General features: G+C 40.3%; 1 protein-coding gene across 1 annotated transcript; it reads right to left on the bottom strand.

Annotated features, from left to right (window-relative positions):
• Positions 1–12,649: 12,649 nt before the first annotated feature.
• LOC123966378 (stabilin-1-like) lies at positions 12,650–54,474 on the bottom strand. Its single transcript, XM_046042552.1, has 23 exons — positions 54,442–54,474; positions 53,548–53,682; positions 53,406–53,465; positions 52,227–52,403; positions 46,682–46,771; positions 43,996–44,142; positions 42,529–42,585; positions 42,284–42,455; positions 41,793–41,942; positions 40,700–40,804; positions 40,264–40,380; positions 34,020–34,152; positions 33,838–33,898; positions 33,365–33,509; positions 31,595–31,728; positions 30,748–30,913; positions 29,203–29,309; positions 26,595–26,714; positions 22,872–23,006; positions 22,633–22,737; positions 16,799–16,948; positions 14,501–14,605; positions 12,650–12,830 (listed from the first exon to the last, which is right to left on the bottom strand). The coding sequence occupies exons 3-23, from the start codon at positions 53,463–53,465 to the stop codon at positions 12,762–12,764; spliced, it is 2,505 nt and encodes an 834-aa protein (XP_045898508.1). The 5' UTR covers positions 53,548–53,682; positions 54,442–54,474; the 3' UTR covers positions 12,650–12,761.
• Positions 54,475–54,480: the final 6 nt, after the last annotated feature.

The following is a 54,480-nucleotide window of genomic DNA, read 5'->3' as shown; positions in this document are numbered from 1 at the left end:
ATGTACAGCACTCAATACTTAGTTGGGGCTCCTTTTGCCTGAATTACTGCAGCAATGCGGGGTGGCATGGAGTCGATCAGTCTGTGGCACTGCTCAGGTGTTATGAGAGCCCAGGTTGCTCTGATAGTGGCCTTCAGCTCTTCTGCATTGTTGGGTCTGGCGAATCGCATCTTCCTCTTCACAATACCCCATAGATTTTCTATAGGGTTAAGGTCAGGCCAGTTTGCTGGCCAATTAAGAACAGGGATACCATGGTCCTTAAACCAGGTACTGGTAGCTTTGGCACTGTGTGCAGGTGCCAAGTCCTGTTGGAAAATGAAATCTGCATCTCCATAAAGTTGGTCAGCAGCAGGAAGCATGAAGTGCTCTAAAACTTCCTGGTAGACGGCTGCGTTGACCTTGTACCTCAGAAAACACAGTGGACCAACACCAGCAGATGACATGGCACCCCAAACCATCACTGACTGTGGAAACTTTTCACTGGACTTCAAGCAAAGTGGATTCTGTGCCTCTCCTTTCTTCCTCCAGACTCTGGGACCTTGATTTCCAAAGGAAATACAAAATTTACTTTCATCAGAGAACATAACTTTGGACCACTCAGCAGCAGTCCAGTCCTTTTTTTCTTTAGCCCGGGCGAGACGCTTCTGAGGCTGTGTCTTGTTCAAGAGTGGCTTGACACAAGGAATGCGACAGCTGAAACCCATGTCTTTCATACGTCTGTGCATGGTGGTTCTTGAAGCACTGACTCCAGCTGCAGTCCACTCTTTGTGAATCTCCCCCACATTTTTGAATTGGTTTTGTTTCACAATCCTCTCCAGGGTGCGGTTATCCCTATTGCTTGTACACTTTTTCTACCACATCTTTTCTTTCCCTTCGCCTCTCTATTAATGTGCTTGGACAGAGCTCTGTAAACAGCCAGCCTCTTAAGCAATGACCTTTTGTGTCTTGCCCTCCTTGTGCAAGATGTCAATGGTCGTCTTTTGGACAGCTGTCAAGTCAGCAGTCTTCCCCATGATTGTGTAGCCTACAGAACTAGACTGAGACCATTTCAAGGCCTTTGCAGGTGTTTTGAGTTAATTAGCTGATTAGAGTGTGGCACCAGGCGTCTTCAATATTGAACCTTTTCACAATATTCAAATTTTCTGAGATACTGATTTTGGGGTTTTCATTAGTTGTCAGTTATAATCATCAATATTAAAAGGAATGAACACTTGAAATATATCAGTCTGTGTGGAATGAATGTACACATTTTACAAGTTTCTCTTTTTGAATGGAATTACTGAAATAAACTTTTTGATGATATTCTAATTATATTATATTATATTATAACCTGTAGTTTGATGTTGAATTAATGTTTCCATAAAGTCCTGCCAGCGTTTGCTCCTCTCCCTCCTTCACCTTGCAGCCCCGCCCCTCCCTCTGCGTCCGCACGCAGCCGTCTACTCACAAAGTCTCTAACAAGATGGAGGGAGTCACAGTCACAAAATTTATAAGTGATTTGCTGTAAACACATTGCTGCATGCTAGCAGCTATTTCCGAGCAATACGTTTAATGCCGACATGTGATCTCAGGCGGACATCGGCGAAATTTGTGTTGCTATTTGGCTATTGATTGTGATTTAGTGGTTTGCAAACAACCGTGGAAAAGAGGAGCAGTCGTAGAAAAACACCCGACATTCTCCAGTTAAAGCCAGTAGCCTCTACTTGCCCATTCAGAATTTCACCGCAAGGAAAGCCCACCCCCACAAAGTACCAGTACTTTCGGAAATTACTAGTACAATAGTACATTTGTTCTTTCAGGGCAGTTCACGCCAGTGAAACCTGTGATAGAAATTATTTCCAGTGGAGTGGAGACTCCCCAGGGTGTGTTAAGAAATGTGATGCTGTTTCAACAAGGCAGAGGCGTACCTGTGTGACTCTAGGGAGTTAATGCTTTGTGCTTTCTGCTGGAGCCTGAAAAATGAGAATACCCACTCATGTGTTAAGATGCTTTAGTGATCAGTAGTCGCCCTTCAGCACGTCTTAAAGAGTCCAGGTGGATGAGGATGGTCCTGCAGTTACCCCACGTATTGTGGTTTTCTGTGATCTTGCTTCTTCTGGACTGGAGCTTGTTGTTCAGAGGGATCTGGGTCAGAGAGATACTGGTTTCACACCTTCCCGAGAATGTTTCAGATGTTGGCTTGAACAGCTCTGACAACTAGATGCAGTCGTTAGGGTCATGCAAGCAGTCTGGGCCCTTTTGGAGCGCTTTGAAATATTTAGATTTTTAAAAACATAATTATTTCTATCAAATGCAATACAAAAATAAAGATTTGACTAGAGTGACTGCTAAAGAAATGGGATAAACTAGGCTACTAGTGTCAGTTTTTATACATTTTCAGGTAGTTTGAGGCTCTAGCTTTTGTTTAGATTTACTAAAATGGTTTTAATTATTTGCTTATTAATTAATGTGATTTTCAAGAACTTCATTTGTATAAGTTAGGTTTGGTCGGGGATAATCTTGACCTGCAAATAAAATGTGTAGGCACAGACTCAAATACTTGTGATACAACAGGATGCCATTCATTGTGGAACTTGAAAAACATGCTATCGTTGCGCACCACTACTCAAAGGTGTCCAGTGGCATGACTTGTTGAAATTGAGAAAGGTTCTGCAGATGTCCTGAGACATCAAAGAGCAAAAACCTTTAGCACTCATGTTGATTTCCTGTAAAAACAGAAGCAAAGACTTGTTTTCCACTTTGTTCCTTCAAGAGACATATAGGGCCAGATTTACTAAAGATTTGCATGAGTAAAAACGTGTGCAATTGTGATATCGCCAGCAAATTAATATGTAAGCTGATCTACTAACTCTATGCACGGAGAATGACGTCTTTCAGAAGTGCAAGATGGCACCTGTTACTACTTTTGCCTTAATGAATATGCAATTTGGGGCTTTTCAATTTTATTGTCCAAAGTAATGGGAGGGTAACATGGAAATACATTTATTTACTTAACGCAATATGATCTAACAAGCCGACAAGCAATTTCATGTGAGTGCAACAGCCTCTGTATTTAATACGTTTGAAAGGAAGGTGCAAACCGCCAAGTGTTGCGCAGATAAAGCTGCTGTTATCGTTGAGAGAGAGACACAGGTGTAATGAAAGACGACGTAGAGAAAATTAAATAAAAATATTAGATATTCTATATCAAATATATAGAAATAAAATTATCTTTATTTATTTGAACTATATGAATTGGGTTTTTTTGTACTGTTTTTTTACCATTTGTCAAAGCAAATTTGAATTGATTTGAGAAAGGGTTTTTTCCATTCATGTCAATATTTTTGGTATGAGTGAGGAACATATAATGCGTACATTTTGCCTCTCCAGCCATGCCATATTGGAGCTGTTGGCTGACCTAAGGGCTGATCTGGAGCCAGTTACAAGAAGGAGTTGTGTAATATCTGCCATGCCCAAACTTCTTGCAACTCTGCGTTTCCTTGCGTCCTGGTCATTCCAGCATACTGTAGCTGTTTCTGTTGGGGTTTCCCAAAGCAGTTTTTCAGGTCTGCTGTCCCAAGTACTTAGTGCAATCTTATGCAGGATGGGCAGATATATATATTTATATATCAGATATTTCCACATAGGACGCACTGAATGAAACAAACCAAGGTTTTTACGCAGTGGCTGCTTTCCCTCCCGACTCTCCATGGCGGAAACCATTAAAACACAAAACCCTCCTTTAAATACTTACACCTCCATTGTGTTTGCTCCTGTTGTAACTTAAGCAGTAATTCTTAGTTAATCACCCATAACAGGTACTACAATTATACGTGCTATAGAATGCACACGTAATTTAGAACTCTTTATTCGGGATGTTAGTAAATCCGGCCCAAAGTGTGTAAATTCTGACATGCTCAAGACAAAACAAACCCCAAGCTTTAACCCTTGTTTCACCTGGGATGAGACAGAATGCTATTAATTGGGAATTTAACTTTAAAGAGTGTGTATTATGCTCATTTTCAGGCTCAAAATCTTATTTAGGGGTTGTACCAGAACAGGTTTACATGGTTTAATTTTCAAAAAACACCATATTTTTCTCATACTGCACATTGCTGCAGCTCCTCTTTTCACCCTATGTGTTGTACGCTCCACTCTTGAGCTACAGAGTGATGAATCTTACTTGTACAAAATCTTTGTTGGGAGTTGCATATGCAGAGTTCCCAGGTAAGGACTACTAGCCAATCAGAAGCAGAGAAGGGCGGGTTGTAAGAAACAAGGTAGTGTGATCCAAATCAAAGCCGCTTCAGACTGCGACTGTAAGCAGATGGTATAAGTTACACACAAGTCCACAACCACACATCATTGTTCCACATCTTACCATAAACCATTACAAAAATCACCATATTTCAACTCATTTTTATATAAAAATTGGCTAAACAATTTGAACGTTTGCTCAGTAGCTTTCACATCGAGTGTAACGTTAGCATTATAGTTATAACTTTAGCTGTGTTAGCCAACGTTTACAACAACTCCGCACTTGAACAGTCTGTAAAGTTACATTGCCGTGTTTTATTTTAAATATAACTCACAACCAGTAAATCATACTTACAGGTTGTGATTGTGAATTTCCAGGCCCAAACAGTCGGAGTCTTTTAGGACTAAACGTTGAACTGTTGCCGGTGTTCTGACGATCTATGCTGCCTTGACGAAAAATGCTACCATAGCACAAATCGATAGACTCGACTCTACTCGACTCTACTCGGCCCTGCTCCGTTTTCCATTGCAGACAGTACCCAGAGATAGTACGTAGCTGGTCGTCATAGCGACGCCACACACAACTGCTGCAACGTAATGTTCAATGCGACACACACACCAGAGATCCACACAGCTTTCTCTTTAAGTTAAAACGTTTCAACATTCCTCAGAATGTAAAGACAGATAAGCGGTATGAAAACCTTCCAGCTGTGTTTTCCTCTGCTGTTGTTGCTGCAGCGGTCTGTGTGACGGCCAAGCACATTTTTGTTCTGTCATCACTTCTCGTAAAACTGTCAATATTCGAAATCTGCACAGCTTATTTCTCACCTTCTCAGAAGTGGATTTAGTGATGAAATTCCATACGAAAACTATAAAATATAAAACTTCCTGTTGCTGGCCTCTGTCTGGTGCAGCAATGATGATGCAGTGAATAGTGAATAATCTCTCTGACCAATCAGCAGTCTGTTGTGTTTTCACGTTACATTTTAGTATCCCTCAGCTCACTTGGAACCTCGATGGAGGTGAGGTGATATGAAAAAAAGTACCTGGAAGCAGGTACAGGTACGACATTTCTACAATGGAAAACCAAACAAAGGCGAGCCAAAGGGCCTCCGCTCAGACTAGCTTGGTTTGAGGGCGTGCCTGACCCCGCTAGCCGCTTGGCAAGCTTTATGATGCGTTTTCATTGTGACATCACAAGTAAAGGAAGTGAAGGGCTGGACTACAAACGAGCTGTTTTCAAGCGGTTCAGAGCAGAGTTTTCTGTGGGAGATGGGAACTCCCTTTGGGCTGGACTTTGGGCTTTTTCACTTTGCAAACCTGTTACATGCACAAAAAATATATAACTCAAAGGAGAGGGGAAAAGCCAACAAGCACAATACCACCTCTTTAATACATAATATTACATTATGTTTATTATTGCCATGGAAGTATGCTATACAGTGGTGCTTGAAGTTTCTGAACCTTTTTAGAATTTTCTGAATTTACTGGCTTCCTGTCTCACTCAGGATTGAGTACAAGGTGTCCTTCGTTACTCACCATCCATGGTGAAGCCCCCCCTCCCTACCTCAAGGAACTCCTCACCAAACAAACCTCCACACGTACCCTCCAATCTGCCTCAGCATTCTGTGTACCTACATTAATGATGCTTGCACCAGAGGAACAAACATGCTGGACCACGTCTATACCAATATTCCTGGCAGCTACAAAGCCCTCCCCCGTCCCCATTTTGGTTTATCAGACCATATTTCTCTGCTTCTTCAGCCCACTTACACCCAGGTGATTAAAAGGAAAAGCCAACAATTAACAGTGAAAGTGTGGACAGATGAATCTACAGCAGCTCTACAGGACTGTTTTGGGAGCACAGATTAGAGTATGTTCAGAGAGGCCACCACCCAGGAGAGCCACATTAAGCTTGAGGAATATACATCAGTGACATCATACATCAGCAAATGTGTTGATGATTTGTTGATCACTAAAACGATAAAAATCATTCCCCAATCAGAAGGCCTGGATGAATGGAGAGGTGAAGGTTGGGTGATAAAGAAGCTTACAGCAACGCCAGAGCGAGACTGAAAGCTGGCATCAAGGAGGTGAAGTGGAGACATCAGCAGAGACTGGAGAGAGACCTCAACACCAACAACACCAAAGATATGTGGCAGGCCATCAAAAACATCACAGGCTACAAAAGCAGGAGCGCCCCCATCACGTGTGAGGCCACATTACCAGATAAACTTAACACCTTTTTTATGGTCGCTTTGATCTCCTCAACAAGGAGTCAGCTGTAAAGTCTACTCCACCTCCAGAGGACCGGCCACTGTCAGTATCCACAGCAGATGTGAGAAGAGGCCTCACACTGTACACCACGACTGCATCCCCCGACATGGAGAGAACTCTGCTGTGAAGTTTGTGGACGACGACGCCACCATTATCGGCAGGATTTCAAACAACAATGAGACTTCATAACGGGAGGAAATTCATAATCTTCCAGAGTAGTGCTCAGAGAACAACCTACTGCTCAGCGTCAGCAAAACTAAGGAGCTGATCATGGATTTCAGGAAAAAAGGAGATAAAGACACACACACTCCTGTCTACATCAGTGGAGCTGAGGTGAAGCAGGTGAACAGTTTCAGGTTCCTGGGAATCAGCATCACAGAGAACCTGACATCTCACATCTCTATGCTCGAGAAGAAAGCTCAGAAATGAATGTTTCTTGAGGAAGCTTAAGAAGGCCAAATTCCTGTGCCAAGTTCTTGTCAGTAAAAAGAGCTTTTACAGAGGAGCAATAGAAAGTATCCTGACTGGAAACATCACAGCTTCCCCCAAGCTATCAGACTTTTTAAACTCAAATTCATTCTCAGCACTGCTCCGTTGATTATAGTTTATTTCTGTTTACCATTTTTTAAAAATTGCTTCTATATTAATGTATATTGTCTGCTATGTAACAGATGGGAGTGACAAAACTCAATTTCACTATATGACTGTTAAATCACAGTCTAACGTGTGCGTGTGACGATATTTGAGGAGTTTATTCGGCCTTTTGCAAAATACCCACCCAGTTTGCTGCTTCCCATTTGGTGCTGGACATATGCACAAAATATTTTTTACAGTGTTGTTTTTGTTGGTAATCTTAATTGGTACATTCACAACATGTTTTTCTACACGTGTGAATGGTGGACTTCATTCAGACATCAAAATATTCAGCTCAATTAACTCATGAGCTATTACTTTTCTCATTATACTATTCTCATTCAAATAAATGGATGGAATATTAAAAATGTCCACATTTTTACAATTTTTCTAAACTTTTTCAACTTTAATCTACTCAGTCATCTTAAACATTTTTCATACATTGATATCATTCAATTTTAAAATCCCATTAAGAATTTATTTTAATATATCTCATTTTAATATCTAACTTCTTCCTACCATTTTTTAAAATATTGTGGTCTTTTCAACAATGTATTGCAAAAGAAGTGAAAACCATTTCAATTTCACTTCCTTTTCTATCATTACATTAATTTATTTAGCTGACGGTTCATCCAAAGCGACTTACAATTTTGTGTGTATGTGTAAATATTTTTTTGTTTTGACTAATAATTAATGTTCAATTTTATTTATATAGCGCCAAATCACAACAGTTATCTCACAGCGCTTTTTATAAAAGAGCAGGTCTAGACCATACTGTTATTTACAGAAGCCCAACAATGTTAACACGTTCAGCTGTTTACTTCTATCTTACTACTTTATAGGTGAATGCAACTTTGCTAGTATTACTGCATAGCTCTATATTTAAGCATTATAAGTGATGATCAGCTTCTAAGTCAGTGTTACATTTCAGCTTCCAGGTTGTTAAGCAAGGCAATGCATTTGGAGACTTTTGTCTTCTGAGACTTCTCGGGCATTTAATTTCAGACTTCTGAATTGTTCTGAAAATTAATTTCACCTTTCAGCACATATTGTCTGCATGTGGTGTTCAGTGTAACTTTAGCATTGTTTTCAAAACTACCATATGTGTCTCTTTCAACAACAAAGAAATTCAAATAGCTTTAAATAAAACCTACAGTCAACATAAAAGTATAAAAAGTCATTTAAATAAAATTACAAGAGTTAAATAGAAAATAATGAAACAGGACAGTAAAAGTTACAGTGCAGTGTAAGATATTAATCAAAGCTTTGAATTTGATTTAATAAAAGGCAGCGGCAACCAGAAAAGTCTTCAGCCTTGATTGAGAAGAACTGATAGTTGCAGCAGATCTGCAGATTTGAGGGAGTTTGTTCCAGATATATGGTGCATTCATTAAAAGTGAAAGCTTCTTCTCCATGTTTAGTTTTGAGTCTGGGGACAGAAAGCAGACCTGTCCCAGATGACCTGAGAGGTCTACATGGTTCATAATGAAGATCAGAAAAAACATTCAGTGCTTTATAAATCAACAGCAGTATTTTGAAATCAATCAAACACGAAGCCAGTGTAAAGACCTCAGAACTGGATTAATGTGATCCACTTTTTTAGTCTTAGTGAGGACTCGAGCAGCAGCGTTCTGAATCAGCTGCGGCTGTCTGGTTGTTTTGGGGGGGGGCGTAACGACACCATTACAGTGGTCAAGTCGACTAAAGATAAACATGGACAAGTTTTTCCAGATCCTGCAGAGAGTCCTTTAATCCTTGATATATTCTACAGGTGATAGTAGGCTGACTTTGTAAATGTCTTAATGTGGCTGTTGAAATTCAGGTCTGAGTCCATGACTACACCAAAAGTTCTGGCTTTTTTTTTTTTTTTAAATGGCCAATTCAAGCTGAGCGCTAACTTTTAATCATTTCTCCTTGGCTCTAAAAACAAAGACTTCAGTTTTTTTGTTTACTTTTTATAGCAGCTAAAGACCTAGATATTTTTTCTCTAGTTGGGAGACGAGAGTTAATATTGGATTTACGTTCTTCAGTTGTACAAGAACACAACTTCAATAGGATGATAAATGTGTTGTGTATTATCTTAATGTTTTAAGTTACAGGACAAAGCTATGTATTGTATTCTAAGGCACTCTTGTTTAAAGCACTCTTTTGGCAACTCTTTCTATTTATGCTTTAAGACAGACACAGAAACGGCAGAGAATCTGGTCAATTAAAAAAAACTAATAAATAAAAAATAAATAAATAAACGTTGATAATAAACTGACCTAAACACAATAAATGGACGTAGTCAACGTGACGTCACCCGTTGGTTTGTGGACTGCCTTTTTGAAGCCTCGAGTTTGGCGTGTGGCCGTGTGTGGAGCTAGCTAGTTTAGCTAGGTGCGTCTGTAATTCACATTAACTGTCATTTTAACAGGGCTGACAACGTTATCTAGCGAACAGTGTTGAAACTAAATGTACTCACGAGAGAAAGTGAACAACCAACTCCTAATAAACTTTTTCAATGTCGCTGGATAAATTTACACAGTGCCGTGGGTAGGAGTCACTCTAGCCTGATTGACAGGTTGCCATGGTAACAACTTGTCAGTCACAGATAATCCTGCCCTGAATCATACTCTGATTTATGGTCTATTTTCCTCTAAATGGGACCGTCATTTACTAGATGAACATCATCTTGTATTGAAGAAGACTTGAAACTAGAGATTGAGACCATAAACTCATTAGCGAAGTGTTTACTGAGGTAATCAGCTGAGAAGTAGTGTCATTTTACCAGTATTTCTAATGGAGCCGGACTTCTTTTTGCAACCAGAAGAGTCGCCTCCTGTTGGCCGTTCGATAGAATGCAGGTTTAAGGGACTTCCGTGTTCGCATCAGTTTGCTGACCGGAAGCTTCCTGTTTGCCTAAACATCATGAATGACTTAAGGGGCCCCCTACCCGGCTGGGGCCCTGGGTCGGCCGCACCCACGCCACTCCGCTACCTCCGCTTATGCAGTCAATGATGATATGAGCATGCATTCCTGGCTGCCTTTTTGAAGATAAGAGTACAGCTGCAAGTGGGAGTAGGACAGTGTAGCATCATCATGGGTGTAAAAAATGTAAACTGTGCAGGAGAAAGTGAACGTGATGAGCATTTGTTGCCAGGAAAAACAGTTCCAGTGTATTCAGATTCAGTGTTGGAAAGTCCCTGAAGCTCTCCTGCATTAACCCCCTGATTATATTAAATGTAACAGATAATATTGAGTGTTTGGAGTGTTAAGTGTTTTATTTAGAGTCTCCCTTTTAGATGAGCTAGTCGTAGAAAGAAGTGGAGACCATGAGAAGATGCCCGCCTAGAATAGGAGGAAACTGAGGACTATATTAAACAGGCTCCTCCTCAGTACATCCTGCTAAAAGATGGACTCTGGTTTTTGTCTTGCAATGATGAATGACAGGATCACTGTAATCTGATCACTGAGTAAAGGTATTGACTACTAATGATCTTTTGATGTAAGGTTTGACTACTGATGTTTTAATTACTGATTTTAAGGTTTTAACTTTTAAGACTACTATATTCTGTGTGAACTTTGAATGAACTTATAACCTTTCAATGTCTCTCCATGAGCAGAGAAGCTGTTCAGGCAGAACATGCAAAACGTAGCTTTGCCTGACTGTGAACATGCAAATAGACCTACAATGCTATGCAAAACTTAGCTAGCGGACGGGAGGTACTGTCGGCTGCAAGGGAGATAAGGGGTAATGTGAATTTAAGGGTGCTTTCACACTTGTAGTTCGATTCATTTGGTGCGGACCAAGTGGGGGGGAAAAAAAGATACTGTTGCATTTTAGTTCAAACTCCGGTGACTGACAGAAGTTTGTGCAGCACTTTAATGCTTTTGATCTGTATAGCAAAGAGCTCACGAAGTGATAATTTATTATAAGCATGATTAGTAATGCTAGACAGCAGATCGACCGCATAGCCTATTATGAAAAATTAACATAAAAACAGGACATGTCCAGTAATAATTTGGGGTTTATTCACCTATAGTATACTGTGGTATTGCTGTCACACGTTTTATGGCTTATACAGATCAATTATAAGATCGCTGAATGCATTTCGCAGTCAGACGATGGATGGATGGAAATATGGTGGGGTCTAAGATGAATATAAGGAGACGTTCGCTGACCACCAGATCAGTTCCATCCTGAGACCTGCAGGGATGTTTCTCGAGTTTACTTGTCCTAAATTGGAATAAACTGTTTTGCACAGTCTCTTGATCGTCTCCAGAGACAACAAAGTTATTGACTATAGAAGAAAGCTAATAGAGTATTTTTAACTGAGGGTTAATAAGTTGGTGAGTGTAGGGACAGGCCTTCAACTGGCCCAGCCTGGCCTTATCTCTGACCCAACATTAGCCACAAGTTTATTTTAGGTATAAGCGTTTGTTTGATATCTTTTCTGCCCATTAGTGGTATAAAATCCCTTAATGCTGCATGTGAATATAAATGTCTGTGTAAAGTCTAAAGCCAAGGTCTTTGTCTCTTAGCTTTTCTCAATCAGCCTGATGGATATCACTGGTATTAATACAAGCATAAAGTAACTGTGGCCAACCTACTTCCTGATCCTCTTTTAGCTTCCGGTTTGGGGTCTTCACTTTCTGGCGCTTTACCAGCCAAGAGCTGGATTCCACCATGCGCAGCTGCGTCGCGTTCTGGCTGTAGCACAGTTTTGTTTCGCATTCTATGCAGCCTCATATCCCACTGGAGCGTTCTGCCTGCTCAGCATTGTTGAATTTTTCCTTTTTGTGCTTGTATTACGTGACTCAGATTTGTACCGTACTCTGCACAGCTTCATACCCCACAGTGTTTTAATTGATTGTTGTTGATATACAGTCAGGAGTCTGCACAGGGTGTTTTTTGGTAGTGGGTTTATCAGAGCTAATCTGATGAATACAGCTGCTGCTAGAAACAGAAAGACTGATCCAAACAGTATATGTAAAACAAGGAGCTAATGCTGCATGTTAGCTACCACGTTGTTTTTGTTTTGAAAGGCTAACGAATTACATCTGCACTATTGTGTTCACTGTCGCTTTACCTGGTCCCTGCTTTTAAAATATCCACTGTGTCGTGGCATGTAATGTAATGTGTAAAGTGTATGTGTGGGAAACACTGACTCAACCGTTGTTTTTTTACAAGCCAGGTCTTCACAGGCTCTGTGTCTCCCTCCATGTTGTTAGAGACTTTGTGAGTAGACGGCTGCTTGCAGAAGCACAAGGATGGGCGGGGCTTCGCGGTGAGGGGGACAGAGAGGAGCAAACGCTGGCAGGACTTTACGAAACATATTAATTAACTCAACATCAAACTATATTGGTATAAACGGTATTGTCTAATTTTATCTCTTTTGAAATCATATCGTATGTACTTTATACCCAGCCCTACCAGAAACATCTTTACATTACACTGAATCATTTGAAACATTGCTAATAAAAAACATTGATTTGGTTTTCCTCCCAGAGAGAACCTGGATTAAGTAAACGGACAACTTTTATTTCTTATTTGGATACAGATAAAAAGCTGAACCATGATAAGCCAAAAGGTTATTGTGGTTTGTAAACTGATAGCTCCAGTTTTAGTGGTTCTACTGGTCCAGGTCCAGAATCTGTGGCGGTTCTTCAGGTTCTGCTGGCTCCATCCCCTGACCGGCATCCTGTAAGGAGGAGAGAATGTGATCAAACCAGAAAACCAACAACAAAAGTGTGTGCAGGGCTGTCAACATACTTCTGGTCATAAAGTGAATATTTATGGCTGTTTCCAGAGCCACCCCCTCAGGGTGTTCAAGGATTGTAATGGGGAGGATAAAGCAAAAAGAGAAAAAGCATCATGTACAGAATTAAAGGGAAATATGATGCTGTAATAATTTCAACTGTCATACCGGACAGGAAGAAATTAAAGAGGAACAAAATTTACAGTTTTATGTAAAAATGCATTCCAATGTTTATCTGAAGCTAAAATTTGTATTTCCCCAGACAGTGCTTCTTTGTTGAGCAGCGGAGGAGGGACAGCAACAATAGAAGCATCTCTCTTTTTGTTTCTGAAGCTTTCATTTTAGTGGACAAGGTGAAAGCTGAAACTGAGAATCTGCTACCTGGATCTTTTGAACAGTGCTCATGATAAGTAGCTTAGCAAATCTGTGCACTTTGCCAACCTCTCTGTCTGAAGAGTTACAAACTGGTGCCCAAATAATGTTTCACATTCTGACACTCTGCTGCATATGTAAGAGTAAATTAAAGTGCTGTCATAAAGGAAGAGGGCAGTACTGCAACAATAGCCATGATGAAGAAAGGATCCCATTTCGAAAGGCCTTGATTCTTAGGATCAGCTCTGCACATATCTACTAGTAATAACTACTAATAACATGAGAATGTGAACAAATGGATGCGTCTTTTCCAAAGTTCACTCAACCTATTTTGAGTGCGAGCATTTCACACTCATACGCCCTTAAAAATAGTCCGTGCGAACAGACTCTAATCTTCTACCACACCGGCCCGCCCAATACCAGTCATTCAAAACATAGTTGGACTGAGCTCTGTGGCCGCTCGAACAACTCCGTTACTCAAAAACAAGAGCAAGATGCGCCGCCTGCAGCTGAATCAGTAAGACAGAAGACAGCAGGGAAAATATAAACAGCATTTGGTTAACGTTAGCTGGCTATTTGGCTACATCTGTGCCTTTTTTCTTTTATTGAAACACTTTTAATAAAGCCGATGCGCTCGTCAATCTTACTTGGCAACAGATCAATCACAGCCTGAATGGAGTGGGACATTTAAAAAAAAGTTTGACGTGCTACAGCAAACTTGACTTCCAAATGTTGAAGTCATAGTTCTGCATAAATAGTTATTATTATTATTATTATTATTATTATTGACAAGTTTGTAGCCTACTTAAAATTAAAGAGACTAACCACCATGTAGAGCATTTGTCTTGCACAAAGTTGATGAATAAAAATAGATTTAGCCAGAGGCAGGATGCCAGTGTGCCAGTATGTGCATCTTCTAGCTGCCTCCCCTTGAGAGCAACATGTTCACCTCTTTCTATTTTCTATCTGTTTTACTAAAGTTATTGTTATAAAAACTTACACACAACCCTTTTAACAGTGTGTTTTAGACTTAAACGGTTACAGATCAAAGTGGCGTGGCAGTCTTAAAATATGCTGAAAAGGTCTTAAAAGATATTGAATTTTACTTCAGGAATCCTGTGTATATACTCTTCTGTCCATACTTGATCCTCAGTGGTTTATTTATTTTAAGAAACGGTGAGTAGCTCAGACTCTACTGCTAGAGTTTAAATATTCAGTCAGACTCTGGTTGGTCGACTCACCCCAAATGGCTCGGAGAAGACTCTGGAGCCGCTGTACAGAGGGTTCGGGATGGACACCAGGGTGGGCTTCGACCTGCCGCCTGCAGCACCGTCCCCGTCCTCATTCTGTCAGAGGAAACAACGGGAATGACTGTCAGCTGTTACCAAGGTGAAGGTAAACTACCTGAATCACATTTGAGATATTAACAGATGTCATTTATATCACACACAAACTCTCAGGCTTCACTGAACCAAAGAGTTTTAGAAAAATAATGTTATTAGGGCTGCAGCTAACGATGATTTTAGTATTTGAAGCTTCGATTATTTCGACGAGTCATCAATGTGGCGTTTAAGAAGTACATTTGTTTGGCGGCGGCGGCGGCACCCCCACCCCCATCAGTATTATTATAAAGATAAGTTATAAAGACAAAGAATATGGGTTAAAGGATGGATTAGCACACACAGGTAGCAGGGATTGTCTGAGCTACAGAGAGAGCTGGAGGGGAATAAAAAGGTGCAGCTCCCCAACACCCGGTTAACTCTTGACTGAGGTTACAACTCATGGCCCAAAAAGGAGAAAAACAAACGCACATGTGGACATTCTCAGCTGAGGTCTGCGGCTTACTTTGGCTAGCCTTCAACTCGACAATCAATCATGATTTCAGTTAAATGCTAAAGTTGCTGTTATCTTGTCTGTGGTCCGCTGGCAGAACACCGGGTGCTTTCTGGTCAGGTGCCGTTGTGCTGTTGCTGAGGCGACATAAGTTTCGTTTTACAGTGGACAGACGGTAACATTAGTTTTTTTTCTTTAGCTTGAAATAATCCCATACTTCTTGTATGTCCCTTGCTATTTTAATCGATGAATCGTTTCAGCCCTAAATGTTCTACAGATTTTCGTCAACCCCCCTGTTCTCTGCATTTAATGTGTCCTAACCAAGCGGGAAGCTTCCCGTCTGAGACATGAATCCAATGCGAAGTCCCTTAAACCTGCATTCTATTGAACGGCCAGCAGGGGGCGACTCTGGTTGCAAAAAGAAGTCCAGTTACATTAGAAAAAATGCCAAAATGACCCTGCTTCTCACCTGAATAATTAGCTCAGTAAACACTTTTCTGATGAGTTTATGGTCTCAATCACTAGTTTGAGGTCTTCTTTAATACACCATGATGCTCATTTAGTAAATTATGGTCCCATTTAGAGGAAAATAGACCAGAAAGCAGAGTATGCTTCAAGGCAGGATTATCGTTACCATGGCGACCTGTCAATCAGGCTAGAGTGACTCCTACCCATGGCACTGTGTAAATTTAACCAGCGATGTTGAAAAGAGTTGAGTTCACTTTCTCTGGTGAGTAAGCCCGTTTTGCATTAGAAAAAATAATCATCCGGTTAAAATCACGGGTGGTGATGGAACAGTGGATAAGACACATGCCTTTGGTGTGAGAGACCCGGGTTCGAATCCACTGTGAGACACCAAGGTGTCCCTGAGCAAGACACTTAATCTCCAGAGACGTGTGACCTGACATGTATAGCAATTGTAAGTTGCTTTGGATAAAAGCGTCAGCTAACTGAATAAATGTAAAATGACAGTTTGAACATGAATTAAAGATGCACGTCTTGTGCCGTTGGCAGCGCTGGCTGGGTTCAAGATGACTACGTCAACTTCTTTTCTACAGTCTATGGTCGTAACAATGGAGGGTCCTGATCTGATGGGCAGGAATTTTCTACGATTGACATTTGTAAGGTACCTAATGAAACATCATGCAGTGATTAAGCTTCTGATATGTGAAAGAAGTGAGTTACCCATTAAGCACTGATTTGCTGGTATACAGGTTTTGAGTCACACTATCCCGATTGACCTAAAGCATACCATGCTTTATCTTCTATCCTCTAAATGAAACCATAATTTACTAAATGAACATCATGCTGTGTTGAAGAAGACTTGAAACTAATGATTGAGACCATAAACTCCTGAGGAAAGTGTTTACTGAGGTAATAAAAAAAAGGTAATTTATTATTTCTAATGGATTTGTATGTACATGCCTACCATATAGTGTGTATATATATAATTATAAATATGGAAGACATGCAATTCAAAATCTAATTTCCAGCAACGTTAATGCATCAAGTCATTAAAAATGGTGTTGAAAAACATGTCATGTAACTAAGACAACTACAGACAGTTAAATTTGTCCACTAAATTCGGTCCAGTTTTAACCTGCAAGGTAAATGAGTGCTTACTGGAACAATATCCGCTCACACCAGTTCTGTGTGTGTGTGTGTGTGTGTGTGTGTGTGTGTGTGTGTGTGTGTGTGTGTCTCACTCTGAAGTAGTGGAAGCGGAAGGCGTCTGTCTTGGTTTTGAACACGTAGTAGCCGAGTGCAGCCAACACACACACCAGCAACACAGACACCAAGATGGCCGAAACTGTGCCACTTGAGTGGGTGTGGCCACGGGATGCATCATGGGAGCTCTGGAGATGACGGGTATGACAAACACAAACAAGAATTTATACATGATAACATCACATTAAACCTGTTAATCCTCACCACTGGATGTACCTCACACACACACACGCTAGGGAGACATGACTCCGTGCCGTGTCGTCACCACCAGCTTTATTTTTAATTCAACCAATTAAAATGAATAATTAATGTTAACCATCCAATCAGAAGACAAACAGGACTGATCCTCCTGATCCTGGTCACACGTTTATGACCGACTCTGACAGCCATTTTGTTTTTCATCACAGGAGGAAGAACTTGTATGTTTACAGGTTATGCAGAAAGTCCACTAAGTTCGGCTGCGCCACGGTTTTGTTCAGTCCTCTGCCTAGCGTCAAATTCCACTGGAAGCATCTCAGACTCGTTTCAGGCGCGGAGCATGTTGTTGGCTTGTTGTGAATTTGTCCTTTTTGTGGTTTTACTACCTTCACAGCTCTCTGCTACCTGGTTGTCTGCACGTGTGCATATCCCACAGGGAGCATTTCAGAATCAGAGCGTTTTGCCTGCCTGACTTTTCTAACATGTTTAGATTTTGTTAATTTCATTATTAGTGCTTGCTTTTTGTGCTTCTACTATGATTAATTAGGCTACGTGATTAAATTGGTTCATATGACTGTATTGTTGATTTACGATCGGGAGTTTGCACATGCAGTTTTATTTTGAAAATTGACCGGATTCTCTCTGCCGTTCTGTGTATGACTTCTTGCCCGTTTCGATCTGCTCTGTTCTGCTTGATGCGTCTTCCGTCAAAAATAGACTCACTACGTAGTCTCTGCGGAGCGGAGAGCCGCTTCAGGGAAGCACTGCGGGCCCTGTCTGGTGGACAAAAAATGATTGGAATGGCCGCAATGTGCTCCAGCAGCAGTAACATGACGCAGGCGGACTCAGTGTGACGTTCGATGTTTAAGTTCTCAATTTACACAAACATTTGAGTTTGTTACTTTACCAGAAATACAAATGTGCTTTTGCTAAGAAATCATAAATGTATATCTCCTTGGTGTTTGTTTTGACATGTGTACTTATTTTTACTAAAAGAAGACAATTTATTTTTTTCATTAGTGTTCCTCAGTGGTAAATTGTCTAGCTGTGGAAATCAAGTTCTTACAGACCTTGCTTGGTGTGCCTTTTCGCTTTATGCTTGCTCACACACACACACACACACACACACACACACACACACACACTCCCCCACCCCCACCCACCCCGGGACCCACAGCTGCAGCCTAAACTCCAGCTGTGCTCTACACCATTTTGGTGAGGACAGAAACAGTGTATCTGCCATGTTAGGGGGCTGGGTTTGCCTGCCATTTTGTATCATTGTGTGACAAGCCACCTAGGTGCTCACATCCGCCATTTTCCTCGATCTTGTCTCTCTCACACACACACGTTCGCTGATTGTTGTATGTTTTTATTTTTGCTTAGAATAGATGATAGTGATTTGCTGGCTGAAGTTGTTGATCATTGATCTTGTATTTTTAAAGAGCAGTTGGCTGTGGTTATTTGTGTATTGTGTAGTAATAACAGCTGGTTTTGACAGTCAGAGCTGGGATTCACGTTTCATTGCGTAAAATAGTATTTAATTAAAGCTGCAAGCAGCGTTGGGCAGGCCCTCGCACGTGTAACGCGTCGAGGCGTGAGGCGGCCGCGTTGCATATTCTGGAGCTCTGCCGGTGCGGCTGTGAATTTGCTACGCGCTTCGGACGCTGCACGAAGGTGTTTTACGTCACTTCCTGTGTCCCCTTTGTGGCGCTACATAGTACTTGGCGCTATGAATATAAATGAATATTGGTGTGTACATGTGTTCGGGGTGGGACAGTAATCAAGCACGTAAAGTTTTGTTCAGATGTGAAAATGTATGCTGAAGTTACAACAACTTCCTGTGTCATGGCGAAGAGTTGATCTTTGACGCCACGCCACAGACACGCCCATTGACGAATACTCACAGATAGCACAACTTTTCATCGTCAATGCCTTTAGAAGATACAACAGAAATTTAAAATCGATCCGACTAATAGTTTGTTAAAGTGTGTAAATCATCCAAAAATATCTGTAAAATTCAAAATGGCCGACTTCCTGTTGAGTTTAGGATATGGATTCTTGAGGCTTTTTTGTGCGTTGTGATATAATACATGTCCCCAGAAAATTTTGTGCATGTAGGTTGAACGTGGACGAGGGGCTAATTTTTTCAAATTTTCTAGGTGGCGCTATGGAGTCATTTTGCCACGCCCATGCGCGAAACCCATAAAATACGAAATTTTTCACCACTTCTGACATGTGCAAAATTTGGTGAGTTTGAGTATGTTTAGGCCCCCAACATTGAGCTTACTTTGCAGAAAAAATAAAAAAATAATCTTTTCAATTTCAATAGGGACTATTGAACTAATTATTTGCATTAATAGGTGAGCAAAACCCCCTTTAAGACTATTTTTACGTGTAGGGTAGTGCACCATGTTTATTAACCTTTTATAAATAAGTTGTAATATGAATAACCTTATTAATATTTCTAAAATATATCTGATATTGTGCTAATTCACAATTCTGCCCCTAACCAACACAGCTTTTAATGTGAGATTTAATGTATAAGAAATCATAATCTAAAGTCGGATCTTTCATAGGTTAAGTCAGTGTTTTAATCAGCTTTTAAACTGGCTTAATGAAATAAACCTCCCTGGTGTGATCAGGCTCCTTTTTAACAATGGGAATTTTGAGTTATTTGAATGTTTTCACACTGACCTGGTGTTTTTGTGACACTGGAGTCTTCTGACATTGTTGTTGTTTTTTTCTGACTCAAGGCTGCGTGGGGGTTTAGACTGCAGTAAACGGTCGGTGGTTTTGCGAGTGTTGTTGAGAACTCTGTGACCTTGTGTAGATGTGTGATAACCTGAGGACGCTCATAGGAGACCATAAAACAGCAGCACTCGGCCTGTTTGTTGTTAATCCTCCAGGCTCCACGCCTGCTCTACTCTGACACTTGGGAATATGCTCAAAATACTAATAAATATCTTTAATAAAGATTCAGGAGATATTTGGAAATTGTTTGCAGTTAATTCTTCCACCCTCATCTTTCTGTAGCCTGTAGACACATTTATATTAATTTAATACCAAAAAGCTCAGTAAAGCGCAGTCTGGGTCGGAACATTTTTACATAATTTGTTTCCAAATAATAAAAATTTGTCTTTAAATAACAATATTTTGCTCTCAAATGATTTAACCTGACCCCCTCTACTTTGTACATCCATAAGCATGGAGTTTCTACTTTGAAGTAGAGTTTGGATCAATTGCATTTAATGTGTTTTCTAAAAATCCGATTTCAGGGAAAACGTGTTTAAAGAGTAACCAAAAAACCTTTATAACATTTATTACTCGTCACTCAGAATAAATTCAAGTAATAATTTATAGTTACTTATCAAATATGCCATGTAGTTTTCCACAGTTTAAACGGTGTGTTTACACTGTGACATCACAGCAGGACACCACCACGAGACCTGGGATATAATGTGACTGCTTCACTGTAATAATGTGGTCAAACTAAACGGTTGATTAAATGTGTTTCATTACAGTGTAGTTTCAGGCTGCTGACGTTTTCATCAGCTACTTCATCCAAATACTGAGACGTGTTCAGACAGAACACGGATGCGATTGGATCCAAAGCAAACGCAAAGAGGCAACTCACAGATTTTGTAGGCGAGGAAATGAAAGATTAAAACTTCAATGTTAAAACTCAAAACCTTAAGATTCAAATAAACAGACTCTGTCCACAGTCAGTCTGTGGAGGGGAGGATGAATTTGGGGGAATAGAGTAATTGTTATTTCGCCAGAGGCTTCGGATTAATCTGTTATGATCTAGTCTTCATCATCTTTTGTGTCCCACATCATGAATATTGATCAGAGTTGTGATGTTATCAGGGTGGAAACTTGGCTGATTGAATCTTCATTTTCTGAAAACAGTGCCAAGAAACTAAATGCAGCCATCTGCTCCCTGCCCACAACCGTAGCTGTTTCCTGGCAACAACAGACACAATGCTCTATTAGGAAGCAGACCAGAGAGGGATGGACGCCATGGTGCCTCCTGGTGGCTGCGGCCAAAACTGCAGCAGGGTTCCATACACATTTTCACGTAATTGTTAGCGAGCTTAGGACGTAAAAATAACTGTTTGATGAATTAGGTTTGTTTACCCCGATAAAAATTTCTGTTAAAGTAATAATCTCAAAGACTTTCAAATCACTATCTATCATCAAATAAGGTAACACAATGACACAATGGTGATCGAGCCTGATGAATTGCAATATTTATATAGTTGCAGTATTACAAACTGAGTTTTGTTAGTGACATTACGAACATCTCCTACTGCTGCAGCTTCACACTGAAAGCATTTAACTTTTCAAAAACACCAGGTGACTTTTATGAAGTAGTCACAGGAAATGAAAGGCACCAAATCAAAAATCACGACCACACGATCACAGCGACGCTGACAAAGCTAAGGTTTGGCTGTAACATCACAGGTCAGCTGGGGATGTTACAGTGGAAACAAATAAACTGAATAAAGCAGCTGATCAAGTGGAAAACTACATGAAAAGCGGAATAAATATTCCCATTACACTGCTATGTATCAGTGAAGTCCAAGAATAGTAAGTATATTTCCAACTTTCCATCTGCATGTTTTTACATGTTGAATTTAAAACCCTGAATGGAAACACTGTAAATGTACAAATATTTTTGACATCACAAAAACGAGGTGGAGAAAATTGGAATATTGATGAAGCGAAAGCATGCCAAAGGCATTCAAAACAGATTTTATTTTTATATCCTGCACAAATACTGGAAGTTATTTTGAACATTTAAAATTAACATTTGAAACACCTGTTTGTAGTTTAACTTATCTGAATTCTTTTTTAACTTCTCGCTTAATTTTACTTTTTCTTATCTCTCCTTTGTCGACAGGTGGAGGCATTTACATTTAGCCTCAACTTGTTAATTGTCTTTTATTCTCTTCTATTCATGATTTTGTTCCTGCAATTTTTTTTAACTGTTAAATGCAAAACAACAAATATGCTAAGCTAACCTACCCTTTATAAATAAAGGTAAAATTACTACATGTAATGTAGTTCTGAGATACAGTTTTAAATTGGCCAGTTTTAAATATTTTGCCTGTATGTCCACAGGTTTTCAACACACATTAAATATCTGTACATGAGTGTTTGTGTTTATATCTATAAATGAGACATTTATCAAAAAAAGTTCATGTAGTGTAAAACGCAAATGTCTGTTGTTAATGTCTTGTTTCACCTGTTTTTTTACTTGATTGTAAGTTTTGGAACTACAGTTCCCGTCATGCTCTGGGTGTAAACAGAAAGTGTAATGTCCGTCTGTTAGCTGTGAGCTACACCTGTTTGATTTATCCTGTATACCTCCTACATATTGGTGAATCTACACAATTAAACATGCTGCATTAGTTACTAACAGTTTCTGTTTTCACCGTAACCATTAAAACTCTGAAACACAATGACTGAGGCAAAATCTAAATCTTCTTTTCTATGATTTCTGAGAGTTGTCTTTGATTCCAGTGTGTAAGGTTTTACGGCGTACACCAGCGACACTGTTCAGTTGTTGCCCTAATTGTCAGCAACTCTGGGTTAAACCATCTTCACTCACAGGTAGGTGTGGTGCGGTCAGCGGGGCCTCGAGGACATGGATGATCCCATTTACAGCAGGAATGTCCCAATCCAACAGCAGCTGCTTGTTCACCAGCTTATAGCTCTGACGGGAGATAATTAAAAAGATTAACAAAGACACAAAATCAAGAAATCTGTTTAATAAACATCTAATCTTTACTTAGATTTTTGGATTCATGGATGTGGGAGGTGCGTGTTTGTGTGCGCCTGTTCCTGTACCTCGTTTTTGCCTTCAGTAACAGTCAGGTTGAACCCAAGCCTGGATATGATGAAATCCTGATGTCTCAGATCCTTGAACGATCGTCTGCCGTTATTAGCTGAGATGTGATACTCCAGATCTCTACCAGACAGAGTCTAAACACAAACGCAGAACAGAAAGTTTTCATTGACAGCTTCGCCTGTTGGAACCTGCTGGTATTCTGATTGAACTAGTTCAGTTCTAAAGGTTAAAGACCTAATTAGGAACTATTAAGTAAAGGTTAATATGTATGTATGTGTGTGTGTTTATGTTCAAGAGGTAGAAAATGGGAGGTGGTGTGGGGGAAATGGAGTTGGGAAGTATAGAGATTAAATGCTTTGAACTTAAGAAGAAAAAAAGGAGGGGGAATTAACAAGAAGAAGAAAAAGGAAAAGCAGAAAAAAATTAACTAAATGAAGCAGAAAAAAATATGAATGATTATATTCAAAATAATAAATTGAATAAAACGTCTCTTCCTGCCTCCCTCCTCCGTCCCTCTGATTATTGTGATAATTTTCTACAATAATAATGTAACAAATGTTCAATAAATGTTTCATTTAATTAATTTGTCTTAAGATATTTTGTTGAGGAAAAGGGACTGAAAAAAGATTTTACTTAACTGTACTTTATCATTATAATAGTTTTAAATGTTCTACCTCAGATATGTCAAGTGATCCACTGTTTGGCATCAAGTGTTGTTCATGTTGTGAGCATAAAGAAAAGTTTAAAACCAAAGTTAACCATCTGGTTTCTTCAACTTTCACTCAGGAACACAAATAATCCTTTAAACTTGAAAGAAATAATGATTTGACATTTATCATTATGATTTTTTTTTTTTAATCGTGATAACACTTCAGGCTATATCGCTAGCCCTAGATTGGTATAATCATAAGAGATCATTTCAACTTAATAGGCCTCCTCAATATGTATTGATTAAATGTCAAATATACTTCATGTATTAGTAACAGTTAACAATTAAATGCTCAAAACAGTAATTAGAATTAACTGTTACCATATGTATAAATATATTTACTTTTTTGTTAAGTAAAAAGTGAATTTGTTATAATATATTTACTTCTTTGTGAAATTTAAAAAAAGAAAGATGGCGGCATGTTGCAGGAGCTCCGCTAAACATTGTGTTTTTTTCTGTATTTCCTTGTGTTTTGTCCCGTTTGTATAAAGGGGAATCAGGCTGAGGGAAGCCAAGACAAAGCTCATGAGTTTAATTTGCTTTTCAACATCATCTCTGCCTCCACAGCTGCTGCCTCCTCACACCTCTTCTGTGATTAGGATGAGTCCTGTTATCTGCAGAAATTCTCAGATGTGGGATGTGTGATTAGTGGATAAGACACTGAGTGCAGGTGGTCGATCGCTTTGACTATTTTCCGACTGCAGGCCTTAATGCTCAATTCCGATTTTTTTCCCTCCCAGATCCAGTTTTTTTGTTTGACAGTTCATATTTTTGCTTAAATGTGGCCCATATCAGACTTCAGTGTGAACTGTCCGTGGCCTGAAAGTGACCCGCATGCGTAGAATAATAACACGTCACACGCAGCACGCTGTCGTGCAGAAGTGAACAGAGCCACAGAGGTTAGCTCCGATTAGCTCATACGTGCTAACCCTCCCAATTTTCATGCGAGACTCACGTTTTTCCATTGTCCTCTCAGGGGTCACATTTCTCCCAAATTATGACAGTGTTCACAACTTTCTGTCCTTTTCATTACGGTTTCCGGCGCTGTACAACGGATCTGCCCCACAACTCACTACCCCTCTCTCTCTGTCATAGTGTGGGTGGGAATAACCTCCTCATCTTAAATGTGGCCAAGATGGTTGTGAACACCATTTACACATGGGTGTTCATCTTGACAACAGACTGGAAGTGTAACACTGAGGCTGTCTACAGGACGGAACAGAGCAGACTCTACTTCTTGAGAAAGCTTCAGTCCTTTAATGTGTGCAGCAAGATGTTGCACATTTTTTACCAGTCTGTTGCTGCAAGTTTAGTTTTCTTTGGAGCCATCCGTTGAGGCAGCAGCATCAGAGCCAGTGACACTAAGAAGCTGAACACGCTGATTAAGAGGGCTGGCTCTGTGCTGGGGACCGCCCCGGAGCCTCTTGAGTTGGTTGTGGACAGAAGGATGTTGCACAAACTGCTCAAAATTATGGATAACACTTGCACCTCTGCACGAACTACTGGTCGGACAACAAAGTCCGGAAGAGAGGAAACTCATTTGCACAGATATCGTCGAAGAGACATATCTCATATCTTCAAGCCTTTATGAATATTATATTTTTTAACCTACCTCATGTACGTTTTGTTTAAGTTGGGTATGTTTTGTAACTGTGATTTTATTGTATGTAAATGTCTGTGAAGGTTCTCAGTCATCCAGGTCATAGTTATCCAACGAAGGTTGAGGTCAAGGGCAACTGGACTTGGAAGAACATACTAGAAGACGCTTCGTTCCTCATCCAAGAGACTTCTTCAGTTCTGACTGACTGGTAGGGAAACTCAGCTATTTAACCTCTGGGATCGTTAGCTAGGATCGTCGATACCGCTGGTTCGTTAGTGCTCCTGGCTGTGGTAACAACAGTCGTCATGGTCATGGCCAAGTCTGAACAACCATCGTTGGCATCTACACCTGAGGCCAAGAGGAAATGCTTGTTTATTTTTCTGGGAAGTTATTAAAGGACCGCATTGTAAGTGGGGGGTAAGTGGTGGCGTAGACCTCCTCCTCTGTTCAACGACAGCTTCTCGACCCTGGTGTAGATGGCTTCCCTGACACCTCTTTCAAACCATCCATCTTCTCTGTCTAAAATGTGCACCAGGTGATCCTCAAACGACTGTCCTTTATCCTTCAGATGTAAATAAACTGCAGAGTCTTGACCTGAGGAGTTGGCCCTTCTGTGTTGAGCCATGCGTTTGTGTAGTGGTTGTTTAGTCTCCCCAATGTACAGTTCTGTGCATTCCTCACTACATTGGACCGCATACACTAGATTGCTTTTCTTGTGTTTGGGTGTGCGGTCTTTAGGGTGTACCAGCATCTGTCTGTGTGTTCTTGGGTTTAAAAAACACAGTTTGTTGAAAATCCTCCTGAGTTTCTCTGATACTCCAGACACGTATGGAATCACAATGTTGTTGTGTTTGACCTTCTTGTACTCATCCCCTGTAGTGTTGGTCTTCTTTCTGGATTTTGTCGCTGTTTTCACAAAGGTCCATTTAGGGTATCCACAGGCTATAAGTGCCCCCTTCACTTGCCACTAGCTGAGTTTCCCTACCACTCAGTCACAACGAAACGTCGTCTTGTATCTTCTACCAAGTCCAGTTGCCCTTGACCTCAACCTTCGTTGGATATTGTATGTAAACTGCTGCTAAAGCAGTTTCCTGATGGGGGATCAATAAAGTTTCTCTCTCTATTTAAATTTTTTTTTTAATCCTAAATGTCTAATTCTTTATTTCTAAAATACTTTTTTATTGCCTTTGACTATGATATGCATGATAAAAATAAGTAGATGTATTGTAACTGTTAGTTAAAGGGTAACACATTAGTAGCTAACCATTAATATAATACACAGATTGGCAAGTAAAACGGTGACATAAAATACTTATGTTTCGGTTACTGGTTTTATATTAACTTGAAATTACTTTAAAAGGGTAATTAGTTTTGGCATTTAGTAATTATTAAAAGATCGGGGCTGTGCCTCACCTGGTTTTGGGCGAAGCCAGAGTTGTGAGGAACAAACAGGGTGACGTCAGACTTCCCGTGAGACAGAAAGTCAACGAGCTGTCTGCCCTCAGTGGTCGAGCCGCTATAGTCCAACAACAACTAGAGAGAGAGAGAGAGAGAGAGAGAGAGAGAGAGAGAGAGAGAGAGAGAGAGAGAGAGAGAGAGAGAGAGAGAGAGAGAGGTTATTTAGATTTCTTGTCAAAACTAATCCACCCAATTATTCTGTGATGCATGCTTTTAAATCCTATTACCGTAACACCACATGAACACATCACATTTACATATGCAGACCTTAAAACAGCTGTTCCAATGTGATTCAGGTCCACAAAGGTTGATTAGACTGTGTGGACCTGAGTCCTACACTATGAAATTTAATATACCCAGGATATCTTTTCGGTATCTAAGCAGTCACATAGCGTTGGTCATCAACTCTGTAAGTCAACCCAGGGTTTCCCAATCCAGCTATGAGTGTGTTCACATAAAAGAGTAGGTATTAGCAGCATATGACCAATCGCAAACATGGACAAGTGTACTGTCAGCAGAGCTTCATATTTTACAAACAGAAAGCAAACTTTTATAGAATACGAGGAAGTTAAAGACACAGTTCAGGCTAAAAGCAACACAGCTGGAGGGACACAGCTGGAAAAAAACCTCAGACCTTGTGAATGTGTGTGAATAACAGACTTATCACTGCCCCGTCATTACAGCATGAGTAGATCTGACTGTAATTACATTTGTGTGTGATATTAAATTAATGTGTAGCTTAGATACATACGTACGGTGTGAATGACAAGTTTAGGCTGTGAAACTGGCTTGGGGGCAAATAAAAAATAAATATAAAAACAAAGTGTTAAGTACTAACTGTCAGATCTTGTAAGAAGAAGTACAAGGCTTTAGTGCTTCAATCAGCCTCTGCTATAGCATGGTATCGGTATAGCCTATAAAAGCACAATTAAATGACTTTGACATTGCTTGCAGCCAACAGGGGAAAACATTTAATGATGAAGACAGGAAGGTGCCCTCCTACACAGGAGGAGGCTACACTCCTGCTGCTCCTGCTCGTAAAAAAAAACAAAATTGTGAAAGCCAAAGGGCTTTGCCGGTCTCTGAACACTCTTGCCATCCTAAGAAACCCGCAGATCCTGCACAAACGGTCAGGAACCGTCTCAGAGAAGCTCATCTGCATGCTCGTCGTCCTCATCGGGGTCTCGACCTGACTGCAACTTTGCACAGCCATTGAAGAGGAGTGGACCAACGTCCCACAGGCCACAATCAACAACCTGATCAACTCTATGCGAAGATGTGTTTCACTGCGTGAGACAAATGGAGGTCACACCAGATACTGACTGGTTTCCGGACCCCCCCCCCCTCCCAGTACAGTGAAACTGCACATTTTCAAGTGGCCTTTTATTGTGGCCAGCCTAAGGCACACCTGTGTAATACCCATGCTGTCTGATCAGCATCTTGATATGCCTCACCTTTTGAGGTGGATGGATTATTTTGGCAAAGGAGAAGTGCTCACTAAGACACATTTTGACAGATTTGTGAACAATATTTGAGAAAAATAGGCCTTTTGTGTACACAGAGAAAGTCTTAGATCTTTGAGTTCAGCTCATGATGAATAGGGGCAAAAACATAAGCGTTGTGTTTATAATTTTGTTCAGTGTAGCACTGCTATTTAAATAGCTGTATAACTGCTGTATAACTAAGTCTCAAATTTTCTTCCAGTTCTCAGTCCTTCAGGATGTATGTTATATTGTAAAACTGGTCAGATATTTGAATAAATGACCACAAGCAGCAGATGTCAAATCGACACAATACAACACGCCCCACTTCCGATACAGACGGGAAGTTTAAAGCCAAAACAATAGTACAATAATAGAAACGGAGCACTTCCTGTTTCTGAAACGCATACAGTCAATATGTTACGGACATGCACTTTATAGCAGACAGCAAGAATTTAAACTGAACTCTAACTAACTAACAGGGAGCCAGAAAAGAGGAGCCTGACTGGTTTAATGTTGAGAGGAGAAACAAGCAGGAATCAACCACCTGTTGAAAATGCAGCTTTCTACTATGTTTAGATTGTGGCTTTAACATTTCCTCCATAACAACAAGACATCTGTTCTTTCTCAGAGTGTTAGAGCTCCACATTTTAATCTCTTTTATAAGTCAGACCTTGAAATGAATCCTCCTACAGCTTTTTCGTTTTTGAGAGTGAGGGGGGGGGGCGCAGTTAAGTCAACACTACCTGTCAGCTGACAGCAGCTGCCTTTTCTTTTCATTAACTTTTCCTTTAAATTTTCCGAAGCTCAGTTATCTTCAGGAGGTGTTTCTATCTTTCACAAAGGTTTGATTACCAAGTGTAAAAATACCTGCTGTCTTTTCCGTTTGTTGATTCTGTTTGTGTTTGCACTGTTACTGTTTTGTTGTGCAAGACTAAACCGTAAACCAGTTTGAAATAACACAGGAGACGACAAACTGTTCCTCTGTGTTAGTTCTGAGACGTCTCTTTGTCTGAGGATGGAGAGGAAATTACTCCTTTTTTTTTTTTTTAACAGCTAAATGGTCCAACTGTCACACTCACCTTGTAAAAGATAGAGAAGTTACTGTACGTTGCGAGGACACTGGTCAGGACGCCATTACAGAAGTCTCCGTTTCCAACGTAATCAGCAGGACACACACATGAAACATCTGCACGCGCGCGCACACACACACACACACACACAACACACACACACACACACACACACACACACACACAATAGTTATATTAAGGTTGTCTGCTGTTTATTTTTTGCACAGAATCATATTTGTGTCAGTCTCATGTTTGGAGGTCTAATGTAGTGTCTCAGCTCTATCTCTTGATTTGTCTTCCGGTAAATTTTACCAGAAGTTGGGGTTGTATTGTCGTATTCTGCAGCTGTGTAGTGAGCAACTCTCTCTCCATCAGGCTTTAATATTCTGGAGAATTTGTACTACAGTGGAATAAATGCTGACTGATACTAGTCGATTAGTCAATGGGCAGAAACACCATCCAAGGAGGTTTAAATCTCTCATCCAAGAGGCTTCTTCATTTCTGACCTGAAGCTCTTGATTTAAACCTCCTTGGATAACTATGACCGGGATAACTCGGAATCTTCACAGACAACTTGAGTAACCACCTCAATGTTAAATCATTTAAGTAATTTATCAAGCCAAAACACCAACAATTCAAATGTGAGAATTTCACAAATTTATTTGTTTTATGATTTAATTCTGATTAAATTTTCTAGTTTTTAGTTTCTATTTTCTAATAATAATAATCACCTCGGTACTCTATTCCCTGTCGTCAAACTGGTGTCAGTCTTTCTCGAAGGCTGTATTCATGCCCGGTCCGGCCACGTTCCCCGGGAGGCTGCTGAGCCCGGTTTTGATCAGAAGTCAGCCAATAGGACCACTAGCTGCACGGCTAACTGAGCTAACCAGCTAACAGCAGCTACAGTAAGCAACAGTTAGTGGTTACTTTAACAACAAGTAAAAATATCTGCCAATCGGGAAACTGAGAGCCGAGGCAAAGAAGCCGGAGGGCATCAGAGGGAAAACCAGAATATATTTTCTCAGTAAAATCAGTGAATAAAGTTATAGAGTTGTTTTTGTACTGTAACTGTGAGGCCTGGCCCTCTCAGAGATGTTTTCAAACCTATATCTTTTCCCATTTGTGGTCTGATAAACAGCAAATCCATCAAATCCAGTGCTGTTGTTCAAGGAGGTCGTGTGGGAGTGACTGCCTTGAAAGTGACCAATCATAAGAGGTTACTGCCTCCAAATTGTCAAAAGTCACACGAGCAGAACTCAACTTTGAGAGCAGAGTTAACCTGTTCAGATCATGCATGCCCTCCAGTGCTCGCTAAGAAGAAACTCTAATACGTGGTAGCTGTTTTGTTCTGATGCTTCTTCCTACGTTTTATCGCTCGCAGCTTCCTGTACAACTCTCGATTGTGGAATTTGTGAGAGAGGACTTATATTGTGCTAGTGGCAGTCAATATATGTCTGTGTGAAATTATATAATTTAATTGTGAGCATGTTTTATCGCGATCGTGACATGACGTAAATCTGACACCATAGTCTGAACACCGTGCTGCGGTAGTACCTTTGACCCTGTAGCAGTAGGCATCGTACTTGCTGCTCTGGTCCACAGGTTCTTTGTAGATAACCAGGCCCACGTGGTTGTCTCCACACTTGACCGAGGGGAAGCGAGTCGGGTATCCCACCTTCCCCCCCTCCATCCAGCCGGCCACGCACAGATGCATCCCCAGCTGTCAGGACCGGAGAAGGAGGATGACAGCAGCATAAATGATTGATCACAAGTACCAGCATGCACTGTTGTGACCTGGACTGGTAAAAGATGAAAACGATACTTCACAATTGACTTGAAGAAGTTGTTATAATGTGGCAAGAGAGGCAGAGACGTTTAGTATTAAGTCCTGTTTGTTATTTAACAGGATATCTCAAAAGATCTAAAGGTAAAGCTTGATTTAAGCTTCTGCATTAAGGACTCACACCACACCAACTGTGGCTATATGCGAAGGCTATGAGGTTAAGCTGTAGCCGACATGAGCCTGATCAAAAATGTAACTACATGTCAGGGATACAGAGACCACGTGGGGACTGGAAACTGTGTGGCTGCTTGTGTTTTCATAAGATCAATACTCATGCAGTAAAGAGTTAATGGTTCAATACACTGTTCATCAGGAAAAAAATGCTCAGGTATTTCCCAAAACACTAGTTTTTAGCAAATGTTATGGAAACTGGAAGAATTAAAACATTTGAGGTGGCGCTTGCTGCTCTCACTTTATCTACCAAAACCAATGATCTTCATCTGCTTAAACATTGTTTCCTTTAAATATACAGTGTGTGTGTGTGTGTGTGTGTGTGTGAGTGAAGTGTATTGATCTGTGTGGTGTCTCTATGGAAACCCCTTCTGTAGGTGAGGTTACCTGCTGTGCGTCTCCCAGCTGTTTAAAGTTGGCCAGCGTGGCATCCTCAGCCTTGCAGGCGGCGGCAGCCTGACTGAAGTTCATCTTGTACTTCCCCTCCAGAGAGCGCAGGTGGAAAACTCCGGCTGTGTTGGCTGAACCACAATAACCATGTTACCTTTACCTCAGATTACCGAGCCTTAACGAGCTGAGTACTTTTGCTTGCTAACGTTCGACTTTACAAACCTAGAATAAACAATGTTCTTCATAGCGTTACCATGGTAACATGAACGCCATAAAAAGGTCAGTGGCAATGGAATCAACAGTTACCATGGCAACTGCAATGAGGTAGGACTGTGACGCCAACATGGCTCCTGCTCAGCAGAGGCAACACATGCAGCTACTGGATCGATGGCAACACCAGATTATTGGTGTGACTGGATGGATATTATGGCTGTCTTGCACCATCAACTTTTACTGATGTCTTGCCTAGGGTGACCATCCGTCCTCTTTTGGGACTTAAAAAATGCGCCTGGCCGTGATTTCTAAATCACCCAAAATGTCCGTGATTCGGATTTTGCTTTCTACAGTCAGCATTCATTGAGTGCGTTTTTGCATTTTCTCTTTAGGTCCCGCCTTCTCACCTGCCACCATTGGTCTGTCATCCAGGCCTACACGTCCTTCACGTCAGCATTTCTCAAATTGCACCTCATTTTCCTCAGCACCACAGCCAAGAGAAAGAGCAACAGCTTGCTTTTCAACAGTGGCACATGGCGCCTGAACAGCTTAAAAATGCCCAAATGCAGTGACTGAAGTGGGCCGCAACTCACCGGTACGCAGCACTGGCACTTCCACATTTTACTCTTTGGCATACTGGGACTTTTTCCTGTGTACCAGCACTTCTCACAAGCTGCTGGTAACGTTACTTTTGTCTGTCCTCTCCTCCAGGGGAGACGGAGTAGGGAGAAGATTGTATGCACAGCCTAGACGGGGCGGGACATTAAAAAAAGGTTGGCGCACTACAGAAACTTTGGAAATGTTGAACTCGTTCTGCATGAATGGTTATGAATGACAATTTTGCACTTAGCATTAACAAATTAGAGACGAGCAACCATGTAGAGCATTTTTTGCACAAGGATTTAATGAATGAGAGCAACTTAATGAAACTGCTGTAACTGGAATTAATATTATACTAGTGGTAAGCAATTTATGATATTATCTGGAATTATAATACACTTATTACCCCTAATCAATCTTAACAAGAGAGAAAACAGTTTTATCTGGAAATCAGTTGAATTGATGAATATCAATAAGCTGCTGAAATATTACAAATAGGCCAATATAAACAATCAGTAGACAAACATAAGCCGAATAAAGTGTAACCTATAAATATATTCGGATTTTACTAACGTATTTTTACTTTTTATTTAATATTGTATTATACTAATACACTAATTTATACTAGTTACTCCTCCAGGTGGATAGTGCCTCTGCAGTACACGTTAGGTGCGTTCGAGATGACTGTGGCTGACTTTCACCGACTTGACAGTCTAACGTGAGCTGCATGCGCGTCAGTCATCATGTTAAGTCAGCGCTGCACAGCGCCGCGTGAAGTCAAACGCACCTATTGCCACGGTGCCACCAATTACTTGAATCTCCCCCAGCCCCAACCTTCCACCCACTGTGGGTGTCCGTCAGTGGCTTCCTGCCCCCACTGTCCTCTTTTTTGAAAACCAAAATATGGTCACCCTAGTGTTGCCATGGTAACAAAAGTCACTACAGATGTGTTACCATGGTAATGCAGGTCCTTGCAGACAGCCGCAGGGTCACATCCTCCGTTGTCTTCCAGGCAGCGGTCAACAGGGGGCACCAACTTCTCCAGACACTGGACTCCATTACCCAGATACCCCGGCAGGCACGCACACTCACGCTCGTTCTGGAAGATCGATCAGGTTGAAGCAGGATATCGGGTTATGCCTTTAGATGTGGTTAGATCCTGTTTCTCTCCACTGTCTAACTAGTTTTCTGAGGCAGTGGTAAATATAATAAGAAACCTGCTGAGGTTCATTTAGTAGTTCAACTTGTCGCCACAAGTTGGGACAGAAAGAGAAATACATTTTTGTTTGTTGAGTTTGCCACCACCACTGACAGTATCTCTGTTCTGGATGTTGTCGACCAAAAACTGTTTTTGTTTTTTTTAAAAACACAACATCTCTTAATTCTTAATCCCTATAATACAGTAAAAAATACAGGTTTTTACTCACTGGACCAGTGAACTTGCAGGAGGCAAAGTCACTGCAGCCACCGTTCGGCTCTTCAACACACCTGGATTACAAACAAGCAGAAAAACAGAAGGCTGACGTCATATCTCTAACTGTGAACGTCTTACATTGAGATAAAATTCAAACAGGAATTTACTTCAGAGAAAATGAAATCCCACGCCCACCTGTTAATGGGCTCGCAGGAGTAGCCATCTCCTTGGTAATTGCTGTGACAGGTGCAGTTGACGAGCAGCCCCGTCTGGTTACAGTCTGCGTTCTGGTGACAGCCACCGTTATACTCAGAGCAGAGATCTGGAGCTGCAGAGCGTTGAATAAGACTGTCATCTGAACTGCTCGAATGGTGGATTCATGCCAGAACAAATGATGTGTGAATGTGTCTCATCTTCATATTTACACATTACTCATTGTTATGCAGTATTTTGAGAGATAGATAGATAGATAGATAGATAGATAGATAGATAGATAGATAGATAGATAGATATCGCTTCAACTTTATGGCCACAATTTCATTTCAAATCCAGTGTTATAGTGTGTTATAAACGCAACACTTGTTTTTGCCTCCATTCATCATGAGCTGAACTCAAAGATCTAAGACTTTCGCTATGTACACAAAAAGCCCTATTTCTCTCACAAGTTGTTCACAAATCTGTCAAGATCTATGTTAGCGAGCACTTCTCCTTTACTGAAATAATCCATCCACCTCAAAGGTGTGGCATATCAAGATGATGATCACACAGCATGGGTATTACATAGGTGTGCCTCAGGCTGGCCACAATGAAAGTCTTAGATCTTTGAGTTCAGCTCATGGTGAATGGGGGCAAAGTGTTGCGTTTGTGATTTTGTTCAGTATATTTTTGAATTTTATTGTCTTGTCTCCACACTAGAACACTGGATTTGAAATGAAATTTTGGCCATAAAGCTGAAGTGTTGATTTTCAACTTTGAGGGGTTTTATATCGAGATTGGGTGAACACTGTTTGTTGTATAGCCCTGCAGAGTTCCCATTTTTTGGACAATAAAAAAACACAATGACACCTGAAGTAAGCAACTCCCCCATCCTTATCACCTTCTACTGCAGCAGCGTTGAGCGTGTAGTGAACCGACAGTGTGGATTTGTGCATTTTATATTAAATAATTTGGAGACTCAACTCCTCTTTTCTCTCCCAGAGAGAAGGAGGAGGGGGGCTGAGATCAACTTTCAACAGACGGCTGAAGAGACCCAAAGGAAAAGGTGTAAGGTTTCTCTCCCTAAGTGCAGTCTCTGGGCAGTTGATCGTAAAACTGGCCACCTTTGGGAACAGCCGAGATAAGCCTCTCAGTGCCTGAATTGTTAAAATGACAAAGAAACTAACCAGAGATTACAAACAGCCTATCAGAACTCTTCTTAAAGAAAGGGGCAGGAAACCCTAAACTGCTACACACATGTAACCATGGCAACTGACCTTCCTCTGCTTTTAATTACCTCTCATCAAAGGGATACTCCTCGTCACAACCAGGTGTGACAAAATCCAGGACACCAAGGACAGCCCTGAACTTTATGTAAACAAAGACTGCAGTCTCCAAAGACTCAAAGCATTACCTGTTAAATAATTAAATAATCTTTTAGTTACTTGATTACGTTTGCCTCTATTTGAGTAGTTCTGTTACATGTTGTTGCTATCTGTGGTTGATATTATTGCTGAAAAAGAATCTAAATAAGTTACTTTTGCAGTGTTTTAATTTTCAGCAAGGTTAAGGACACTCTTTCAGTTTATGTGTAAACAATGCTTGTTCACAATGCTTTCTGACAACACCTTTAGGAATGATGATAAAGAAATGTCATACTATTCTCTACTCTTAATTGCCAGCTTGAATTTAAGGCTAAATAACTAAATTTCCCAGTTCCTAGGCAAAGATTGTTTTTGGATTAATCTAAGCTGTCGTCATGTAACCTGAGTTCCCCCAAGTGGACGAAATAAGTATTACATGCCATCATTCTGAAATGCTAACCTTTTAAGGTCTAATTACTGACAATTGTTTTCCTGTTACCAAATGCTTAAATTTAGAACGGTACAACCGTTTGACCATTGAGGTTTGATTGTGGGAAGATATTATAATTATTATAGATTATAAATCTATAAATAGATTTTCTTTTCCTTTTATAGACATATTAAAAGTTTAGAAAGACAGTCCCTCGGGAAACCGGAAACGAAGGACTGCCCTCTGGACTGCCCTCTGACAACAAAAGAGCGACACACGACGTTGTTCGCTCTTTTCCCCTTGCTCTCTGCCACCCTCCTCTGCTGGCTTGGTCCAGGCTCTTCAACGGCGCATCGGCACGCGCCCGGCGTGCCCCTCTCCTGGCAACGCCCTAAGAATTCGACCAGCACAACAAAGTCTTAGTTTCGCTTGAAGCTACACACGCGAAGTGCCGCGACTTCAGTTTCCCTCAGTTCCAGCAACTTTACTTGTTTTATTTTCTTTCTTTTGTTTTGTTAAAGTTATCAGTCCGTTAAGTTACACTAGTCTAATTCAAGAACGACCAAGTTCCCCTTTTTAAGTTTTTTCGTCGAGCTAACTTCACCGAGGTCAGACCAAGCCACGTGGTTTCGCCAGCGACAACAAAGGACACCTGAAGAACAGCCGAGTTGCCAGACGGAGTACGGCCAACCCTTGAGGGTTTTTCTTCAGACATGGAGAACCCTGGAGAATTCCCTAGCAAAAAGCCAGGAATCGGGCAGCTAGCGTGGGACCCGTGCAACAGGCCAAGGCAGGCCGCCGACCTACCGTAAGTCAAAACAAGGCATTCTGTGGCCAGTGATGTCCAATAGTTGTTAATCCATTATATTCAGTCCTTAAACCCCTCGACAAGTTTAACCGAGTTATCATCTAATTGGATTCATTAGTTGCCGTATGAGTCAAATGCTTCCCACAACAGGAACCCCTTCTCATTGTTTAGCCATTGTTTATTTCTCTGATGTATTGAACCACCTTTTTATATCACCTTAGTTAGTTAATAAATTCACTGTAATCAAGGAATTGTGTGTGTTGCCTATTTCTAAGTCCCTGCCAAGAGAATTTACCCTTTAGATATGAGACTGACTGATTGATTTAAGTCCGGAGACTCTAGGTTAATAACAACTCCGGTGGTGCCCCTGCGAAACGAGAGCTTTTTATGGATTAATATTTTCTGAATATTAAAATTCATAATTGGGTATTAATTCTCATAAATTTATTAAAATTCATACGTAGTTTAGACATGCGCGTCCTGAACAGCTGCATCCTTACCAGGTGTGGAAACCCAACAAAACGAATGACTGACTGAAGCCGTTTTGCTGCAAACGATGCCGTCCTTCAGATGAGTTCCTGACTCACTGTGGTCACCACCTAATCATCCCCCAGTATAATTACTTTAGTTTTAGTTTAGTTTTTATAAATTGTGTCGTTTAACTGTAATGGATCTCATCCTTATAGCTGTCCTTTTCTTTTGTCTAATGCTTAGAAATTACGAACTGTATAGCTGTTTATTGACATTTATAGAAAAGTATTGGTATTGTGGAAGGATATGTGTTTAAAACACGCGCACTTTAAGATATTACTGTTAGAGGTGCTCCGATCAGGATTTTTAGGACCGATTTGCTGAAAGCAGTATCAGCCAATACCGATCACTGGGTCTATTTGAAGCCTTTTATTTATTATATATTTTTAGATTTGAAAATAAGGGAAATTTAAAAAAGTAAAAGTACAATGTACATTCCACATTATACTGTTAGTATATTGTTAATATTACTTATAATTACTACATTCATTTTAATTTCATATGGTTTACCACTAGCATAGGCCTAATATTATTTCAGTTAGTTGTTTTCATCTATTAAATCCTTGTGCATAAGCACAGTCTACATCTTTCACATGGGCCTACTGCCACCGGCTTTACCAGAGGAGAGAGTAGCAAACCACAAATGGTTTCAGACCGCATAGTGAAACTATTTTGTCCAGCGAGTATTGCATGATCTGATCGGCCTTTTTAGAGACCACCGATTAAACTAGTTAAAGCCATTATTGGCCGATTAAGATTGGTGACCGATCTATCGGAGCACCCTTAATTACTTTAGATTAAAATTAAAACCTCGAGGGACAAGGGCCAAGCCCCAGGAGAGGGACAAACAAAAACACAGCGGACCCGTGAGGCTGACCCTCTTCTCTTCGTGACTTTCAGACCCCTGCATTCAAGGGCTGGCCCTGAGTAGCCTACCTCCATGACTTTCAAATTTTATTTTATTTTCGAGCCCTAACTAGGATGAAAATTTCCACAGACTATTTCATTCATCTCAGCAATGTTAATTATATTCATGAGGTCTCGCGAACATTCAGTGAATTTGGGGGGCTTTCACACCTACCTCGTTTGGTCCGGCCTTTCGGACTTTTCAGTTTGGTCCGAACCAAAATTGCAGGTGTGAAACCTCCCATGGATCATGGTCTGGACAAAAAGACGAAATTTGGTTCTTCTTTTTGGTGTGAAAGCATTTTACGTATGGTTTGGACTTTCAGACTATTTACAGGAAGTTTGGCGAGTGACGTGTAAACCGGAAACAAACAAATGCACAGAGAAAGATATTAAAATAAGGACACAATTATAAATCGCCCGTGACAGATCATCATTTCAAACAGACAACCACTATAGAAGCACACTGCCACATACATCTTTAGTTTCTCCTCAAACGGGGGTGCAGAAGAATTGCTTGTTGTCTTCTCCTCCTGTCCTGTTGGTTATCATGTTCGCACAACGAGGATGTTTAATTGCGTATTTGAACTAGTCTTCCGTATAGTTGGTGCTGCTATAGTTGGTAGTAATGCCATAATAATAACATAGTGGCAAATATGCATATGTTAATTTTTTATTCATTCATTCTTGTCAAAGATACCCGCTGAACTGTTTAGTAAACCAGTCAATGTCAAGTATAGGGAGACGCAGCCCACATAAATGATGACGATAGGACGCAAGTGCGTCATGTAAAGTCCTTTAGTGCGGTCGCAGAATTGCAGTGTGAAACCAAACCAAATCTAATGTATCTAATCAAATAAAAATGTATGAAAACATGAACTTTGTTGAACCCCTTATGTTTGTTTTGTTTATAATTATTAGGTTGTTCAATTTATGTAACTTTTGATTGAGAAACAACAATCAAGTTTCTTATAAAACCTTATCTTGGTCTAAATTAATTTCCACTACTTCTAATGACCAATGGCGTTCAATTCCAGTCAAATGAGTTGAATGAGCCACCAGTAACCGAGAAGACATCCACTTCAGAACACCGTGCTAGAGCTAACGGCCTCGATCACTGCAAGTGTCTAGCAGCCACATGCCGAACCCAAAGGAACCTGAGACAACTCACTGGCGAAAACCTGGGTCTGCACTGCCGTACAGCATGCCAAGCCCGCCTAGAGGCCATGAACGCAACTAACAAAGTAGCTAGCTGTGGGCCTTCGGAGTAACAGATGGTTGAGGAACCACAAAGCAGTAAAGCAAACAACTCGACATGCTGTGGTTAAAAGTTGATGTCATTTAGTTGTGAAACTCATAGCCTCATTCTAAACTTAGTTATCACCATAGAACTTACATTGATTCCTGTCCCTTATTTCTTTAGAATCACATTCTTTCCACAATAGCCAAACTGAATTCACATTGGACCATATTACTGTTCTGTCTCCCGGTGATTGCATTCTGGTTGTTGTTTTAATCATTGTTGTTTTGTTTCTTTATATCCCTGTTTACCCTGACATGTTTTCACTTTAGTTAGTTCATAAATATTCACTTAAATTACAGGAACATGTTTGTACTGTTTCATAAACCCAGGTAAATGCACGGAGGACTCATCATCAGATTTGAGACTGAGTAACTGGTTAAAAATAATTGAACTATTAAGAACTAACTGATCAATAGTAATAATTGTTGTAATTATTAAGCTATACCCTAACAGCCCCCCCCCCCAAAAAAAGTCCAGTTACATTTTATCCTCTAACATTGATGGTGTATAATAAAAGCATTTTCTACACTGTTGTTGATCTGATTTGGACATTAACTCCCTCAAATTAAAGCTGAAAGTGGGAAAGAAAAACTTTAAGTTCTTAGTCACAGTATTGTTCAAAAAAGTCTGAATGTGTTTGTTTAAGCCACAGCAGGGTCAGAGTGACCCAAGATCCTGCAGCAGGACTTCAGCAAAACATTTTAGTGTGTTCATTGTTATCAAATAAAGTAAGTTTTGGACTCTGTTTCCAGTTTATAAATCTTTCGTGGCTACAAAAACTAATGTTGTTATTATCATCATATATGACACCTTCGCCATGCTCTGGTTAGTTTGATATGTCTGATTATGTTGCCACTTTATTTCACTATCATCAAGCAGACAAAAGGCTGCAGAACACTCACGTGGCTCTGGACTGCAGAAGGTGCCGTTCCCCTGAAACCCAGATTTACACTGACAGCCAACACCTGGCACACAGTCAGCCTGATCGTGGCACTGCCGGCACTCCTCTGGGATCAGGCCTGGACAGACAGAAGGGTGGATGATTCATTGAAGAAGGAATTGCACAACATTGTAAAGACTAACTGTAAAGATCAGGAGTTGAAAACATGTCTGTTTGACGAGTAACAACTAGAAAGCACTCAGAACTTAAATCTCCTCCAATGCTGCACAGTCCTCTAATTTAATTCTTAACCTGCATCTTCATCTCCAAGTTACACCTTGGACTTGTTGTGTTCCTCAAACCATGGTCTGCAACAATGCTTATGTCATAATGTTATGGCTGATTGGTGTATATTATATTTTGAACATATAATATTTTGACGTTTTAGCAAAACTCACCTATTTCGTTTTGGCAGCGATCGCCCTCCCAGCCCAGCTTACAGACACACTGTCCAGAGCCTTCAATGCCCTCATCACACCTTCCCTGCTTCCCACAGCTGCAGACTGAGAGAGAGGAAAAACATGACTTCAACTCGCTGATAATTTAAAATAATCTAACAATAGAGTTGTGAAGATGGAGAAGTTATTTCAGGGTTCCTTCATTTCCTCCAAACAGTGTTAGGAGACTGTTAGACCTCTTTGAGCCTTGGATAGACATGAAACTTTCTTGGTTGAATCATCTGTACAAAAGATGAATGAAGGAGGTGGTGCACTTCAGTAACATCCAACCTTAGAGCTTCAGATCATGTGTGCCGCTGACGCTAAAGATTGCATTTTGTAGAAACTTATTCAGAAACATTCAGCAGTTTAAATCAGTTCATTTTGTGATTCTTGATCAGTTTGGGATTAATTCAGTAACCATGGTGACAGCTCTGATTTACACCTCTGACTGGCTTTTTCTCCACTGCAAAGGATGACTTGATAAACGTTAAGGAGATCATTGAAAGAAAACTTTGAAACCTGAACAGAAGATGATCAGCAGCTGCTTAATATTTTCAACAGGGTCTGCTGAGTGAAGACAGCTGGCAGGTTCCTCCTGAGCTGGAAACATACCCAGCTGTGTGATGGAGCGTTACTATGGTGACAGACTGCTGGATACCTGATTGGGGTGAGACTGTCTGCTGACTTCAGATTATTTTTTTTGGGGGGGGGCAGCTACGTGTCTGCCTGAAACGTAAAATCCACATGGAGACAAGAACTGTGATTGGTCAGTTCTGCCAACTACTTTCTGATGTCGATTGTGAATATAACAAGCAACAACTTGAAAAAAGGTAATCTGGCCATTTTCAGTAACATACGTCTAGCAAAGCAATCACTGCTGCAAACCTTCTTATACTCCCTGTGTCATTTTATTATGATCATTTTCCTGGGAAAACTGTCCGCCGAGATTACCTTATTCTGGTATTTTCTTCTGACTTTTAATTTGGGTTCAAACACAGTGTTTTAGTTTTGCGTTGAAATCAAACCCGTGTATTTCCTGTTTTTGGTCTACCTGTGCAGTTGGGGCCGTAGTGGCCTGTGACACACAGTTCGCAGGCTTGTCCTCTGAAGCCTTCGCGGCATCTACATCTTCCTGAACCGCGCACATCATCATCGCATTCACCATTGTGTCCACAAGGGGCCTCCACACCACCTGGGCAAACTGAAATACAGAGGAAAGGGGTAGAGTTAAAAAACACAGTGAGGACAAAGAAGGCTCTTCCTGGTAACAAAAGACGACAATGAGCTTTAAACAAAATGCTCTTTATTATGGCTGACATTTTGCTTTGTCAAACCCAGGTGTAAGAAATAACTTTAACAGAGCCTGGATTCCTGAGACACTTCAGTGTCACCTATACTTCTACTACAACAAGTCAAAATGTAAGATTAAGACTTGCTCTACAAATGGTAGGGTATTAGAGAATTAACATGGAGCCTCTACGAGACATAGGACTTTCTCCAGATGAAGGTCTGACCACAGGAGCACTTTCTTTCCTTCCTTACCTTGACAGTCTCGGCCATAGTGGTTTTTGCAGCACTTCTGGACCCAGGACGAAAACAGACAAACTCTCTTACAGCCCATCCGATGGCTGAAATGATCATCCAGGGTAGAATACCAAGGTGGGTAGCCGTGCCTATACCTGGAGTAAGAGTTCAAGCAACTCTCCTTCTTTCCCTGGAAGAAGGCAGTTTATGTTTATATATTGTGTAAGCTGCTAATGTTCTTTTAGTAGACAGACAGATCTTACTGTGTCATGGTGTCTCAATGGGCAGGTAGGAGGGAAGATGCAGCCACCACAGCGTCCCTGAGACATTTTAGAAAATAAAGCTTCAGTCCAGCTTTCAATACCCTTGTATTAAAGGCTTAGATCAATTTAATTACCATAGTAGTGTATAGGGCTATGTGATATGACAAAAATCTCATATCCTGATATAGGTAATTTCATTTCCCAATTACGATACATATCCTGATTAATTCCAACAGTAACGTTCAAGTAACAATAGTTATAGCTATATGAAAGCCCGGTCACAACAGAAAGTGGCAAATAGACAGACTCGATAGGAAAGATTAGTTTTGTCCCCGCACACAAATCTATTGATTGCAGTGATTACATTTAAATAATTGATTTCAGCCCCAAATGTCTGGGGTGACCAGGCCTTTACAATGAGCAGTAGGTATTTAATACTATCAGATATATCACTAGTTTTTTTACCCCCCCCCCCAAATGTCTGGGGTGACCAGGCCTTTACAATGAGCAGTAGGTATTTAATACTATCAGATATATCACTAGTTTTTTTCCCCCCCCCCCCCCGCACGGCGGTGCCCAGCGGTCCCATTATGGCAATTGTTTAAACGTGTGTTGATAAGCATGCTGTAATTTCAGGAGCTACAGCTATGTATTTAATAGATTGAAGCAGAACAGCAGAAGAAGAACGCCCAATAAGTTCTGCTGAGTGAGGGGGGATTGGAAGGGGGAGGGATAACGGCGGCATAGGTGCGCAAGTCTGTGTGCATGTGTGAGAGAGAGAGAGAGAGAAAGAGAGAGAGAGCACTCCGTTTATTTATTCTCATTTCTAGGCTGAGTGATTATTACCAAAATTGGTGGCTGCTGTACAGAACAGGGGGAACCGTAGCTGAGAGTCCAGAGTGAGAGAGTCTGATCCGAGCAGGTCCAGAGCAAAATCCGGGAATAGTTTAGCCGGGCGGGGGTCCAGGCGGAGAGCGCACGGGATGAGCGGTGTTTCTGGTAGCGGAACTAAATCTAACATGTTATTATGCAAAATTCACTTTTAATTTTAATTATACCGACAAAATGCTCTTCTTCTACAATATAATTAGGCTTATTTAAATGCATTGTGTTGCTGTTTGTTTCCAGCCTACAGTTTACTGATTCATTTTAAAATGTAGGAAATTTGACTGTTTTGATCTGTAATGAAATTAAGCAATTGTAAAATTAATAAACGCCATAACTTCCACACTACTGCAGTCATCACTCAGTTTAAAGTGCTCCCACACAGCTGAGGGCTTCATTTAGTTTTCCCTTTGATGTGAACTGGAGCGTTGCGTTCACTGCTGTCGGCGGAGGTCAGGCGTGCGAAAAAAACCCTCAATAATAGAATCTCATAATTGAAAACTGAATGTGTACCCAACGGTCGAATATTCGGGTCCAGCCCTACAAAACAGAATCAAATGTAATAGTATTAGCAGTACTAACATAAGTGGTTCGGTTCTCCAGGGTGTCACAGTGTGCTCCCAGGCCAGGTGGCTCCAGCAGTTGGTCGATGCCATAGGCCAAGCCCTCCTTGAACGTCAGGTAGCGTTCCACTAACCTGGCTGCATTATCATTAATCAATACAGCCCCCTGAACACACACACAAAATCAATAGCTTTTTAAAACAGTCCACAACAAAACCAGAACAGAACACATATCATGTACTTTCACACCTTTCCTGTTTGGCTAGTATCAAAGAAGTCAATAAAACTCTGGTGTTAATTCAAATAAGCCATTGTTAAATCAGTGAAGAAAGAGTGAAAATTGTACATACATCAGAAAGTTCAAACATAGCGACCACACAGTGGTGTGAACTATCCCAATGTAATATTACAGTACAAAATGTCTCTCTCTTTCTTTTTTTTGTGTCTCTGTTTCTACCTGTTCGTCACTATTTATGACAAATGAGTTCCAGTTACAGACTGGATCTATAATGCCCATCATAAGTTACAGTATTTCTCAAGGAGCTCTTTGTGACACCAGAGAAGGTAAAGTGCTTTCACCAAAATTTGATTTTCCTCTACGGGCCCATGTAGAGCTGATGAAGCAGGATGACTTCACCAATCAATAAATAGTCAGTCCAAACAACTTCCGAAGTTTGAAATCCTATCTTATCTCAGTTTAGAATGATATTTAGGATTGCTACTACAGAAACATGTTTTCCAACTACATTTGCTATCTTATCTAATGATTTTAGCTATTACAGAACCGCCCTAACCCAAGACTTTTTCCTAAGTTAGGACTGCATAGACCCCGTCCTGAACTCATAATTACTGTGGCAACACTACTGTTGTTAGGTCTGTATATCAATTACAATGAAGATGGGGAACAACAAGAACACCAAAATATTACGACTGAAAGGCTACTCAAGCTCTTTTAATTTCCTGGATCATTTATTTATGAGTATATTATCGACTGCAAAGATGATTAATTTTGAATTAATTGTTGTGCTACATCTTAGAGATCGACCGATAAGTTTTTTTTCGGGGCCGATCCCAATTAGACCAATTAGACCATTTGAACGATATGTGGAACAGATATACATTTGCTGTAAAATTTTTAATCTTGGTGTCAAAATTGAGAATAACAAACTCCAACACAAAATAAAAAAATAACAAGATTAAAGTTAATTGTCATGTTTAATCTAAATAGTGAATTAAATAAATTAAAGATCCATCACAAAGATGGACTTAACAATAATAAATTATCATCAACTTTGTCTTTACCTGCTGCCATTTATATTGTATTTATTTTATATTGTTAGGATTTTATTGATGCAATTTATTGGTACTGTGTATTTGTTCTGTTCTTTTTTTGAGCTTTGTAACTCCTTTCTGCTACATAGCAGACACATTAATAAAGAATCAATTATGAAGAATAGTAAACAGAAATAAACTATCATCACTGGAGCAGAGCTGAGGATGAATTAGAGTCTGATAGCTTGGGGGAAAAAGCTGCTCTGCAGTCTGGTGGTTACAGCAGCAAAGTAACAATATGAAATCAGTATCACACTGGATACAAATGGAACATGTAAAATAAACTATATTCCAGCTATTAGCTGAGCTAGTACATGTGTTTGTATAAAACCAAAACACAGCTGCGGTGGATGAGAAAGAGCAGATTAAAATATAGCTTGGTTTGATAGGCTATGTCATTAATAAACCGACCTGCTGCTCATCTGCTGCGGTGGAAATATAACGACTTCTCAGCTCTAGTAACACCCAATATATGAACATGTCGACTTACTAAAATGACTAACTTTCTGTGTTAATCTCCCTCGTAGGTCTACCTGTGGCTACTGAAGTGGAGAGCAGTACCATCATGTTACTACCACATCTGTCTCCAGTTTCTACTCCTCCAGTGGATCCAGCTAACTGGCCATCAGTCCTTAATGACCAGTTACACGTTGATGTGGTGAGCAGGGAACCAACACAGGTTGACAGAGACATTTAGACTTTTCCAAAAAGACACTCGGACAGTAAAAGTCTTTTCTATCATTACATGTTTAGATCACTCATCAAGAAGCTGGCTGAGAAAATGATGTTATCTTAAGTCTCTTAAACTGTTGTTTGGCTGTTATTAAAGATTCAAGCTTTGGTCATAATCTGTTTATAAGTCTTTTTATTCAGAACTACATTAATCAGTGTCTACTAACTCTTGAATAGCCATTAAGCTCAGTAGCACTGGTGGTATCATATGTTTCCTGTTTGACTTCAAACATAGTAGATATAATAATACAGAGTTATTGTTTTTCATCAGAATCAGCTTTATTGCCAAGTAGGTTTAAGAAATTTGCTTTGGTGTTTTTGTGCTAAACAAACATAGCAGGTTTAGGAACATAAGAAAGATTCATCAGGTCTTACTTAAAAATAAGAGATGTTTTTGTGTCATATATAGTGACAACGCCCGACAGAGGGGACTACAACAAAATTTTGATTAAGGCCCCCGAAGGTCTAGGACCGGCTCTGAAAGACAGGATGTTTCCTATCTTTGAAACTTAGCTAAGTTAAGTTAAAACAGGACAAGCAGGTAGGATGGATGTTGTTGCTGTCAATATAAAACAGTGTAGCCAGCTGCCAGGTGCAGATGCTAACATGAATACCTGTTTGGTTTGTGTGTGTTTTCTTACCACCAGGGTCTTGTCACAGCTGTATTTGATGGTGGATCCATGCATGGTGCGGAAGGAGGAGTATTTATCCGGCTGACTGACACCCATCACCTGCACGCACACACAATTAATCTTTTTGTAGAGCTAAAACAGCAAGACCTTCTGCTCCTCATCCTACACCTCCTCCCTTTGAAGGACAACTCTACATTTTTTGGATTAGTGAGGATTTTGAATATACATGTTCATTAGGATGTTTCCTAATGACTGTGGTGACCCCACAACCCTTCCTCTGCAACCACCCCCAGAACAAACATCTTATTTTCAACTCACTTACTGGTGAGCAGGGGAGGTGTGGGAATCACTTTTGGTCTAGGAGTTAAACAATGCAGAATGAATCACCACAGATGTAGGGTATTCAGGAAGAGGAGGTGGGGTGGTATTGACAAGGGCCAACTTGTCGCATGGGCAAACATCAGTTTTTCCTTTTTTAAATTCTGTATATGCTTATTACAACTACATATTTCTTTATCAGTCATATTCATAATCAGTGTGTTGTCTTTCAGGGTTCTCAGTCTGACTATTTAATTGTTGAAAAAGATGTTTCCCAAGGTTAATTAATGACTTACCTCAAATATGCTCAAGTTGTCTTATTCGTTTTTATGCGGATCACACTGTTATTTACTCTGATATATTACAAACCCAGAATTCTTTACAGTATGATTGATTAACTTGGTCCAAAACTGGTTTCATAACAACAAACTCATGTGTATTAATTCTGATGATGTGTCACCCTTTGAGAAAGTTAATTTGTTCAAATAACTTTGACTTGACCAACGCTCCTTTAAGCCTGACACTGATTTTATCATGAAAAGAACATGTGGTTCTCTGAGTTCACTTTATTACTCAATTAACTGTTAACAGTCGGAAAAACAATAATATCTCAGTTGATACTATTTATTATTGATTATGCTTTATATTATCGGAACACCTCTGGCACCTTAATGTTGTATATAATTCTCTAGATTTGTTTTGAGATGTCCATATATAACTGTTATAGAACCTGTTGCTTTTGATTAATGATTAAAGACAAATTCTCTGCTTTAATTGCGCCGTATGACAATGCTACTTCATTTATTATCCTGGTCATTGTATCCAATTTCTCTTGTACTACAGTAGATGGCTGGACATTTTGACAATTTTCAGACATTTACAAAGAAAAACAGTAAATGTGACAATAAATTACGACGTTATTTGCAGCACTACACAGGTGATTTCTTAAAGGTTCAGTGTGTAATATTTCTGAGGATTTATTGACAGAAATGTAATATAATATATATAACTATGTTTTCAGTGGTGTATAAAGACCTACAATAGCCGACAACAGACAAACAGCTCTACAGAGTGCGTTTTGTCATATCGGCGTTCTTCTTCTGCTTGTATAATTCCGGCAGCGTAGACGCCCGTCACTACATTAAATGTGTCCGTAGAAGAAGAAGAGGAAATAATAATGATGAGAAACAGTCTCTGAGTAGTCCTCTGGTTTATTAGAAGTAAGAAGAGAAGTGACATTTGGACAAATAAAAGAGCACACGAGTTATTTAGTACGAGAGCCTACAGCCTGTGGATCTTTATACCATGAAGCCAAAGGAGGCGGGACAGATACAGCTGACGACAGAAATCACGGACATAATCGGTGTGGATTTTCCCAGATGGAAGGCTTTGATGTGGGACAGATGTTTTCAACGGGAGCTGAAGTTGTCTGTTTTCTGCCGGACAGGTAATTAATTTAGTCGGACTTTAGCGATGCTAATGGAAACTGTTGTTTGATAGCTTTAGCTTGAAGCTGGCCATAATCACCGACAGACATAGGGTCTCATTTATAAACGGTGCGTACGTACAAAACAGGGCTGGAAACGTGCGTACGCCACTTCCCACGCAAAGGTTGTGATCTATAAAAAACAAACGGGAGAATGTGCGGTCCTGTAAGTAAACTCTGAACCATCCGTACGCACATAAAGAGGAGAAAGAGAGAAACGGCGACTCACATGGCAGAAGGATGAAACGCTTTGAAATAAATAGGCCTACTATTGTGTAAAATAAATGGAAATATTACCTTTAAGTATTATAGGCTTGAAGCCTTTCTAAATAAACAAACAACCGTTTGATTGCCTTTCCCTGAAATGCGCAAAAAAACCACACAATTTAAGATCATTTGCAGCACACAAAAAGATCCAGATTTAGGATAATAAACACAATCAGAGATTCTGTTTCTGCAAAAGAACGCCTCAAATATGTTGTACAGTTTAATCATATTAATTAATACTTGCATGCAGTGCAATTTATTCTCATTAATAAGGTGAACAGGAGGACAGATTACATCTAAATTGATGCCATTTTCAATGCGTCAGTCGTGCAAATATGAGTGCATAGTTTCATGTAGCCTATTCTCTTCTCTCGATGTAAAAACACATTATGGAAATTATGATGTAAAAACACATTATGGAAATATAAACCTATTTTATGTCATTTACAAGAAGTCATATTTATTTGAACTATCGGCAGCCTCGGTAAGTGAGTGGACTGTTTATGTAGCCTAAATACATGTTTAAACACAGGTGGGATGCATTTGGTTTACTCTCTTGTCAAACGGGGGAATCCAAATTAGTACCTGGGTCATCCCGTCTTGCGTGTGTGTGTCCCCCTCCAGCCAGTGACATCACTACTCAGGAGGGATGCCCGTTCCTGCCTGCAGATCGGTTATAAAGGGGTGGAGCTCCGGTGCCCCCTTTCCTCCGGTGCACAAGTTGTGTGAAAGTGCGTTTTTTTACGCACCAAACAACATGCTTCAGCTTCACCAAAAGGAACGTCAGTGTCACACTGAGTTAAATTTCATTTTGTAGCTTTTCTGTCAGAATTTGCCTCCTTTTCTTCATGCAGTCAGTACATATTAATATTAATGAGGGGCGTTTCACTGACCATTTTTAGGCAACTATGGGCGTTTGAAGGGTCGGACATGGAGCTCCCTCACGTGCGCCACATTTCAAGTTGATTGTGATTTATAAAGGGAACTTGCTTACAACTGTGTGTACGCATGGTTTTATAAGTCTGAATATTTTTTGGCATACGCCATTTTTGGCTTTTGGGCACACATACACTTTTAGTGAGGTTTCTACGCACAGTTTTATAAATGATACCCGTGGTGTGTTTCACCTGTCCACTGCTGTAAAATGTGGGATTAATTTCATGTTGCCTTGCTATTCTCCAGCACTGTGGTTTGGCTTTTAGCGAGATAATCAGATGATCAGTAACATTAATTGGCAATAAAACCCATAATGATAGCTTAGAGCATGGAAGCATCAGCCAACCAAACTTTTACTGCACTGGTAGAGAAAACATGTAGTTGGATTCATTTCATGTAGTTATTCTCCAGTGCTGTGCTTTGGCTTGTGGTGTAAAACATGTAATGTTAGTTGGATTAGTTTCATGTAGTGACTCTCTCTCCAGCGCTCTGTTTTGGTAGCTTCCAGCATGAATGCTCAGATCAGCCAGCTAAACTTTTACTGCCCTTGTAGAAGAAAATCTGTTGTTGGATTATAATTTTACATTTAAGAGTAGGCTTAAGACTTTCCTCTTTGATAAAGCTTATAGTTAGGGCTGGCTCAGATGAGTCCTGAACCATCCCTTAGTTATGCTGCTATAGGCCTAGACTGCCGGGGGATTTCCCATGATGCACTGAGCTCCTCTCTCCTCTACTTTCTCTCCCTCTGTATGCAACCTCATCCCATTATTGCATGTTACTAACTCGACTTCTTCCCTTTCCGGTAGTCTTGTTCTTTCTCGTCCCTCTCCTCTCTCCTCCTATCACTTCCTGCAGGTTTTCTGGCTCTGAAGCTGTGGAGTCTGGATCTGTGGTTGCGGGTCACCTGCTGCCCCCGTGTTCCTGCTCGACACCCTCTGCTGCAACGACTATTGTTACTAGTCCTATTATTATTATTGTTATTATAATCATTAACATTACGATTATTATCATTAACACTACTATAAATATCTGTACCATTTTTCATTTAGTCTATAGCAACATCACCTTTACTGTCTGTACCTCTGTGTGTGTATATTGTGTAGGCTGCCTCCCTCCCCTCTCTCTCCTTCCATCCCTCTCTTTTTCTCTCTGTTCCTCTCTTGCCCTCTCTCTCTCTTTCTCTCGCTCACTCCCCCCTCTCCCCCTCTGTCTCTCTCTTTCACCCCAACCGGTCGAGGCAGATGGCCGCCCACTCTGAGCCATGGTTCTGCTCGAGGTTTCTGCCTCTTAAAAGGAAGTTTTTCCTTGCCTCTGTCGCCTAGTGCTGCTCTTGTTGGGAATTGTTGGACTTCTGCAAATAGCATCACAGAGTACAGTCTAGACCTGCTCTTTTATGAAAAGCGCTGTGAGATAACTGTTGTTGTGATTTGGCACTATATAAATAAAATTGAATTTAATAATTTAATGTAGTTATTCTACAGCGCTCTGTTATGGCTTTGCAACATGGACAGAAATGTGCCCTTACCTTCCTGAGACAAACCGCTGATGAATGTTATTGGCAATAAAACGGTAGCAGCATGGAAGTTCAGATCAACAGCTTCTGTTTGAATACTGCCCTGGTGGAAAACATGTATTTATTTTACTGCTAATAGTGACACATAACATGACCGTGTGCCTATCAAGTGACCAATAATCAATACTTTCCATATTTGCATTAAAAAAAGTGATTTTTGGATAGTGCTTTGCCACTGTGCACACAAATGTGTAATTTGTACTTTTGCATGCTAAGTGCCCATTAAAAACGTTGCACTATTTTACCACAAGCTGAAATTATGGTAATCAATTCTACTTTATGTTTCTGTTGTATTTTAAAAAATTAAAAAAGACATTTTGGTAAGATTTGCATGCTTATCTAATTAATTAAGCAAAGTGAGAGCCTTGATCCTTACCTGACAATGCATTTGTAAACTTCATGTATTATGTGGTTTATATTGGACTGTGGTGCAGAACAGTGAGGCTTACACTTTCCTGTTATCTGTCAATGGTCATACTTGTTGCAATAGAAGTGGTTTTTGAGATGTTCTTCATTTACTTTGGTATGTTAGTCCAGATGAGCAAACCCTCCCAAGATGCAACGAAAAGTATGATTACAGTACAGTAAAATAATGTATTACAGGAGAATGAGAAATCATGTAACACTTCATTTCTTGATGTGGCTGTTGTTTAATGAACAAGTAACAATAATATTCACAATAACATATGGTTTTACTGAATTATCAAGTAACTATAATTTCTTAATATATCAATGTAAAGAAACCTGATTTCTTGACTGGTAACTCTCTGCTATCTCAGAGGACATCTTTTGTTCTGTCTCAAGCACCAGGGGGATGGGGTGCAGTTTGCAACTCTCACCACTAGATGCCACTAAAACTTACACACTGAACCTTTAAAATAATTTTCTTTCTGTGTTGTAATGAACTTCAGAGGCCATTTTGAAAGAGTTACATTTCAGTATCAAAATAATTGATACAGCCATCCTCTTCCTACCTTGGAGTTGCGTATGATGTGAGCCTTCACAATGGCAGCCAGTTGGTCTTGGTGGTCGGGGCTGGAGAGCCAGCGCTGTCGTTCAGGTGGCAGGGAGTTGAGGGCCACGTCTGTGGGCCAGAACATGGTGAATGGCTGGTGGATGAACAACTGGAGCACTGGGAGTAACCCTGCATCCTGTACAAACGGTATAAGTTATAGTAATACGTATGTTTTTTTTCACTAATCCCACTCCTTTAATATTAAAATCTGTTGACTTGCTAATATCAAGTCTGATCTCATATATTTCTAATTAAAAAAAAATAACTTCTCTCAAACTCAAAATTTCAATTTTCAATTCCAGCCAAGCTAGCATCTTTAGGGTTGCTGATGTCTGTCAGTCCACCACTTTGTTTTAGACTTAAATCTCTTGACAAAAACTGGATCAATTGCCATGAAATGTATTGCTCATGTTTACTGCGGGATCCCCTTAACTTTTGAACATTGGTCTATAAACATTACAGTTTCTGTGACTTTAGTTGGTGGAAACATACGCACACAACTCGGCAAAATCACAAAACACTGTTCATGTATGAGTTTTGCCTGCTTCATTTTGCTCTACAATTTCACATTAGCTACAGATAGATATATCCATTGAAATGCAACTTTTGATATGATTTTGTCTATAACTTGTTGAAAGCAATGGTGCTCCCTCTAATGTCCTCTCCTCCCAGTGGGGCGCACAGCTAGAAATAATAAACCAGCACAGGTGAGAAAATATAATTCATGCAACCCAGGGAAAAGCCAGTTCACCAGTACAGAACTGTACTCACCACGAGCATTCTGAAAAAGTCCATTTAGCATATTTAAGTACATTTAGCTGAAACAGCTTTGTGTAACACAATGTGCCACAACCTTTATTTCAATTGTATTTCATTTTCAGTGATTTTTACCCCCCAACTACAGCCCGTCTATGCAATATTTCCTCTGGTTTGTGTTAATGTAGAGAGTGTAGAAGCAGGAGACGGCATCTGGGAAGTAGCTGTAGGAGGATAAGAAGTAATAAGAAGAGGATGTGTAAGTGGTACAGAGAGGAGGCAGAGTGAGGTATGTAGCTACAGGAGGAGAACGGGTGGTGGAAGAAGACAAAGGAGGAGAAATCAAACTAGGAGGTGGAGCGTGTGTTTTTGTTTTATTTACCTCCACGAGTTTGTAGAAGCGGCTGTAGCCATAAAACACAGCAGCTGAACTGAAGTTCATCTAAACAGAGAGAGAGACGTCACACTGCCTGTCTGTCAAGTGATCATCAATCATTTATTAAATTCAATCAAACTCAGCGCACTGTCGAAACATGGATGCTTGGTTTGTCCTGCAGCCTGTAGGGCGTCAACAGGGCGTCGATGTGGTGAATGACTCCATTAGCTGTGATATAATCGCTCTTCACGATCCTCGACCTGTTGTTGACCCAAACTGAACCCTGCAGGCACAGCGAGAGAGAGGGAGGTGAGGCAGACAGGTACAAACAAAGACAAGGTTAGTTTAAACTGTGAGACAGGTGAAGAGACACACACACATCACTAAATATATATAAATAAAACAACCAACCTCTTGCAAGCCATAGACAATTATTCCTGCTTATTCACTTTAGCCAGAGCAAATTAAGTTTTGCGTTGTAGCTTCCAAACATGACAAAACTAACAACGCTAACAAAGTTCGCTATGAAAATGAAAGCTTACTTCATGTTTTGATAGACACATCTGAGGACTGTTTTGCGGCAAGTCTGGCCTCACTGTCCTGTGATTGGCTAGGTTGTTGCCTTCAGCACATACTTGCAATTGGATCCTAGCACTTGTGTTTTTTGTGTAGAATTTTTTGCAAGCCCCTCTAGTGTTATTATTATAAGTTCTAATCGGTGAAGAAAATGCCGACAAATCGAAGAAATGCCACAGAAATGGAATACTATACTACCCTACTGATTGTAGAGAACGTCCAACAGGGGTGATGCTAGCCTGGATTGGCGGAAAGGACAACAGGTCATAGCAAAGACAGATTATGCGCAAAGTCATTCTTTGTTTGGGCTGTGAGTTAATGATATTATTCTATTAACTTACATTCACACAGTAAAACCTTATTTATATATGTGCTTGTGCTTCATTGAGTTGCTGATCAATATTCCGCACTATTAAGTCCAACAGGTAGTCTTTGAAAAGGCAACATTATGGTGTATGTGTGTTACCTGCTGCAGGCTGAAGTGTAGTTTGTATCCCGACGTTGA

The sequence above is a fragment of the Micropterus dolomieu genome, unplaced genomic scaffold (assembly GCF_021292245.1).
Source record: "Micropterus dolomieu isolate WLL.071019.BEF.003 ecotype Adirondacks unplaced genomic scaffold, ASM2129224v1 contig_13314, whole genome shotgun sequence".
Classification (NCBI taxonomy): Eukaryota; Metazoa; Chordata; class Actinopteri; order Centrarchiformes; family Centrarchidae; genus Micropterus; species Micropterus dolomieu.
Note: the sequence above shows the minus strand (reverse complement) of the source record. Positions and strands in the feature narration are given on the sequence as shown.

Excerpts from the sequence above, each read along its gene's own strand:
- LOC123966378 (XM_046042552.1), bottom strand. The coding sequence starts at position 53,465 with ATGAACTTCAGTTCAGCTGCTGTGTTTTATGGCTACAGCCGCTTCTAC. Across the intron at positions 42,456-42,528 it reads CATTGAGACACCATGACACA|GGAAAGAAGGAGAGTTGCTT; the intron begins GTAAGATCTGTC and ends GCCTTCTTCCAG. Across the intron at positions 33,510-33,837 it reads CCTGCAAGTTCACTGGTCCA|AACGAGCGTGAGTGTGCGTG; the intron begins GTGAGTAAAAAC and ends TCGATCTTCCAG.